Source organism: Lingula anatina, chromosome 5, assembly GCF_051362555.1.
Source record: "Lingula anatina isolate TDL-2025a chromosome 5, LinAna3.0, whole genome shotgun sequence".
NCBI classification, from domain to species: Eukaryota; Metazoa; Brachiopoda; class Lingulata; order Lingulida; family Lingulidae; genus Lingula; species Lingula anatina.
Window position 1 is genome coordinate 2,688,654 of NC_141771.1, and position 72,089 is coordinate 2,760,742.

The 72,089-nt window shown below is 35.8% G+C and overlaps 4 protein-coding genes and 2 long non-coding RNA genes across 7 annotated transcripts; 4 read left to right on the forward strand and 2 right to left on the reverse strand.

Moving 5' to 3' along the window:
• Window positions 1-4,291: 4,291 nt before the first annotated feature.
• Window positions 4,292-14,023, forward strand: LOC112041423 (uncharacterized). Of its 2 annotated transcripts, none has more exons than XM_087012917.1 (2): window positions 4,292-4,643; window positions 12,131-14,023. In XM_087012917.1, exon 2 carries the CDS (start codon window positions 12,150-12,152, stop codon window positions 13,296-13,298), a length of 1,149 nt encoding a protein of 382 aa, XP_086869043.1. In that variant the 5' UTR covers window positions 4,292-4,643; window positions 12,131-12,149; the 3' UTR covers window positions 13,299-14,023. The 2 variants fall into 2 exon arrangements, with proteins under 2 accessions (XP_086869043.1, XP_086869044.1); XM_087012918.1 differs by lacking the exon at window positions 4,292-4,643 and adding an exon at window positions 7,468-7,588.
• Window positions 13,516-19,278, reverse strand: LOC106172817 (cilia- and flagella- associated protein 210). Its single transcript, XM_013553723.3, has 9 exons — window positions 19,080-19,278; window positions 18,298-18,521; window positions 17,872-18,045; window positions 17,284-17,489; window positions 16,659-16,869; window positions 16,108-16,193; window positions 15,499-15,691; window positions 14,841-15,005; window positions 13,516-14,489 (listed from the first exon to the last, which is right to left on the reverse strand). Exons 1-9 carry the CDS (start codon window positions 19,123-19,125, stop codon window positions 14,130-14,132), a joined length of 1,665 nt encoding a protein of 554 aa, XP_013409177.2. The 5' UTR covers window positions 19,126-19,278; the 3' UTR covers window positions 13,516-14,129.
• Window positions 19,279-19,377: 99 nt separating this feature from the next.
• On the forward strand, window positions 19,378-21,166 carry LOC106168266 (pyridoxal phosphate phosphatase PHOSPHO2). The gene is made up of 2 exons (XM_013547275.2): window positions 19,378-19,504; window positions 20,040-21,166. The coding sequence occupies exon 2, from the start codon at window positions 20,043-20,045 to the stop codon at window positions 20,784-20,786; it is 744 nt and encodes a 247-aa protein (XP_013402729.2). The 5' UTR covers window positions 19,378-19,504; window positions 20,040-20,042; the 3' UTR covers window positions 20,787-21,166.
• Window positions 21,167-22,007: 841 nt separating this feature from the next.
• LOC106168268 (D-3-phosphoglycerate dehydrogenase) lies at window positions 22,008-34,278 on the forward strand. The gene is made up of 11 exons (XM_087012916.1): window positions 22,008-22,229; window positions 23,879-24,030; window positions 24,364-24,429; window positions 25,064-25,217; window positions 25,600-25,732; window positions 25,969-26,117; window positions 26,672-26,824; window positions 27,098-27,236; window positions 29,927-30,054; window positions 31,335-31,563; window positions 32,129-34,278. The coding sequence occupies exons 1-11, from the start codon at window positions 22,095-22,097 to the stop codon at window positions 32,281-32,283; spliced, it is 1,593 nt and encodes a 530-aa protein (XP_086869042.1). The 5' UTR covers window positions 22,008-22,094; the 3' UTR covers window positions 32,284-34,278.
• Window positions 34,279-47,292: 13,014 nt separating this feature from the next.
• Window positions 47,293-53,062, reverse strand: LOC147761478 (uncharacterized). Its single transcript, XR_015334796.1, has 3 exons — window positions 52,709-53,062; window positions 52,096-52,138; window positions 47,293-47,461 (listed from the first exon to the last, which is right to left on the reverse strand). It is a non-coding gene; the product is annotated as an uncharacterized LOC147761478 (long non-coding RNA).
• On the forward strand, window positions 47,764-50,022 carry LOC147761479 (uncharacterized). The gene is made up of 3 exons (XR_015334420.1): window positions 47,764-47,917; window positions 48,953-49,019; window positions 49,528-50,022. It is a non-coding gene; the product is annotated as an uncharacterized LOC147761479 (long non-coding RNA).
• Window positions 53,063-72,089: the final 19,027 nt, after the last annotated feature.

A 72,089-nucleotide genomic window follows, 5' to 3' on the forward strand; every position in this document is an offset into this window, starting at 1 on the left:
AACATCTTAGGGGGCGTGGGACATGCTAAGGGGTGCCACCGCGTCCTTTACACTGTTTTGCCATCTATCTTTGCCTACATGTCATAATATCTGGTTCTGTGAATTTATTATTTTTAAAAAATTATTTTGTAAATATAGTTGCAATGATGTTTGTTGTTTTGTGTCCATGTATTTGCCAGGTAAGCTGTTTATTTTCAAAAAGTGTCAGAAATCCATAATTTTTGATTGAAATTCATGTGCGTTAAATATATTTGTAAATAAATCTATTTAACGCATCTTTAAAAATCTTTATTCCGTTTATTTTTGACTGAATGGCCTTGTGGTCAGTGCCGGAGCAGAAGGTCTTGGTTCGACAAACCAGTCCTTCATAATCGCTACCTGCTGTCTCCCCCCGCTTAACACTCCCCACTTAGGGGCTGAAACGCCCCTAAGTGGGGAGTGTATCTTGAGTGTATCTCTGTATCTTGATCAAAAATGACAAAGCGTCCGTTGTAAACCGTGCTATAATGTATATTTTAACATAATGTTGTATATAATGGAATGCGGTACAACCCAAACTTTACTTTACTCTAACCTTAAATTGTTTGCCTTTTAGGAAAATATTTTAAAAGTTCAATATGCATTTTTCTGAAAATGCTAAAATATTCGGGAGGAGAACAAATAATAAACGGTTAGGTTTTGGTGATGTCCCACTCTTTAAAGAAATAGTAAGTAGCTAAAGCCTAGTTGTTTGTATGCAATTTCATTGAAATTATTATGGAGGGATTTTGATGAAGTTTTCGGGAAAGGACGGAGGAAGGCTAGATTTTGGTGATGTTTAATGGATTAATCAATCAGTTGGCTAATTGATAGATAATGAAAATTTGGTTTATTGATTAGGGGGATTAAGAATTTATTTTAAAAAAGCTGATAATTGAGTCGATTATCTCATTAATTATCTTATTTTAAAAAGAATAATGAGGAATATGCTGCCTGAGTACTATCCTAGTTGAATTCATTTCGGTTGTCTGCGCATCTGTCAACCAATGCCGATTTATTTGGAATTTACCAATATTGTATTTTTAAAACTACGACAGTATCACCATGATAAAAACGTCTTTAAATCTTTCTTTTCAGTCTCTGCTGTCAAACAGATGGCGTCACCACAATGCAGATGCGTGTTTAGACAGTTCTCATCCCTTTTGATTGTTGGATGTTCGGTGCTGTTAATGTTGACGGTTTTGAAGATAATAGGCGACAGGCCGCAAATGTGTAAATACAGTGTTCCTGATAAAATCCCAACGAAGCCGAAAAAAGAGGCACCATTGCCACCCAATGCCCGCCAGTTGTGATCCAAAGATAAATCTTTGCTAAGGACAGCCCAAATAGGAAAACATCATTATTCTCACGACACAGACACCGCTCTCAACCCAGTGGAGATCGGATCGATTCCTTCACTCCCGTCTTACTCGCTGAAACCCGGCGGAGGAGGGAGACATTACAACCCCGGTGTACTTTTGTCCTTTTTCCAATCGGAACTCACGGCTGAAGATAAAGATATCTTTACAAATATACTAGGTACCATAGACAGGGTATGCAGGGAGAACACTATCACCTATTTCATGTCTGCGGGCACCTTGCTCGGGTCATACAGACACCATGGTATGATACCATGGGATGTAGATGCTGACATTCATTGCAGCATTCGCAGTAAGGCGAAACTGACGGAGGCATTTTCAAAACATGCACCAGACTATGTTGTTCATACCCCGCTCCACACCCGCTACCCGGGGTTACTGAAGGTCTATTACAAGTGGTCAAATATCACGGTGGACGAGTGGAAATGGCCAGCAGTCGACATATTCCTGTACGCGGAAAACCAAACACATATTTGGGATATTCCTGGTAACTTAAGCGGAACCAAAGTACCTCGCCCACTCAACCCCAGCTCAAGTAAACTTTACAAGACATTCGAAAAAAAGTCATATTTCCTCTCCACAGGCGTCCTTTTGGTAACATCCTTCTCTACGCACCTCGCGACTCTTTTGCCTATCTAAAGTTGTATTATGACAGTACAGACTGCCAGAAACAACTGCATAGACAATACGCAATACAGATTCCCTGCAAGGAACTGGAGAACGTCGTGCCGTTCGTTTACAGAGAGGTGGTCGCCAATGGATCGGGCGTGATGGAAAAGCTGATGATAGGCAACACGGTGTTACAAGAATTCATTATCGACGAGCCGAGTTATGCCGTAACAAAACGTTATAGTCTGGAGTTGGTGGAACACTATAAAGACGGACGAGATTCGACCTAAATAAATAAATAGCAATACAAAACATTTTAATTGTATTTTATCAGACAAGGAGATTATTTTTGTTCTTTTACATCTTTTCCGGAAATTGAAACTGCATTGTGGGTAGGGGAGCCCTGCTACGTCGAAACACTTACAGCGGTGCTAAAAACCATGGCTGGGTTTACGTGCTCTTTGTCCCGCTACTACAATAACAGTAAGCGAGATCGACACATGAGGTTTAATAAGTTCCCAACAAACCCGTTAGAATGAAAAATATGTCAGAAAGAAAGGAAAATATAGCAGGTTTGGATCAAAAGCAGGACACTGCGTTTGCGCTGAACATTTCGAAGGCATGAAGAAAAACAATAATATTAGGAGATCAACGGTGCTTTAATAAAAAACAGAAATGCTTAGTTAAACAACGGATATAACGAACTATCGGCAAATAGAACTCGGGGGTAAAAAATGCAAGAAAAAAAACATTATAAAGATGTGAAAGAAAAATTGAAGAATAGGCCGGGGCCTTAAAATTAAGAAATGACATCAAGCATGAGATTATGGAAAAAGAAAGTAAAAGCCGTGAAGTTTTACATGGGGATTCTACTTACAAAAAATTCAAGAACTTTCACGACTTTTTGTGTAACAACAAAGAGAAGGTTTGAAAAGTTTTGTATGTAATATCCTTTTTGTGTGTGTTTTATTGATAAGTGATCATTTTAAATGTTGTAGGCCCATCACAGGTTTTAGTCTCTAATAACCCTTAGCAGGGTGGGTTCTATTTTTTTTAACGTGAGACGTTAAAATTTTTTTTTTTTTATTATGTATTCAGTCCCGTATACGTGTTACTGATTTGTACAAACGGGGCTCATATTATCAAGATCAACAGAGACATACGAAGAAGAAAGTACATCGGCTCTTGTTGAACGAGTTATCGGCGAAATAAAAAGTTATTTATTTCTGAACTCAATGACAAGAGAATTGGAAAATACAAAAAATGCAGAAAAGCCTTTCTGTAAGCTACACGTACATAATACATGTATGGTAAAGACAAAATGGATAATAAACATAATCCAACAACGTATTTGTAAAGTAATACAAATATGCTTAGTATTAAAGTAGGCCTACGTATATTTAACTGTCTTAGATAGTTGAAAAGTATAAAATGTGTGGGAAACACTTTATTTGAATGATTTAATTGTCTGTGATTGAAAACGATCAAAATACGCATGAAAACATTTAAAAATCAAATAATTTGGCCTCTTGCTATAATTTTGTTTTTGTTTCAGTTTGACAAAATGTTCATACTTGTCAGACCGAAAGGCTGACATTTTTTACCTGTCGTAAATTTTGTACATATACTAGAATAAGACACGGTAAACTTTAATTATCGTCTGGGAAAGAGTCGAGAATTCCTGTCTTACCTATTTAACACTTAAAAGGTTTTAATTACAGAGGAAAGGTCGTAGTTGTGGCCGCCCGCCTTCCCGAACAATTAAACAAGTAACACCTGATGCCTTATCAGGTACCAAACGATTTAATCAGTTCACCGACGAACGATCTGCGTGTCAGTTTTACCTGTATACACAGTAGCTACGAGTCAAACAATGCAGGAAATCTTTTCATTTTATCACTTTAAAAATCTCTTAAGATATCAAACAAGACATAAAAATCGTAATGAATTGACACTGCCGGTACATGAGGTGATATCGCCACAGCTTGCATATATACATGTACAAAATTGTGAAGACGTAGGCCTGCGCACCTGTCCACACTCTTGAAAGCTGTGTACGAGTCTACTAGCTATTTTGATTTTATATATAAAAAAATAACGAGTCTCTTTCGCATATCTTTATTATTGGAAGCATTTAAAAGAACTCCGAAGCTTTAGTTCGTCATCACTATTGAAAGTGCAGCCAAGGCTCGGACGCTTAGGTGAAGTCTAGTTGTAAAGCGCAGCGTATTTAAACCGAGAAAAAAATATATTTAATTGCTTGATTCTCCGTCCAAATAGCTGTATCTTGCCTACAGTTTACGCATTTCTGTGCTTCAGCCACCTTTTTAGTTTGACAGAAAGCAATGCACGCTTCATACGACCTTTTTATATGCGCACCTTGTACATCATCGACACCTAGCATTGCCATGCTGGAAACAGCAGAGGACCACTATGACCCCTGTGGCGCGCGGTTCCTGTCGTGCGCGCTTCGTATTTCCGCAAAAGATGAAAAAGGTTAATTATAACGTGACCTAAAGAACGAAAGACCCAAGACAATACTACAGGTATCCATTCAGCTGCCAGCAGTCAGTAATCCTGGTCAGGCTGCCTCAATCCTCTCTGAGCTATTCCTGTTGCAGGAAGAACGAGAGTTTGGTAAGTGATATATTGTCTAAAAATTAATTGGAGTCAATGTTTTTCTGCTCATTATTTCAGCTAAATTTATACTACAAGTTATTTATTATTGACTATTATTGTAAAATATTTATTCCACGTTTTGTTTATGCAAATTATGAATTTGTCATATATTTTATCGGTTCTAGGATGCGTATCTGGATTGTTTGTACATCATTGATTGTTTTTCATGGTTTTCAAACCCAAAATTTTGCTTAATGACGAACAAACAGTCTTGATGCTAATGTTGTGGAAAAATGCCACAATTGTTGCTTCTTTGGTGCTGTAAAAAATAGCTGCCTCTGGAAAAGGTTTCAAAATGGCCTCCATAGTATTTATCTATTATCGTGACTTGTGATATAGACATACTGTACGATTCGCCCGGCGTCATGGGCCTATACGTCACCGATGTTTGTGCATATATCAGAAACAAAACAAAACAAATTAAAGAGATAAAAAACTATGATATAGGTTGAAAGCAAAACACTACTACAGTATATATAAGTCATGGTGCACTCAACTTTTGAGCCCTGAATAGTTAATTTGATAAACTGTATGGTATAAGTCTAATTATGAATAATAGTAATAAGGTGTTGCGGCTTACGGCAATCCTATCCGAGCAATTTTACGTCCCCTTGGTGCAACCGGGCCATAAAGCGCATCTATGCCAAACACAAAGTGAATGTTTGTTTCTGACCGCACATAATACTAAGGCAGATCCTATGTCACCATAAAGACAAGGCAGACGGAAAAAATATATCAGTGGTGCGATCTATCATATTAAGCGCCAAGGAGATGAGGACTGTGAATGTGACAATGGTCACACCGGAGAGACAGAAAGTACACTGAAATTGGCACACAGTGGACAATAGAAGTGACACCCCCTAAATCAGAGTATTTAAAGAACAATGGTCATGACGTCAGAATGGCCTGTGTGGAACATATTCTTCAGAAAACATGCCCAACTAACGATATCTTTATCTAAATACACGAAGTAAAAGCTCATTTTGTAAATTTTGGACTCTAAAAAAACGTCCTTTCTGCTTGGCCTGCGAGTTAATGAGCTACATGGTCACGTGGTCCGATAACGACAATCGAGCCACCGGCGGAGCTGTCAAACTCAGCTGCATTGTCTACCTGTAAGATGACTTTTCTGGCTTCTGTTAAAAGGCTATACTTATTCAAATCTCTTACCCGAGGGGTCTGAATACTCGTGAAGCCGTGATTTGAATGACTTAAGGGCACTGTTGATTATTCAATATGAACTCCATGTTCTTTGTGAAATTCAATTTATTTTATTACGCTGACACCCCGTCTTGCATACTTTTATTAAACTGAGGTAAACAATGCCTGTTGCCAAGTCCAGCTTGATCATCCATCTAACTGGAACATCCTTTACTTCTTAATTAGAGGGTTAAATGACATTCAGTTCTCCTGTTACAGTAGCCTTTGTCTTGCACTCTCGCTGGCAGTATTTATCTCATGTGAAAATCTACCTGTGCGTTAGTTCAAAGAGCGGCTCCCGTAGACCAGGGGGTACTAGATAAAATCTGAACACCAGGTTTATTGAGGAGCTAGAGAAACAAACGAACGAATTTTTCCTGCACTGCTTCATAGGAATATTAACACGGGCTTGATCCAGCTTAGACCTCCAAATTAACAGGGTGACATGGGCAATTTTCACAAACAGTTAATAAAACTATATTTCAGATAGCCTCCTTTAAAATTAATATACCGTTCTGGGTAAATAAGAATATTTATTAAATCGCCAGAATATTTTTAACTTAAATGACGATTTTATTATAAATGGAAATTAAGCTACTTTATGTGGTACATGTGCTGTCCTTGATATTTTGCGTTAGTCTACATTTTGCTGTACGTGCTTGGAATTTTTAAATTTTTACACTAACGTACGTAAAACTACACATTTAGTAAACATTCAAGTAATGATTTTCCATGTTACTAATAGCAAACAATGCTCTTTTACCTTGATCTGCTACATGTTTTTGGGTTTGATAAAGCTTACAAATTTGCAAAAAGTTTTGCGTACAGACGCAGAACTTGCTTTTCAAGTTATAAAATGATAAATCTTTTAAATTATTTAATATTTGAGATTAAATAACCTCCAGAAACAAATACTCAAAGCATAAACGAATTAGGATTACGAACCATTTTATAACAGAAGTTACCATTTTTTTCTTTAATATACCGCTCTTTTTCCTGTTTTTCCTCAACACGTTTTCTTCCACGGAAGTAATGCCTGGGCATACGCATGCTTCAAGATACCCTGAGAGCAATTACTTTTATTAATGTTTGCGACGGTGTTTGAATTCAATTGTTTAAATATTGACATTTAACGGTATAGATATATTGAACGATAAAGATATATTGAAAAATATGAAAGTCCACCAAGACGATTTTGATTTTTCAATTTATTAAAAATTTGAGCCCTACGGCTCATCAGACGATTTTGATACCTGTTATTACCTAGGTTGGGAAGTGCAGAGGTGCATAATTAACAGGTTCTATTGTAAACGAGCTCTTGGTCAACTACAGTGCATCAGCAATCAGTAAGTTTGCCAACTGATGGCAGTTAATCTGAAAGACTATCAGCTTTTGATATGATCTAAACCACCTGAGGTGACCATGATCTCGAGCATCGCAACTATTGTCACCGTAGTTAGTTAGTAAGTCAAGGAAGACCGTCACAGACAAAGAAAAGATTGTCAACGATTGCTTTAATTTTGGTGAATCCCACGGCAACACACTAAGGCATAATGAAAATTGCTGAACTCCGTTCAACATAACTTTCCTAAACTTCTGTCTGTTTGCGCCATGCAGCTCAGTTGAGTCTCATAGACCTTTATCCTCATTGTCGTCACAGTACCACGTGACCCAGATCTGTTGCTTCATTTATGCATATTGAGGTGAGGTTTACTTAAACGCTTTTTGTCTACTTATAAATTGTTTTTATAATTTTTAAATGGCGGGGATCGATTAAAACATAACTGTAGTGTATAGATTAAGTGCTGGATCTTCAGAATTCGAGAAATGGACTTTAATAAGACTATTGTCCTTTAAGGTTATTAACCTGAAGAGGCGGAATATAAGCAATGTTAGAATATCGATACAGCTGACTTGTTCAGTCAGAACCGTTTCTTTTGTGAATTTTGATGTTAATAAAATGATACCAGGAGCATATCATTCCACAGTCATTTATCTCCCCCCAACGAATGGCTCAGTAGGGGTAACACTTCTATTGTCCAGTGTGTGTAGGGTCATGGAACATAAGAGACGAAACTCCAGAGCTCCGTAACTCGAAAGCATTGCGAATTCCGACCGAGCGCAAGCGTCTCTATTCCATAACTGGGGATTTACTCGCACAGAGACCATTCCCACAGATTGCTGTCAGCTTAACCGGCTTAAATGTCTGTCCCGCCTACTAAAAGCTGCAAGGGGGTAATTAACTTTTGTGCGGGCTAGGCTCCCGGAAGCCGACAGCAATTAAAGGTACATACGAACCGAGCATCGGTGGATTGTGGATTCCCAGCAACACATGTAAACCACTTCTACTAGATTCTTATATGACTCAAATAAATTTGGCATGCCAAGGGATAAACTGAATAGATCACTCGATCAGCCATAAAAGACCTTTAGACTGCTCCTTTCTTTAAATTTATGGTTGTAAATTTAACCTACTTCCGTGACCTACTTTCCTGCCCCATTGACATACAGCTTAGCCAGCAGAAAAATCTGTTCAAACATCATTTTCGGGTAAAATTAAACAATGTGACAAAAAATTGACTTTGTATGTATCTTTAAGCATTAACCCCAAGGGAGTTTGGTCGATCCAGATGGATCGATCTAAATCTGTGGGAACCCAGTCATACAGTACCCGGGGCAACTCCACAGTCCACTTATGAACTGGCAAAGACTGCTCAAAACTTCAACCGCCAAGGTGTGAAGTTTTGGCTCTCGCAGTGCTCTGTAATGTCACAGGTGAAGACTAACGTAATCTCAGTGTAAATCAAAATGAAAATAAAAGCAACTGAACTCTCTGGCTAGGACCGTCCCGCGCAGGCTTATTAATAAAAGTGACCAAACTTGTATTGATTCTTAGCTTTCCGGCATAGCACCACGTCACACCACCAGTAAAACGCTTTCAACAGCGTGTCTTCTCTGCGGAATAACTTGCCCAATATGTTTTCTCCAAAATTTGCATCGTCACAATAGCTTGAATGGAAATCTCACCAGCTTTTACACATTTGCACGTTTTTTAATGATTTTCTTTTCCTAGGGGTTTGCATAAACCAAAACCGCCCCGACGTGGACGGCATTTGATTCCTTTGTGCTCTGTAACGTCATAGGTGAAGTCAAACTAATACTCAGCATAAAACAAAGTCGCAGTAAAAAAGTAATCTGTCCGGGAATGTTACGTGTTGGCTTCTCAATCAAGGCCTCGTGTACATCATGTATTCAACGTAGATGAATTTAAGACCAAGTTTCGGGCACTGGCTTTGCGCGGAATAAAAAACATGTTTACGTCGGTACGTAAGGAAATGTACTGCTTGATCCAACGTCTGCCAACGAAGCCTCCGTTGCTCCGTGGTAATTCCATTGGCATGGACATAGATAGGCACTTGTTCTTGGGCTCGACTTCCAGACTGTTCAGTGGAGAATTATTTTTTCATGTAATGATTTCTAAAATTTGCGTTTCATTACTATAAGAAGTAACTCGTACTCAAGGTAGGTGAGCGGGTCTGTTACGGCGCAGTTGGTAGCGTGCACGCCCGCAAAAAAAAAAACGTTCAAGGCCATCATGGACCATGACAACGGAAAGTCACGAGTTCGATTCCCAAATGTCGCATGTCAGTCCGTCACGACTACCACCTGGCCCGGAATCAGGAAGGCGCGAAAAACGAATTCAGTCTCTCCTGGGCCCGACAAATTACCTTTTGCATATTAAAACGGTATAGTTTAGAATAATTGACCATTGATCTCTATTTCTCACCAGCTACTCCACAGATTAAACTTGAATTGAATCAATACCTAAACCGGCATGGCGCCATGCACGTCATACTTCATGTCTTTTCATCAAAAAGCGCATTTTTTTGGTGGGATTATCAGCAAGAATTGCACCTTGAAAAACGACAGTATATTTGTTCTATCTATAATTACTTTTGAAATGAGTCGGTTCAAGAATTTAGAAAAAATAAGCAATACTGGAGGCTTGTATGAGACCACATTGCCTCTGTTGAAAAATTCCTTTTGGAGGTATAATAAATTATCCTTTATGTGCAGACCACTGGCCGATCATTGAGCATTCACAATACAGCATTTTCGCCTCCTTTATGCGACCACAGCTATGCTTGTGCCTCTTTTCTGTTTCGCTTGAGCAACCTTGCAGTGACCAACCTCCACCGCGTCCTTTGTGCAATTGCTTTAAACATGTTGAAAAACTTGTTTGTCAGTCTAACGAACCCCTTGCGTTTGTCTGGGTAAGGTCATATTTTCATACGATAGTATTTTAACAAACTAAAGCAGTTATAATAAGTATTGGTGCTTTTCTTACTTTCTTAATTCACTAATACGTGTGCTATTAACGCTAGAGTTTATATTATACTTAAATTGGAGATGTACAATTTATTAGAAAGAGGTCGTGTAGTGAGTCGGTCGATAAGACAGAAGAGATTTGGAAGTGGAGCTTGTCAAACAAAGATAAAATTTTACAATTTGCCATCTTGCCCTATATTTCCAATCCGATTGTTCCAGAAAGAGCAATTTCGTACAAGTCAATCACAGGGAGCTACATGTATACCGCTGACTGCCTATCAAAACATTCGGCGCACAGAATTTTCGTTCCTTTGCTGTATAGTAATTTCCTACAGTGTGGTCGGTCATGAATAGAAATTCCAACAGAAACTATTCAAATGTGTTATTGAGAACCATACGATCACTGCATATCCATGCACATGAAAAGCGATTTGTGAAGAAGTGTCAAAATATGTCAATATGCATATTAGACAGAAGTCTTATTTTCACGAACTAGACCACTACGTACTACATTAATCAACTTCACGAGTAAATTAGATAGGCCCCGAACATGACCGATATAATAATAATTATTTGTAGCGTTTAACCTCAATTAACTTTCCTGGCAAGCAGGATAATGATGCTGTGCTGTCCATTATTTGGCTTAATAGCAACACTAAATGTCCGTTACTTATAATATACATGGCTTTAACATAAATTGGCCTGGTGAACTTTCAGACACCGTTTGCGTATGTACAATAGTCTGATTACTTAGTCTGCCCGTTTCGATGCTGTCGCCAACAAATCAACTGCCAAAGTGTATGTCCGTTTTACTATAAATTGACTGAGTAGCTTTATTTGATTTAGAGGATCTATTTAAGAACAATCATCAATTTTTTTCTCAAAATTCATTGATATGCTGATCTTTGCGCCATAAGAAGCCAACCGTTTTAATGTCATTCCATATTTACAGGGTGGCTTTGTCTTTTAAAAGGTCAGGTACCTTTTGAAAACCAGTATGATCTAGTACCTGCCTTTTAATGACGTTTGCTCCATTAAGGAATAATAGAAGTAATTGAAGAAGCTACCTCTATAAAGACCCATGATTGATTCATATATAGCTTTGAGCGCATCTAACGGCAGCCGGTGAGGCAACAAGTGTGTATCTTGACCAAAAATGACCAGGGCCCCATATCTCGAAAGCATCGCGTATTGCAAATCGCTATATCAAATAGAGGCTACAATGTATTATAATGGGACGAGTATGGGCGAGTTATGGAATCGAGACGCTTGCGCACGGCCGCAATGCGCGATGCTTTCGAGATACGGGGCCCAGGCCTCTACCTGAAACCTCACTGAAATGTGTATAATGGAGTGTAGTGTATAAGAACCGAACTTCACTGTATACTTTTTACTTTTGACAGTTTGTCTTTTAACAACAAAATAGAAAAGTTGTATTTTGCTTATAATGTTAAAAAACTTTTGGGTGGGAAGCAAGTAACAAATGATAAGATTTTGGTGATTTTAGCGACGTCCCGTTTATTAATGAATTAGTTTATAGATAAAGTTTGGTCGTCTGTAAGTAACTTAATTAAAAACGATATGGAGAGATTTTGATGAACTGCCAAGGAATGGTCAAAAATGGACTATATTTTGGTGGTGACTAATGAATTAATCAATCAACTAGTTAATTAATCAATAATGAGAATGTGGTAAATTAATCAGTGAATTCAGAGGTAATTAAAGGTAATGATAATTGATTTAGTTCGTTAATTAATTATCTTATTAATAAGAAGAGGAATGAGCTGCCTGAGTCGTATCCTAGTTGAGCACATTTTGGTTGTCTGCGCATGTGATTTACCTTCACCTTCATGGCATTTTAAAAGCTACGACAGTATGATCATGTTAAAAAAAAACGTCTGTAAATCTTTTTTCAGACTCCCTGTTGTCACACAGATGGCGTCACCACGCTGCAGACGCGTTTTTAGGCAGTTCTCATCCATTTTGATTGTTGGATGTTCGATGCTGATCGTGATGACGGTTTTGAAGATTATAGGCGCCAGATCGCCAGTGTGTAAAGACAGTGTTCCTGATAAAATCCCAACGAAGCTGAAAAAAGGAGCTTCATTGCCACCCAATGCCCGCCAATTGGGATCCGAAGATAAATCTTTGCCAAGGACATCCCAAATAGGAAAGCATCATTATTCTCACGACACAGACACCGTTCTCAACCCAGGGGCAATCAGACCATTCCCTACCCTCCCGTCGTACCCGCTGAAACCCGGCGGAGCAGGGAGACATTACAACCCCGGTGTGCTTTTGTCCTTTTTCCAATCGGAACTCACGGCTGAAGATAAAGAAATCTTTACAAATATACTAGGTACCATAGACAGGGTATGCAGGGAGAACAATATCACCTATTTCATGTCTGCGGGCACCTTGCTCGGGTCATACAGACACCATGGTATGATTCCATGGGATGTTGATGCCGGCATTCATTGCAGCATTCGCAGTAAGGCAAAACTGACGGAGGCATTTTCAAAACATGCACCAGACTATGTTGTTCATACCCCGCTCCACACCCGCTACCCGGGGTTACTGAAGGTATTTTACAAGTGGTCAAATATCACGGTGGACGAGTGGAAATGGCCAGCAGTCGACATATTCCTGTACGCGGAAAACCAAACACACATTTGGGATATTCCTCGGAATTTAAGCGGAAACACAGTACCCAGCTCCAGTAAACTTTACAGGACATTCGAAAAAAGAGTCCCGTTTCCTCTTCATAGGCGTCCGTTTGGTAACATCTTTCTCAACGCCCCTCGCGATTCTTTTGCCTATCTTAAGTTGTTTTATGACAGTACAGGATGCCTAAAACAACTGCATAGACAATACGCAATACAGATTCCGTGCAAGGAACTGGAGAACGTCGTGCCGTTCGTTCACAGAGAGGGGATCGCCAATGGACCGGGCGTGATGGAAAAGCTGATGATAGGCAACACGGTGTTACAAGAATTCATTATTGACGAGCCAAGTTACGCCGTAACAAAACGTTACAGTCTGGAGTTGGTGGAACACAATGAAGACGGACGAGATTCGGCATAAATAAATAAATAAATAAATAAATGACAATGCAAAACATTTTAATTGAATTTTATCAGTCAAGGAGATTGTTTTTGTTCTTTTTACTAACATTCGTTCCATTTTCTTTAGCTATTCAGTTTTTTCTGTTATACAGCAAAACCTCTGAATATCATAACATTTAAAATTATTTTAAATTATTAACCATTTTACCGTTGTAACTTAAACAGGTGACAAAAAATTTAATGCCATTCATACTTTATTTACTCTTACACAATATGTACAGGCTGTAAATTTACACGTGCAATATTTACATGTTTTAATAAATTTTATTGGCAGCACTGGCATTTCAGCCAACATCGTCACTCACTGTGTGTACTGACATCAGTTTTGGCAAATTCTGACCCAAGACTTGGAATGTACAAAGATATACAAAGTCAGTTTTTACTTGACAAACGAAAAAGCAGTATTTGCAAGACATAGGTTTACAACCACTCTTTTCGAAACATTTTTGTCAAACTTTCCACAGACTGGGCCAATATGGGCAAAGAAGCAGCCGACTCAGAATTTCAACGGAAACCACGCAAGGAACAATGACCATTATGCTAATGTTAGTTTACTCACATGACAGTGCGTTTATATATGGGTCAGTAACATACTGATATTTAACTCAGCTATGCGACATTGATGAATTGAGATATTTGCCTTCAGAGATGCCGCAATGCAATAAAACTGGTATAAATAAAATACTGGAGTGTTTTCTCCTTAAATTCTCAATCAAGTCCCTTAAACCCCTAGACTCCAAATGGCAGAAAATACATTTTCCAAAAAAGGCAACAAAATCGTGTCAAGTGTTTATCGCCACACGAAACCGAGTCTCTTGTTGGTCCGTCCATCCCCGTATATATTCTTCTTCACTTCCTCGGTCGTCCCTCGTTGGTAGTTGGGCAGCTGGACACCGCTGTGATCCATCGCCATGTAACTGGGGCGGATGCCGCCCTTCCCCTCGAAGATGGGCCCCAGTCCCCCGCCGGCGCCTGGCCTGGCCGCCTTGCGGAGAGGGTACACGTTGCGTCCCCCCTGGAGACAGTGGTCGATCACCTTACCGGCGTACTCCTGGAACTGGTCCTCCTCCAGCTTCAGCAGCTCCATGTTTTTGGCGTCTTGCTGGAGCTGCTCCACCTTCACCTCGTCTTCTTTAAGTTTGCGCTGGCCCTAGAAGTGTGAGATTATGAAATTTTAGTGCATGGTGTTATTTATTTCAAATCAGGAAACTGTTTGATTTGATGTCAAGGGTACTGCAGGTAATTAATGAATATTGTTTTGAATCGAAAACTGCATATTTTTTCAACAACTGTCACTGCTTACTATTTATGCGTAGTCTATTTAATTTCACTATATGGATATTTTTTGTCATTTTTGTAAAAATATTTCCAGACTGTTAAATATTCATATAATAAATAAAATATATATACAAAAAAGATTAAGACTTAATCAACTCAAACTTAAAATCTAAAAATAAATCTATCTATATATATATATATATAAATGTCAAGTTTAACTTACAGCTTGCATGAGATGGAAGTCTGCTAGGTGTTTATTTTCATCAAACTTTCTGCTGTGTTTCATTTCCTCGTTTCTCTGGAACAATTTGTCTGCCTCCTTGCGGATCTGGAGCATTTCCATCTCCCTGGCTCTCTCTGCAGCCTCCTTTTCTTCTTTCTCTCTCATCTAAAACACAGTTTGTAACATTGTTTAGGGTCAGTTTTTTTCTCTAATAATTCACGTTATATCGGAAGGAACTCCAAATAAAATAATGCTGTTAATAATAAATAAACAAATAACAATCAAAATATATTGTTATGAGTCTGTTCTTTTATATTTATTTTTTCCAATTATTTATCAGGTCTCTAAGATAACTCCAGAATGACTGTTAAAATTTACTTAAGGCTTCAAACTCAGTATTTTAACTGATGAATTTAAAAATGACAAAAGCTTATGGACATAAATCAGTTTCATTTCACTAAGCTATTAAAAAAAATCTAAGTCACACTCTACATTTTCATAACCCAGAATATAACAAATGAAATAATACTGGCAATTATACATAAACAAAATAATAATAATCAATAGTCTATTAGGGGCCAATAATGTGACTGCTATTAACTTCAGGAAATAATTAGTGTTGCTATATTTCATGAACAATATAAATACATCCACAAACCTGCTGGTATCTGTGTTCAGCCATCTCGGAAAGCATCCTCCTATTCTTGGCGTCCTTATCAGCATCCTCCTTGGCAATCTTGGCCTCTCTCTCTTCAGTGGCTTTACGAATCCTCTGATCCTCATCATCAACCTTTTGTTTCATCTGGGCTGCCAGACGGTCCCGAATCTTCTCCAGTCTCTCTTGCTTCTCACTGAGAGGAAAAATTGATTTGAAATATGATTATGCATATCTGCATGGTTGGTTTTCTTGTTTATCCAATAAACAGACTGTGTAGTAATATTTATAAGGTCCCATGCCTTGTCAATGGCCTTACAAAGAACATGTGGATAATATATCAGCTAATACGTGGTTGGCATGAACAATCATTTTGAGTTGTTATGATGCTAATGTAAATGCATTATTTTTTTCCATTAATATACGGTAATTAGGTATGTTTTTTTTTGAAAAAATTAAAACTTCAAATTCCCGTTATTTCTTCATTTTGCTTCTTGGGACTGTTTTTAAAAGTGTAAAGAGGCCAATTATATAAATAAAGAAGGTTTATCACAGCAAATGTACATTTTTTCATAACATTTGTAAAGTAAATAAATTATTAAATTATCTTACTTATGGAGAAGCTTTTCTTTTTCAACTCGCAGCTTCATCATTTTCCTCTTAGCAGCAGCAAAGATTCGGCATTCCTCATCTTCTTCCTGAATTGAAAAATTTACATGAAATATGTAAACAGCACCGGAGCAGAGAACTACATCTACCATTCTTGTGTGTGTGTGTGTGTGTGTGTTAATTTATTTCTATTAATTTTTAAAAAGTGGTCAATTTCATGAAGACTAACATTAAAAGCATAGTACAAACACATTTTTTAGGATTTGGCAGTTTTGCCTGGTCTATATATAATCATCAATGAAAACAAGGTTAATTCTACAAGTATTTTTTATCACGTGTGTGTGTGTGTGTGTGTGTGTATGTGTGCATCTGTGTTAAATAAGAGGGGGGAGAAGATGATGATATTATTCTTATATCTTTTAGCCTAAAAGGTTTCTTCTACCTGTATTTCCAATTTGAGAGAGCGGAGGAAAGGGGGGGGGGGGGGGGGGGTAGAGAGAGAGCAGAACACCAAAAATTCAAATTAAATCATTCACTTTGTCTTCACCACCTACCTCTTCAATCTCCTGTTGTATTTCCCTCATTTTCTTCACGTCCTCTATCCTCTTCAGATTCTGCTGCATGTTCTGCTTCTGTTCATCTCTCCTGATGTCCTCCAGGCGTTTTTTCTCCAGGTGGTACTGGATTGCCAGCTTCTTCAGGTCCTCGCCCTCCTTCTTGTCATCCTCCATGGTGATTAGGCGGTCCTTTATATGCTCTCGTATTCTGGAAAAGAAACAAAAGATGCTCAAGAGATACAATGACACCTCAGCCAGCTTGGATATGAAATGCTTGCCTTTGGCATGCAGTCAGCAATTTCAATTGTGGGTTTTCTTTCTTTTTTTAAATTTTGTTTTTGTTTATCTTGAAAGCCAACTTTGCTCAACTAAAATGGGGCTTTGAATTTAAATTAGTGTATACAAACAGTGGACACCCCTACCTACTAGTAATTCCTTATTGCTTTATGCATTTTCTAAACATATTCAATTATTATTATTTTTTTTTAATTTTGATGCAGAGTGGGCATTTTCCTGACAAAAAGTAGTTTTTTATATATACATGTTATATGTATTACCAGATAAATACACAGCACAGCAATCCTGACCAGACACCATTATAAAACTGTCAATAAGAACTCACTGTGCTTTCTGAAACTCTGCCACCTCCTCTCTTTCTTGCAGTCTCTGAAGCGCTTTCCTCTGGTCGTCACGGATACCATCTTCATAGTCTTTTCTCTGTTTGTCCAGCCAATCGTTGTCTTTGCCCTCGTATGCCTTCTCCTTCAGCCGTTTTAACTCAAGTTGGGCCTCTCTTTCTTTCAGGACTTCTGTGAACATCAGCGCACTCTGAGGACAGAAAATGGAACTATTGTAATTTACTGGGCTTACAAATAAAGGCACTCAAGTGTATCTTCAAATAACAAGTACTGCTCTGAAATCTATTTCACAGTTTATCTTGAAAACCAACTCTACTCAAGTTAAATGGGCCTTTGAAAATGAATTAATGCATAAAAATAGCTGACATCCCTACCTACTTAACCTTATATTGCTTTATGCATTTTCTAAACATATTAGTACTGATTTTTAATTCAAGATTTTATTCAAGCATTTTGATATTTAAAATATATGGCATTGTTTTATTTTATTTTTAAACTTTAGACAGATTCCCATTTCACTTCATTGAAAATTAAATTGTATGTATAATGTTGGTAAACATTGCTGCTCTTACATGGAATCCTTTCACCCTGTCTGTCTGGTAATATTGTAGGGTCTTTGCCTTTTCAATAGCTTCTTTTCTCTTCTGAGCCTGAAATTGAGCTTCTTCCAGATCAACCTGTTTTCTCTCTGCCTCTTCCTTTTCTTCTCTTATTTTCCTTGCCTCAAGTCTCTTCTGTCTGTGACCCTGTTAGATAAAATAAATAAGAATGCATGTACACCGAATGGCAATGTCTTAAATATACCATGACATTTTTTACAAAAATAATTTATGACAAAAATATATAACTACATGTTTTATTCTCTTATATTTAAGTTAAGGATAATTGGGCATTAAAAAACTCCTTCATTTTATAATTGAGGCTTTAACATCAAAGATATTTCACAAATTCTTATACAAATAGCATATTTTTCCTGAAAGAAAAGAGCTTCAACTTACAGCAATTGTGTTTGTCCAGTTTTTTACTTTGTCCTTGGACATCTTCTTCACAGCTTCTTTCTCCTCTCTCCGCCTTCTCCTCTCCTCAGCCTCAATTTGGCCTCTGTTTAATTGCATGTTAATCCTACCCCAGTCTCCCTGAGTGAGGACAGTGACCTGTCGTAGGTCAGTGCCATCAGGCAGTGTCATCATGGGCTGCTGCAAACTACCAGGAGCAGAGTCCGCTGAAGGGTAAAATAATAATTTCACTCATAATAATAATAATAATAATAATAATAATAATCTTTTGCAAATTGAGGTATATAATTAGCAGTTAAAGGTTTTGCATCTGTTCATCAACAGTTTGATAATTGTAGTCCTTTTTTCCCAGCGACACGTACCGTGTTTTACTATACATGTTACTCTGTATTTTTGTAAGTGGTGCCACATTCTAGAATAGCATTCGCAGTTTCCATCACATCATGTAGGGCCGAAAACTGTGGCACATATTGTACGTTAGCACTAGGTAGTACATGTACAGTATATTTGATAAACTTCCACTGTTCCATAGACACTGGTACACTCATAACGTCTAAAACTCAATAATTTTATGACAGTTTACTATTGTTAAAACTGTATCATTAGATCAAAGTCCGCCAGACCCACACTACAACATAACACATTACATACAAGTACTATAACTTATTACAGTACATCACAAATTACACGTACAGTGTGTATATGTTCGAGGTATTACTAGTGTATGAGATGACATTATGAGACTGAGGCCTTGTGGTACTCACCTCTTGCTTGTCCTTTTCTTCTTCCATGCAATACTGTCGCTGCCATTTTAGCCGCTTAGTACCAAAGACAATTACTAATTGATTTGTTTATTCTATTTTTCTAGTTAATGTATGTTAATGTATTTAACTGTGTAATTCCGTTGCAATCAGCCCTCATCTACCACATAACCCACTTCAATGGTTGCCAAGCAAACTCTTGTCACTACAACACTCTGACGTCACAAGCTGCGTATTTTTGATAGGTGGCGCTAAAATTTTATATGATTTTGAAGAGTTGTGTCTTAGCGCCCTCTTTTCTAGAAATAAATAAGAGAACCAATGTCAAGGTCATAAGAATATTTGATATTTTGACATTTTTCTTGCAGAAAATGTGGAAATCTGGCCATTTGTCCCACATCAGATTGTAATAATTCTGGAGGAATTAGGTAAGCAGATATGCATGCAGTATGCATTATCTTTGATATATTCAGATATTGATAAATCTCGGTTGGGCAATTTTAGTAATTTTACGCTCAACAGCCGGCAGATTGCTAGTCTATGCTGCACACATAACGAATACACAACGTCGAAAGTTGATATCATAGACTAGAAATGGTTTGAAATAATATTCCAATTATTTATATTGATATATATAGTTCTCAATTTCGATTTTGACAGCAAATATTTATGAAATCGGTCTCATTCTTGTGACTCGCCAAGTTTCATTTTATTTCTTAATGAATAAAAATGAGTAAAAACTCAGTCAGGCAAATTAAATAAATAAATTTTAATGATACCATGGACATATCGTTGAAAAATTTATTTATTTTTTTTTTTTTTACAAAATGTTGATACTGTTTGCACCAATATATATATTTTCTTAAAACACTTAAAACTTAAAACTGCTGAGGATTTTCTAAAGATGTATTTATTAATGATCACTTGCAATTCATTTACACTAACAGTACTACAATGTTTCAGGTCATGACGGAGAAAAAAATTCTAGTCTCCCTTGATTTTGATCACACAATCATCGACGACAACAGTGACACACATGTGACAAAGCTGCTGCCCAATGGAGAAGTCCCGGAAGACACCAAGAGCATGTACAGCAACAAAAACTGGACGCGCTACATGGGCGCCATCTTTGAGGACTTGCATAAGCAAGGAGTCCTAGCAGCCCAAATTCACAAATGCATGCATGAGATAGAGTTCACCCAGGGTATGACAGAGCTGATCAAATACCTGGGCACCAGTGACAGATTTGAAGTTATCATCATATCGGATTCTAATTCCATTTTCATCGATACCATTCTTGAGGCCAGTGACCTGAAACAGTACGTGGATGAAGTCTACACGAATCCGGCAGAGTTTGACTGCAATGGCTGCCTCAGGATTAATAATTACCACACTCAAGACTGGTGCGACCTCAGCACAATCAACCTCTGCAAGGGACACATTCTGGAAACACATATTGCTAAGCAGAAATCAAATGGTATTCAGTACCAGAAGATTGCCTATATTGGCGACGGAAGCAATGATCTCTGTGCCTGTTTAAAATTAGGCCAGGATGACCTAATTTTTCCCAGGCGTGGATTCAGATTGTTGAAAAAGATTGAAGCAATTAAGGAGTCTAATGGACAAGAAGATGTGCCGATGCCCTTAGAGGCAAGCATACACCCATGGGACAATGCTCTCCATATAGAAGAAGTCCTACATAGTCTGTGATATTGTGAATGCTTAGTAAACATAATTGTGATAAACACCTTACTGCTTTACATGTGGAGTCTAGTGAAGTCAAGGGCTTTTGTCAGTTTTCATATCAGATCAATTTAGGGAATGTTTTCAATGAAAAGTTAATCAGCGTAGAATATGTTTAAGACATTTATCTTATGTTGATGTACTAGTAGACTTATTACACTTGACTTCAAATCTATAGGGAAGCAAGGCATTGGCTTCATTACCATTTCAGGGTTTAGTTTTTTAGTATTTATTGGTCTTCAAATTTACTGGTACTGTAACTTAAGTGCAATCAATAATTATTTATTTAATATCATCATTTACTAGTGTATTTGGTGCTACAATTATATAAATTGTTAAAAAGTTGATTTTTTTTTCATGATTTTTTGTGGGGACAGACAGTTTTCTTATACTCATTGTGGGTTAAACCTCCAAATTAATTAATTAATTATCTAGTCTATCAGTGACTCTGTGTGATATTTTGCTCGTCTGTTGGTGATGCAGTAACAACTGTAACACACAGACTAGAAATTTACTTGCCAGTGTAAGCAGCCAGAATTAAAAAAAAAAAAGAAACTTACAAAAACCATTAGTGATTTTTTCATTTTTGATGTCTTCTTGTTGTTAAAATATTTATTACAAAAAAATCAATAAAGCGAATGCATGATCAATACCGCTATAATTTTTTCCATGTAAATGTTTTCGTGGCATTTTGAGCGCTTTTGGTTTGAGGCAAGCATTGTGCTTTATTTTTATGGATCTTCATTTTAATGACCGCTGTTTACACATATTGTTTGTCTGTACCCACCCAAAGTTTCAGGGCCCCTGAAAACTCGTCACTTTTATCAGCATGCTTCTGTCATTTCTGGCAGACGTAGTGCGGTGAGTTCCAAGAGAGCTTGGAAACGTTAAAGTCTGTGCTAAGTATTCTTTAAGAAACTCTTCAATAATCTAATTTTTCTTATGTATAAATTGTTAATTGTACAGTAGGATGAAAATTTGTGCAAGTGTTATTATCTCTCTCTTACTTTGTCTCTCTCACACACTCTTTCTCGCTCGCTCTCTCTCCCTCACTCACTCTTTCTCACTCCCCCCCCCCCCCCCCTTTATTCAGTCTCTTATGTCACCCCTCTGTTCAGGTGTATTTTCTTCCATCCATGCATTGGGTGCGTGTACTCGTGACCTTCACCGCAAGTGACCTAGTTTGAGGATATAATACCCCTATGGGCTCTTCCCTTGCACATTTCATCAGCTCGTAACCAGTAAAGTGGTTTTCTCCTTCACTAGAACAGTACAATGGCTCTTACGCTTAAAAAAGTGCTTATTAGTGATGAGGTTGATCCCAAATGCGTCCAGATACTTCAAGCAAACGAGGTTGACGTCGTAAAGGACACTAAATTAACAAAAGAGCAACTCATTCAAGAAATCCCGGTGAGTAGTTTTGTTTACTTTGCGTCTCGACCGCCACGTGATCAAGTATTGCCGGCCGGTGAAAATCACTGCGTTGCATTCTTTCTAGCGCAATTCAAGGGCTTTTTGAAAATTAATAATTATCACAAACTTCATATTGTGTTAGGTTTATCTTGCGCTTATATTGAAGAGGGACTTCCTTAGGGTAGTTTTCCGACCTAGTTTGTTATCTTGGTAAACAGTTACAGCTGACAGTGGATAAATGTCAGGGAGGACTTCGTGGACATGTCGTTGGAAAATTTGTGCATGAGTTGTTTAAATGTAATATAAGGATGAGTTGACGAAATGAGTTGCTCCAGTTCTACATATACTTTGAAATGTAAAAGCAATGATCATAATATAGCTGTACTGTAAATAAACATCATTACTGTTTTGCCTAGGCATATCAATATTTTATGGGAAGACGTTTTTTTTTTTTCAATGCCATTTTGAGGAAATAAAATCTTGATATCTTGAACACAGAAGTTAAACTGGTCTTTAATTGAAATAAAATTCAAATCCTGTACAGAATGCAGCTGAGTGGCTGATGCAATGTTCCCCGTGTACATAGTGTTTATGTAGGAATTTTTATTTAACTGATTAAATTAAGGCAGACATGCATTGGGGGAGGGGGGGGGGGGTAGTATAAATTAAGTCACATGTAAGAACAGAATATTTAGGGTGCAATGGTGGAGTAGTTAATACATTTTAAGAACATTACAGGTCCTATTTATTGAAAATTAAAATTAAGTAAAATTAAAGTCAAGCTATGGGGAAGATCACTACTTGCAGGGGATGAGGGGGGGGGGACCATATATCAGTTATGAGAAGCTGAGACAAGTGATATTTAAAACTTTTTATATTTGTGATGTATGTCAAATTTATGAATAATGATACAGTGTAATATATAATTTATATTACCCTTAGCTATATTAAATCGTAATATATATACTTGCATCTAAATTTTGCTCGAAAGAGAGGGGTTGCATTTGGGGGGGGAGGGGGAGGTATGTGGGTATGTGGATTAATTAATTGTTTTTTGCATAATGCTCCTGCATATATATAAACACATTAAAAAGTTGATACAGAAGGAGACTAATTATACATGTATTGATTCCTTTTTTTTTAAACTGAGGTTGGGTGAGGGGGGGGGGGGGGCAGTGCATGAAGACCATCATGATGTCTGCTATGTAAACTCTCCCTTCAACCTCTCTCCCCTCTCCTTCCACAATCTGCCATTGACACAGTTTACAGTCCCTTATTACTGCATGGCCATTTGCACCTCTATTTTCCTAAAATCTACCTGTACTGGTCTGGAGCAGAAAATCAGGAATTCGGAATAAAATTGAAAAAAATTGAATTTACCTATTGCGATATTATACGTAATATAACAAGACCATGATTTTTTCAATTATTTTTTCATTACTATTCAGAATCAAATATGTTAAAATTTTTTTTTAACAAATCAAAAGTGCTTTTGAAAACTTGTATAAAAAATCTAATGGCCATGTCAAACAACTAAATTCACACATTCTGAAAAATCTATTAGTCTGAATAGAGAAATTACTGGCCATGGGCATAGGACTAGTGGCCAACTTCACAGCCTCTATGTTACACCCTTATATTTCTAGAAATATGATGGTCTTATCGTTCGGTCAGCCACAAAAGTTACTGCTGATGTCATTGCTGCAGCCAGCAAGCTGAAGATTATCGGCCGCGCTGGCACAGGGGTGGATAATATTGACTGTGATGCTGCCACCAAGAAGGGGATTATTGTGATGAAGTAAGTATATAAGATATATGTGTGGCCTATATTGCCTAATTTTTTAAATGGAAATTGCAATCATGGCCTGTATCAGGCTGTATGATATTATTATTATTATTATTATTATTATTATTATTATTATTATTATTTTGACAGAAAAACATTAACTTTGGAGTGTTCCAAAATACTAATAATAATCTTGTTATATTGCTACAAAATGCACATCTTATTCTGTGAGAACTGTTTCAATTACATACTCAGCTATATGAATAAAGTAGTCTAAGCACTTGTCTATTTGCCCAACTAGGTGCATTTAATTAATAATGATTTTGATATTTCACTGTATTTCAGCACGCCAGGGGGTAATACACTGAGTGCAGCAGAGCTAACATGTACCATGGTCTGTGCCCTTAGCAGGTAGATAATGCCTGTGTGTGTGTGTGTGCGCGCGTGCATGCTTGTATACATGTGTATATATGTGTGTGTCACTGTGTTTGTGTGTATTTGATTGTGAGCATGTGTGATTGTGTTTGTACTGCTGTCATTGCATGTGTGATATACTCTGTGAGTACTTAACTCTTAACATAAAAGATTTGATTCACCAAAAAGGAATGAAATTGATTTAATAAATATTGTTTTCAAGAAAGATTTTTTTTTATATAACTGTAGTGTAGGGTAAATCTCCAAAAAAAAAAAAAAAAACATTTTAACTGGTGTAACCAAACTCTATTTGAAATGTAGTAAAGGCATTCATATTTACATTGCTAACATAACAGAGGTGGATTCCTTATCCTAAAAACATGAAAAAAGGCATATTACAAACTATTGCTTACAAAAATACATGCCCCTCAAGAGTAGAGTTTTTTAAAGTTATTATTTACCCTGCCCTTATATGAGTGTTTAATTCCAAAATTGTATGATTTTGTTTGCAACTTTAAATAAATAAAATCAGGTCCATATCCATTTTTCAGAGTAACATGATATAGAATAGATATTAGATATATGGAATAAAAAGGAACTTATTAAGTTCAACTGATCAACCTTATTTCAGGCAAGTTCCGCAAGCCAACGACTCTCTGAGAGCAGGGCGCTGGGACAGGAAGAAATTTATGGGGTCAGAAATTTTTGGCAAGACCCTCGCCATTGTGGGCTTAGGCAGAATTGGAAAGGAGGTTGCCACTAGGATGCAGTCTTTTGGAATGAGGGTAAGATTAACATGCAGTTGCTGATATCCCTTTTTTTTACTTATGGAATGATTGTTCTTGTTGTTTTTTGCTAGTTAAAGATAATGGTGTATTTTGAATAATTTAAATTATTTTATTTAAATTTCACATTTTGTCAAAATGTAATCTGTGGGGAAACATATTTTTCAAATGATTATTATTATTATTATTATTATTATTATTATTATTATTATATTGTATTGAGAGAAGTAGGAGATTTCACTCTAAGGAAATTGGAGAAAGCATCATCAGCTGTTACATTTTTTCTTACAGAAGTTAATTGTGTACATGTTGGTTATAAATATAACAACAATGATGTTCATCGTTTTTTAATGTGATTCTTAATTTTTCTTTCATTTTGCAGACGATAGGTTTTGACCCTATCATTCCAGCTGATGTGGTGGCAGAGTTTGGGGTGGAGTGGATGTCTCTAGAAGAGCTGTGGCCCTTGGCTGATTACATTACTGTGCATACTCCCCTTATACCAAAAACAAAAAGTAAGTGTAATTTGAATAACTTTGTTTGCAAATTTTTAGATTTTTTAAGCACACCAGTGATGCTCAGATTATCAGTTTCCCAAATGAAAATTATAGTGCAATGTCAAGTTGATTTTTTAAAACTTTTATTTTGTCAAAATAAGTCCAGATAGCTGGTCTTTTATACCAGCACATAAAAAGACATCTCCCCTACTAGATTTAATTTTTATACTAACTTTTGTTTTCTTTTTTTATAGATATGATAAATGCTGAAGTATTTTCTAAGTGCAAGAAAGGAGTCAAGATAATTAACGTTGCCAGGGGTGGAATTGTAGACGAGGAGGCATTGCTGGAAGCACTGAACGCTGGGAAATGTGGCGGGGCAGCTCTTGATGTGTTTATACAGGTTGGTGAAAATCACAAGTACTGACTTATTATGACTTATTATGACTTATTATTATGACTTATTAGGGGAAATGTTCAAGGAAGTACAATGAAAAGGCATTGTCTTGGAGAAGGAGAAGGAGAAATGATCACCAGGTTCTCAGTATCAATTTTTTTAGAGCAAATTGTTAAAGGCATACAATAATACAAATATTGAGTGTTTTATGTCAGAATTTATTAATTGGATTGAGTTTTATTATTGTTACAGTGTTATTACTATGCTGTAGCAAGATGGTTAAACTGATAGCTGTTGTACTTGATTTTTATTTACTATATTTGAGTTTGAATAACATTTGAACAAAGAAAAAAGTCTTCAATATATTGCACATAAGTGCCATTTATTAGAGAATTACCTAAAATGTAGTAATAATCAATTTACTAAATGTTGCTCTTTGAAAACCAAAATTGCTTATATAGCAGTAAATACATTTTCACAATATACTAACAAACTATAGATTTTGATAGCTTTTTGTATTTTTTCGTGGTACTAAAATATTCAACCAATTCAACATTCAGGAGCCACCAAAAGATTTCACACTGGTACAGCACCCCCTGGTGGTGAGTACGCCACATCTTGGCGCCAACACAACAGAAGCTCAGTCCAGAGTAGCGGAAGAAATAGCGCAGCAGTTCGTAGATGCTATGCAGGGGAAGAGTTTATTTGGGGCGGTAAGCTGTAACTGCTGTAAATGTGGACATCAAAACATGTTACAGTATATGTAAAAAATATGTCAATAATGAAAAACTAATAAGTTTCTGGTTGAAACAAGGTCTTGGAAATTGATAGCAATTCACACAGTTCATATAGCATACGTGCAGGTCCATCTGAAGCAACAATTTAATTTTATTGCCAAGGGTGTGCAAAACCGTTTTTTTTTTTTGGTTCAGTGAAGACTAATATTTTTATTATCAGTCCTTAAGTTACGCGTCTCACTCTTCCAGTTAAATGCTCAAGCCTTAAGCAATGCTCTCAGCCCAGCAACTCAACCCTGGGTTACCCTGGGGGAAGCCCTGGGGAGATTGGCAGCATCTCTGGCAGGGGAGGTGAACAGCAATACCCAGGTGCAAGTTATAACATATGGTGAGTACAGAATGCAGTGTAGACTAATAGAAAATAACATACTAGTAGTGGAATAGCCAGAATGTAAGTGGTGACTTACTGAGGAATTATAAGACAAGTCTTAGTAAGACCAGAAGAACGTGAACTAGAGAGAACAGAATAGAAACTATGAGTCTTGTGATGGTCATAGTGCATTTGAGAAGCTATAAAAATTATCCAGAGAGGACAGAGAAGCAGCTAGTCTATGTGCAATCTTGTGATGGATAAGCATTAGGGAGAAGAATTATAAAGTTTAATTTATATTTTGTGAAGTTGCTAATGAAGATGTAGGGATCTCGAGACAATAAAACAATTCATCTAAATAGAATATACAAGAATATAGTCTGGAGAGAGAACAGAACTGTAGAATTTTGGTTAATAAGGTGAAGCCATAAAGAAATTGATCAATATTGCAGCCATAATAAAGTCAACATTAAATCATAAGCAGATGATAACATTGTGAAACATCTAACTTGGCTTTCTCTTTAATAAATAAGTTGAGTTAATTTCAGCAAGTTGTCATCAAAGAATTAACTTTAAGGCCCCATGACTCCAGATCTGACCAACTGTTCCACTTTACATGCACAGAGAAACATAACAAACAACCTGACATATCTTTAGTTCCAAATCAAGTATCTTTATCATGCACAATATTTACATTGTATATAGTTTAAACCTAAGTGGAATCAGTATGCATGAAACTGTGGCTTCAAATTGTTGTGCAATGTTAACAGGATGTTTTTCTACTTACCAGATTTAAAGCATGCATCTGTAGCAGAAATACACGTACCTCCATGTACATAGTAAATGATACAAATTTGCTCCCAAATAAAAGCAAATTAAATGTACAAATATTGACTAGATATGATTACATAATACCAATGTGGTCTGATAATAAATAAAATTTATGGAATAAGTATCATAGCAAAAGTTGTTTAATTAATACATAAATATTGTTATCTCTCCATATCCATATCTCTCCATAGCTCCTCTTATCTTAAAGAAAGGCATGAAGAAAAAGTTCCAAAGAAATAAATGTGCTACATATACTTTTTCTTTCATACATGATATTCTGTGAAGTACAATATCACCATCAGGGTTAAATGTTTTGCAGTTCAATTTGTTCATTTCTCAACAAAGAGTTTTGATTTTTACATCTGTCAAAAAGTCGGGACATATGTAGCCTAGCTGAAACGTTCCTATCCTCAACTAATATAAAAGTGAGTTGAATATCAACTTGGCTGAAATCCATTTGTCATGGATGCTGATGACTTTGTTTGATGCACCATATTGAAACAAAGGGTCCTCTCTGCTGCCGTCAGGGTTCTGGTCGTTTTTATGTACAGTCGCCGTGCACTTTTCAGCGTTAATATGATAAGTAGACCACAGTTTTACTTTTTGGCTTTATATTTACAGAGCTGATGGACATTCATAAAATGCAGGTCAAGTTCGAAAATCAGCATGATCGGGCCATTATTGTAGAAGTTATGCTGTCTTTTCACTTTTCAGCATATATGCAACACTGTTAACACATTTCAAGGAAAACCGATAGGCCTGTTGTCATGAAACTCACAGGAGTGGTCAATCTTACTAAAGGACAGGTTGAGTTCGAAAATCAGTATAATCGGGCCATTATTTAGAAGTTATGCTGTTTTTTCACATTTCCTCAGATTCAATTCTTAGGCTTGTTAACAGTCTCATTATTTAACTAATAAGATACGTAAAAGTGTTTGTTTTACATTTCCTGCATCTTTACAACATTGTTAGTTGATTTTGTAAAAATGATGGTAAACTTGTTATAGTGTATTGTATAATAGAGTTTTTAAAAAATGGAAATTAACTTATATCATTGCAGTTTGTCAGATTCAATCATTCACTAAGTCCAGAATCTCAGAATGGAGGAAATTGGACATTTAACACTGTTCTATTGATATTTTTCCCATCTCATCAATTTTTTAAGGTGATCATATAAAAATGGCAGTAAACTGTTAATTTTGTTTTATGTTAAAAAAATTGTTAAAAATGGGAAAAAAACTTTTCAGAACAGTGCTGTCTTGTTTACATTTTGGCATTTTCAAGTTGTGACTTTGAAGTTCCATGGGCCTGAAGACCTTTGCTAGTCACATTTTCTGAATATCAATGATAATAATATTTTATTATTAAAATTGATGGTCATTATGCTGTTAACCATTATGTAATATTGCATCAAAATAGAAGAAAACACAATTTTGGGTGCTGCTGCCATGATGACCATTATGGGAAAACCATGTTACTTATGATTGCCAAACTTTCAAAAAAGAAATACAGGACTAAAATGCAGCTGGAGTTGGAAAAGCAGTCTAATTGACTTCTTTTTCTGGAAGTTATACATTTTCAAAGTGTGAACTTGAACTCCCATGGGACTGAAACCTTATGCTTGTTACACATTTTACTTACATTGGTATTACCTGTTGAGCATAATTAAAATTTGATGTTGAATTTGCAGTTTAACATAATGTACTTTTGCATCAGAATTGACAGTAGCCTATTTTGTTATTTCCTGTTTTTTGTCTGTACATTTGACAGCTTTGCTGCCTTGTTACAAATAAGTGTGTTTATTGGTGCCACACTTGATATATATATATGCATGACATGTGCACTGAATGAAATCATTTTTAAAATTATTATTTCAGGATCTGGTATGAAGAAAGCAGGTAGTTATCTTGGTGTAGCTGTCTTGGTGGGTCTGTTATCAGAGTATTCTGACAATAACCTCAATCTCATCAATGCTCCTCCCCTGGCCAAGGAAAAGGGCATACAGGTATGGTAATTACTTATCAAATTTGAGTAAAATTAATTCATTGGTTCATTTTCTAAAAAAAAAAATTTGATTATAACATACAAATGAGCTGTTCCAAATGATAATTCAGAAATTTGATAAGTGCACTGGTTTAGGGCTTAAAAGTACCTTGTTTGTTTTTAGCTTAAAATGTTAAAATAATGGAGTGAAAGTGAGTGAATGAGTTATTGGAAAATGCCCCCCCTTCCTCAAAAATAAAAAGGCTTACCACTATAACACTGTTTACAATTAATCCAAATAGTAGTAATCAGAAAAACCATTTCAGTATTGTTTAGAAGTGTAAGAGAAACAAATAATTGAAAATTGAATTTTCAGATATTGTTTGATAATTAGGGACAGCTCATTATTTCAGTCAGTAGGAAGAGGGTGGAGGAGAAGATGGGGAGCCCTGGACATTTTTAAACAAAAATTGGGGGGGGGGGGGGGTCTTGGGTTTGAAAATGACAGAAAAGGGGGTCTTGAAAAAAGTTATTTAATATATATATATATATATATATATATATATATATATCTTTTAATGTAGTTTTTCTTTAATTTCTAATAAAATTTGCTATGATAGTAAATCTAGAATACATATATCTAGACAACGTGTATGCAGAATATATCAACAAACCCAGTCTGATTATATTTCATTATACTTTTAGACTTTCTTTTAATCCTTCTCAAGTTTCCTTTTATAAAAAGAAGTTATGAAATAAATTCTGTAGTATTTTCTATCTACAGTAAATCCTGCCTTATTATAGAGGCCTGGCCGACATTAAAGAGAAAAATCAACGTTTGCATTCAGAATTTTTTTTTGTAAAACCATTCAATATGTACATGAATTTTTTTTATTATAGTATCCACAAATAAGAGGAGTGTTTTTGACATACTTTTTATTTCATGTTTTCAGATAAACTTAATTAATTAATATGAAATTTTTGACTTTCCATAAAGGCCATAGTGAAAAATATGTATCAATGTATAAACCACAGTTTATGTAATTTATACTGAGGTGAGATTTTAATTTTTCAGCAAAATGGATTGATCTCAGAGTGGTCTTATTTATTTATTTATTGATCAAAGGCATTTTCTCCTCCAATCCCAACGCCCCACCACACCATGACTTAAATAATCGGTATCCTAATTTCCTTTTCCATGTATATGCCTTTCTACTTGAAAATATTACAGTAAACAAAAATGTCCCTTCTTTATTAGCTAATATCGTTTAATTTAATTTAAAAAAAATCAATATATTTTAGTTGTCTACGTCCCATGAGGAGCAGGTACCTACCCAGCTGGAGTGTCTTGTCTCTGTGGTAGTACAGCAGCAAGGTGGAGCTATTCACCAGGTGGGAGGGTTCGTGTCAGCAGGAACACCCATGCTGGCTCAGATTAACGGAGCCTCAGTATCAACTCCCGTATCTCTAGCTGGCAATGTGTTGGTGTACAAGAGTCAGGCCAACCCTCAGGTGATGCCAGCTGTGGCAGGTAGGTGGAGCCACATACAGGGTCTTTTTTCACATTCTTAGTACATGAATCATTTTCGTATCACACTATTCTGGGGACAATTAAAACTTATTAACATTTTTTTCTTAAATACACCTACAACTTTCCTACTTAACACAGTGATAAAGTCTGTCACCCTTTTGTTTCTATACATTTGTCTCCATACATCCAAGACCATATTGGTATCGCTATCTCTGAGGCCATTCAGAATAGATGAGCCAAGCATTAAGTGATCCACTGACCAAATATGGCCAACCACACTTCAAAACTGGTGTCGCTGATTGCAGATGTTCTCCCTGCCTCAACATGTACCATTCAAGAGATTAAATCTCAGCTCCGAGGTTTAGTTGCTAGGCTCCCGCAGCGACAGCAGTTGTGGAGGTGGTGAGACCACTGTGGAATTAATTGCATCACTCTTGCAGTGGGGGTGGGCATATTTAGTCCACAGATCAGTTAGCAGATCAGTTAGTGCTTGGATCATCTATTCTGAATGGCCCCTTTAGTAATTCTAAGACAAGTGATGTCTAACAACTCATCACTTTTCCAGGAGCCTTGGCTGGAGCCAATGCTAGCATTCTGTCCTATGCTGGCTCTCTGCCTGTGAATGGAGCAGCATGGGGAATCATGAGGATATCTCAACCAATCAGCAGTCTGGATATTCTGAAGCTACATGTCAACATGGTGCAGCAGGTGGCATTCTAGATGACCTTTGACCTGGTTTGACCTTTGACATTATTTGACTTGGGACCTTGTGGAAAGCATACAAATGGAGGGTCACAAATGCTGCTGAAAAACTTAAATGATGACTTGTGGTGTATCACATTTAATGGTCTCATCCTAGGATTTTTATATATGATACAAGTTAATAAATAAATGGAATAGGTTGGTTGATGAGTAGGCACTTTGGGTCATTGTGTAGCACTGTTGGCTGACTGATCAAGAATATTGCTCATGAGGTTCATCCATGAACAGGCCTGTAGCCAGTAATTTCAAAGAGGGGTTCTTTTTTTTGGAAAATGTGAATGTTTTACCATCTAACCTCCATGCACCTAGATATAATTTTGCCAAGAGTGGATCTTTTCCCATGGGTGTGGTGGTTCTGGCACCTGTCCTACATGAAGCTTAACTGAGTATGGTTTTGTCGGTTTTGGAATGATAGAAAAAGTTTTTTTCTGACCTGGTTGGTTTGCAACTTAAACTGGTTTTTAGCAATTATGATAAATGGCAAGTTTCATGAATTGCCAGTAGCATGTGTTAATTCAAACTGTTTTGTTTGGGTAAAGCACTTCATCATAACAAAATAATATGATCAAAATTTTTTCCAGGTCAAATGTCCAAAAGTATGACTTCGATTCACCTGTTATTGGAGAGTATAGCCATATTTTTACCAATTGATTACTTAATATAAATTGTTTTATTATGATTGATAACTTTAGTAGTGTAATATTTACTTTTTGGGACATGCTAAAACCCAGTGCATAATATGTGTATATATAGGAGAATTATGGCATAAAAAGGGTTGTCCTATGAATCACAGCACAAAATAAAATTCTCAATATCCAGGGGGACCAAAGTCAGAGCATTGTATTTACTTGTTATATTATTTATCATACTTTTCTGTGTAAAAAACCCTTATCCCAACCACGGGCATTGAGTAGTATGGATTTTACCTTATGGCTATATGACCCATGTCTCTATTTTTGTCTTTTGATGTACAGACACGGATGTGTTTGTACATACATTTGTCACTTGCGTCTGTAATATTGCATCAAAATTGACAAAAACCAACTTTGTGTACTGCCACCATAAATGGTATGCAGAGAAAACAGTGTCAGTTATTTTTTTTAAGTTAAAAAATTATTCTTAGGACTGACATACAGCTCTTATTGGAAAAACAGCTCTATTGGATTGTTTTTTTACTAATTTTACTAAATTTATACAAGTTTTGTGAAATTTTCACCTTTTCTCATTCTGGCATTTTCAAAGTATAAACTCTCATAGGCATGAAGCCTTATGCTTGTTACACATTTTACTTTCAATGGTATTTGATGCTGAATTTGCAGTTAAGCATTATGTATTATTGCATCAGAATTGACAGTATCCTATTTTGTGCATTATTTTTCTGCTTTTTGTCTGTACATTTGACAGCTTTGCTGCCTTGTTTTGTTTTGGTATGAGGTTAAAGGACAAATAACAGTATTATGTTGTCAATAACTAATGTGTTGAGGGTAAAATATTTGTGTGTACAAGTAGGGACCAATCTTTGTCTGATAATTTTCATTTGATGGTTTATTTGAATTAGTTATGTTACAGTTATTTAAGTCGGCATATACTAATATTTAGTTTCATATTCTTTAATTTGCCATGGGTGTTTCTTTGGATTTATTATAAGTTTACACATAAGTTTATATACATGCAGTAGAATACCTAACGGGCAAATATGCATTCTTTTCATTTATAAAGTTCCTAATGCTTTGTCAACTCTTTGCCAAACAAATGGAGAGTAAGTTTTCAAATATCTTATATTAATAGATAAGGGACCATAATATAATATAATAGTTTTTTCATCATTCGATTTTAAGGGACCACAATAAAATAGTTTGTTTTCATACAGTCGATATAAATTTATATTTTATCTTGTCTGAAAAGATTTAGGTCATTGTGTCTAATAAATATCATTTGATAAAAAGAGAAAAACTATTTTCATTATTTAAAGATACCAACTACATATTAAATTAAGTTACTTTATAACTAGAATCTCAAAATATGTTATTCTTTACAAATTACACATTTATGTGATAATATTTGATTTGTACATTTAACTCATATGAAATTGAAAACAATTATTGAAGGAAAGACTTCTCCCATGATAGAGTCACATCACAGCTTCTGAAAATTATAGAAATTGCACTAAAAATAACTTGTGTGCCTCCATTTTTGTTACACCTGTGGAAGATATGGTGGATGCCAGATCTCAATGTCAATATTATTAGGAGCAAATTGTTCAAGGCATAAAATAATATGATTATTAAGTCCTTGATGACAGAATTCATTATTTGTGGTGTAATAAAATGGATGAACTGATAGCATTTTCTCAGCATATCCCCCCCCCCTTTTTTTTAGGGGGGGGGGGGATGAAGGATGACACTGGAACAAAGAAAGAAAAGTTTTCAATACCCTGTATATTGTTCATAAGCTTTATTTATTAGAGGATAATACATGGAATTCATTTATAATCACCTTACTATCATAATAATTGCTCTTTGAAAAATCCTTTATTTTCTTATTTTTTATTTTTACAATTAAGAAGCTAGAGATAAAAACTTGTCAGAAGATTTCATAGTAATAAGTTGTTCAAACGATTCAACATTCAGGATCCAGAGACTTCATGCTAGTACAGCACCCCCTGGTAGTGAGTATGTCACATCTTGGTGCCAACACAACAGAGGCCCAGTCCAGAGTGGCAGAAGAAACTGTTTGTAGACGCTGTGCAGGTGAAGTTAATTTGGGGCAGTAAGCTATAAATGCTGTTTGCTGTAAATGTTGTTTTAAAATGTAAATTCTGATTCATCCAAGTGTGATGTTTAAAGGTAAAATTATTAACTTTAATAATGGGCACTGAAGTACAGAGTTCCAATGTTTCATCCTCATCCCAAGGACTTATTTAGGAAACTGTTTCCTGGAGATGTCATTAGAATGACAATGTCAGAATTCTGTATGTCAGAGAAGCAGTTTGGGCGGCGGTTTATACAAAAATTCAAAACACGTTTAGTCATCGTCGTTATCAGATCAGTCGAATTGAAAACACGATTAATCGTCGTCGTTATCAGGTCAGTCGAATTGAAAACACGAGTTGTAGTCGTCGTTATCAGATCAGTCGATTTGAAAACACGATTAGTCGTCGTCGTTATCAGATCAGATGGCGATTTTTTAATATTGTGATGAATTTTTCAGATCTTTATATGTCCATTTGACATGAAATTCCACACATATGATCACACTAATACAACTTTTACACCGGGGTAGGCGCAGGTGTTAACAAGGGCGAGGGGAGCTGTGGGGGGGGGGGGGTCTGGGACGTCCAACACAGGACTTAGTGACCACAAGGGCCCCTAACATGTATGAGTAAAATAACGCAAGTGCAGTGTAGTAGCCAGAGGCCGTGGTTTAAGCCAGATACAACACTCGCCTGCAGCTCGACAATACACTCGTAGTATATTTTACGTACATATTGTATCTATCACATACTAGTCTACTATAGTACAAAACCTGTCAACTCTCCTCAATATGTCAATCACAAATTAAGCACTTAATTGTCAGTGTCAGATTTTTCGCGGTATTGACTGTGAAGTCGGCACAAGGGTAGCCAAAACCATTGACATGAGCGCCATCTAGCGTCAAATCGAGTTTTGGCTTCTACTAGTTGCGTTTTGACGACTACTAGTCGTATTTTGCCGTCTGATCTGATAATGAAGACGTCTAATTGTGTTTTTATTTTGTCTGATCTGATAACTATGGCGTCTAATCTTGTTTTTAATGCATGAAATTCAGAAATGCCTCGTTAAATTCTAAAGTATCACCGTCGGATCTGATAATGACGATGACTAATCGTGTTTTCAATTCGACTGATCTGATAACGATGACGACTAATGGTGTTTTCAATTCGACTGATCTGATAACGACGACGACTAAACATGTTTTCAATTCGACTGATCTGATAACGATGACGACTAATCGTGTTTTAATTTTTTGTATAAACCGCCGCCCATACAGCAGTCTATGTGCAAATTTGTGATGTATACACAATTTAGAGAAAATAATCAAATAATGTAATTTATGCTTTAAGAGACAATAAAACTAAATCTAGACAGAATATACACGACTATATGTAGAATACAAAGAAGGAATAAACCTGTGATAGCTATTGTCTTTATCTTTTGTTGTTACGCAAGGCTGTTAATGCAAGGAAGATTTTTTAATGTTATTTATTAACTACTTTCTAATTGGTTCCCAGGCCACCATCTTTTCATTCCTGTGTCTACCTCATGCAATCTCTAGTAGCTTTCTCCCGTTTACATAACATGCAGTTTTATCATAAATTTCAGCATATCAAGCAACTCAGTTCCTGTACAAAGCACTACCTGCTCCTTAATCAGCTTTCTCCCATTTACATAACGTGCAGTTTTATCATAAATTTCAGCATATCAAGCAACTCAGTTCCTGTACAAAGCACTACCTGCTCCTTAATCAGCTTTCTCCCATTTACATAACATGCAGTTTTATCATAAATTTCAGCATATCAAGCAACTCAGTTCCTGTACAAAGCACTACCTGCTCCTTATTTGCTTTTGGCTGTTCTGACATGAAACTAAAAATATAACTCAAAGGAAGATAAATTGATAAATTGGTAATTTTTTTGGAAAATATGTCCGTTCATACAAATTGGCATTTACACTCTTTGTGTGTGGCCCAAGAGTATATATATATAATTTCTTATTCCATTATGACAATAACCTGTGACTCTCTTATTTCAGCTCAGACACATTTTCATTAAACATTTTCACTATTTCACTTGTTATTTAAGATATGTGGTAGGAATGCACTACATGAATCAATAGGGCAGTACCTTTCCTGTCCAACCTGTGCATCGTTGATGATGAAGTACCTGTTCATTAAATATATTTATCTACACTGTAGTGCTCCCTTTTGATGACTATAACAGTAACAATAGTTTATATCAAATTCAATCCAAGTCTAAAACTATACCAAGAAATTAGTCACAAAAATATGAAAATTTCCCTTATTGCATATATAATCAGTTTCATGTCATCATTGCTATAAAAATATAAAATATACTGTTTATATACCAATAACTTTCTGACTAAATATTGATAACTGATAATAATAAGATGGATAAACTAAATATAGACATATTTATACATAAATACCTCACATTTAATATTCATTACACAATACTTTAAGTGTCATAATTACCACATGCAATATGATGACTCAAATTTATCAAATTTAATGTTCATTCCCACAAAAATAAAAAGTCTTGCATTTGGAAAAGTTCACTGCACTCTGCATTCTGAATTAAAGCTTGAGAGTTCAGTTCCATCCCAGATAGCATGCATACGTTGGGCCAACGTTGGGTAATGGTTGGTTTGTTGGCACATAGTTGGCGTTGGCAGTATTACGTTGGCCCAACGTTGGCCCAACTACATCATTTTATGCATAATGTAACTGCAATATGTACACGTTGGCCCAACGTTGGCCCAACCACATCATTTTATGAAATAACGTAACTGCAATATGCACACGTTGTGCCAACGTTGGGCCAACGTAGTCAACGTATGCAATTAACAACCCAATAATTAATTTGAAAGTGTTTCTGTTCACAACTGAGAAGCACATATACTTATCTTTTGATCATATACATAGAGTTATTAGGCTTAAAAGAAACATATATAATTTTTTCTTAATTTTTTTTTTTCATTATGAGTTTAAATTCCTTGAGTTAAAATCAGTTTTCTGCTTTAATTTATCCTCCAAGCAATAAACATTCATATATAGTACTACTACAAGTACTTCACCTATATAAAGAACTGAATGAAAAAAAAATTTTTTTTCCAATAATGCTGCGAAAACATTATATTTATTATTATTATTATTATTATTATTATTATTGAAATCAGACAAATGATTGAAGTCTCATTATAATGTACAAACTGCATAATATATAAATTGTAAACCTCATAGTTAGCATCAATTTAAGCTGGAGTTGTGATTAAAATAAACTGGTAACTTTCAATAGACCAAATTCATTTCAAGCCAGGTGTTTATATGTCAGTTCTTGGTAACTTTGTTACAGTGGATGTTACATCTGCTGGTATATTTACAACATTCCCTTCTAATTTGTATTGTTTTCCACGTGGAGCTTGATGAAGCTTCATGAAAACTAACCTTGGACTAGTTAATCTCCACTCTAAAGGTTTTAAATCCAAGAAACTGGGTTTTTCTGGAAATGACATGCTATTCACAATAGCACATGGAGGTATTTTGTTCTTTTTCAAATGAGAAGCACATGTTAGACACATCCAATTACTGTTGAATAAATCACCAGCTTCTCTGCACTGATTAACTGCATTATTCTCTATATTCAAAACAGGTTCTCTATTTATGACAGAATGTCTGTACCAGAGTTGTTGACATATACAGCATGTGTAGGTACAACCTTCAGCAACTTTTTTGTGGAACTGTTGTATCAATTCTTGAGGAGTAGTACTGATTTTCTGTCTCTTATTACGCTTGGCAACTGCATCAGCATTCCTTTCACATGTTCTGAAATTTGGATCAGATCTTTTTAACCTTTTTTGGTTTTTCTCAGTAACTTTGTAATCAGGATCAGATCTTTTTAACCTTTTTTGGTTTTTCTCAGTTACTTTGTAATCAGGATCAGACCTTTTCAACTGCTTGTGTTTTAAAATATTATTCTTCACAGCAGACTGAGAACGTTTAAGTCTCTGGGCTTCTTGTTCATTTTTCCTGTACTGAGGATTAGATCTTTTTAACCTTTTTTGGTTTTTCTCAGTAACTTTATAATCAGGATCAGACCTTTTCAACTGCTTGTGTTTTAAGATATTATTCTTCACAGCAGACTGAGAACGTTTAAGTCTCTGGGCTTCTTGTTCATTTTTCCTGTACTGAGGATTAGATCTTTTTAACCTTTTTTGGTTTTTCTCAGTTACTTTGTAATCAGGATCAGACCTTTTCAACTGCCTGTGTTTTAAAATATTATTCTTCACAGCAGACTGAGAACGTTTAAGTCTCTGGGCTTCTTGTTCATTTTTCCTGTACTGAGGATTAGATCTTTTTAACCTTTTTTGGTTTTTCTCAGTTACTTTGTAATCAGGATCAGACCTTTTCAACTGCTTGTGTTTTAAAATATTATTCTTCACAGCAGACTGAGAACGTTTAAGTCTCTGGGCTTCTTGTTCATTTTTCCTGTACTGAGGATTAGATCTTTTTAACCTTTTTTGGTTTTTCTCAGTTACTTTGTAATCAGGATCAGACCTTTTCAACTGCCTGTGTTTTAAAATATTATTCTTCACACCAGACTGAGAACGTTTAAGTCTCTGGGCTTCTTGTTCATTTTTCCTGTACTGAGGATTAGATCTTTTTAACCTCTTTTGGTTTTTCTCAGTTTTTCTGTATTTTGGATCAGATCTAAGAAGTCGCATTCTGATTTTATTCTTCTCTCTTTTTAAAACATTTCTGTCAGTACCACTGGTTTCCACAAGTGAACTATCCAATAGAGTTTTACTCACTGTGTCAATTTTGCTTTGTTGTTTGTCTTCTGTCCATTTTAACTGCTTCTTCATTTCATCACATAGCATTTTCATGTGGGGTTTGTGCAAATTTGTTTTATCAAAAATGGAAGAGATGGAATCAGAGGTAATAGTATTACCAGTGTGTTTTGTCAATGGTACTTTTCTGTACTGAAATGAATTGGTATCTTTGTCCATTAAACCCAATTTTTTTTTTATTATAAATCTTGAAGCAAGTTTTCTGACATGAACATTCTTTTCTGAAGGTTTTAGAGATGTTTTTAAAGTTACTATATTGTAATCATTTTTTGGTTTTTCAGAAGGAACTGATAGTTGTGATTTTTTCTTTAATTTGTGGGGTACTGTTGAGAGCTTTGGATTGACTGGCATCTTTGACTTTATGAGTAAGGCTGACATATCTGATGGTGCAATATGATCTGAATATTTCATAGACTTACTTGAAGGATCTGCAGCAATAGTGGCACTCAAACTGACAGGCATTTCAGGATAAGGTATGTCAACTGTATCAACTGTATCATCTGTATCAACTGTAGCATCTATAACAGCTGTATCAACTGTAGCATCTATAACAGCTGTATCAACTGTAGCATCTATAACAGCTGTATCAACTGTAGCATCTTTATGAGCTGCATGAACAGTATCATCTGAATCAATAGAAATCTCAGTTATCTCAGTATTCTCAGTAAACTCTGTCAACTCAGTAAACTCTGTCAACTCAGTTCCCACCGAGGTGGGCGTGGCTACCGAAGTAGCCACAGACAACACAGTTCCCACCGAGGTGGGCGTGGCTACCGAAGTAGCCACAGACAACACAGTTCCCACCGAGGTGGGCGTGGCTACCGAAGTAGCCACAGAACACACAGTTCCCACCGAGGTGGGCGTGGCTACCGAAGTAGCCACAGACAACACAGTTCCCACCGAGGTGGGCGTGGCTACCGAAGTAGCCACAGAACACACAGTTCCCACCGAGGTGGGCGTGGCTGCCAAAGCAGACACAGTAGGAGCCCTGTTTGCCTCAGCCACCCTCTCTCTATTTTCTTTGTTCTTTTTCTTCTGTAGTGCCCTTCTCGTAGACAAACTTTGTTTTTTCAAGCGAGGCATCTAGAAAGAATAAAAAATACTTTATTTATTGCTTAGAATATAACAAGCTGGTTCAAAGGGAAAAAATATAATAGAAAATGAAAGAGTGGTAAACTTGCAACTGTATGATAAGAATCCTTCAAGATACTACCATGACTAAAAAAAAAGTAAACTGAGAAAAAACATTATTTATTAATGTGTTGGTTCTGTAATTAAAGGTACATGTAAAAGTATCAGTAGAGAGTGAATTCCCAGTAACCCATGTAAACCACTTCTGCTAGTTACTTGTATAAGTGAAGATAAGTCAACATGGCAAAATACAGACCAATTATCAACCATAAAACTGTACCTTCTTTAATTTATTGACGGTCAATTTGGCCTACTTATCTGAGCTACTTATCAATCTTTTTTTTTTTCTAAAAAGTTTTTTTTTTTGCAATAATCTCGATTATTACAGAGTATAGCCATCTATGGAGGTCATATGGTTCAATGGCAAGCTCAGATATCAGAATAATAGCAATAACTGCCGTTTTTGTGGTAAAACAGAATATAATTTATTATATTCATTATATTTATATTTCTAAGAGTTCTTTACAATGTTTTTATTGTGAAATTTAGATCTCATATGAAGAGTTATTATCCCTTTAATCCAAATACATCTTAACCTATCACTATTCTAAATGAAGTATATTTATTGCCAAGTTGATAAGGTTGGAGTGCCTCAAGTAGTGCTTTTTAACTGCTAATGTGAGCTGAAATTAAGCATCACTAAAAATCAACACAAAATATTTATCTGTATATATGATGTTTTCTTGCCAAATGAAATTTTCATGAGAAAAACAGTATTTTTCTCATATTACAAGTGATTGGTAAACCTGTACCCTGCACTCAGATTCAATGTTTTCTTCCATTTTAAAACAATCCATCTTCCTGACATTACAGAAAATACAACCTTACATGATTAGAATATGGAGATGGCTGCAGTTTTAATATTGGGCCTGGTAACATGTTTAATTATGAAACATTTATTTGTCTTAAGATGCAAAAGCTCTATTGTTGGACTGGGATGTAAATTATGACAACAGATACACTCAGAAAAACTATTATCTAAGGGTTGTATCATTATTAAAAATTTGGGGAAAATTTGCAGGAGAAAATAGTACTTTTGGGACATGTTCAAACTTGCTCAGCCTAGCTTTAAACTCTTTACTGTTTTACTCTTAATATAATGTATTGATATGCTTTTATCAAGTTGTCAGAAAACAAGTCCAATAAGGCTACTGGAAAGAAGTGCAGTGAGAATATTTCTTTTTTTATATACAGAAAATCTGTAAATACCAGGTTGACTTTTTTTTTACAAAATACCTATGACCTTAAATTACCTAAGATTAAATGAATCTAATAACTACTAGTTCCCACACAGATTCATTACAGAACAAAACAAAAAATAAGGGAATTTGGTACATTTGATAACTGTTAGTATTACTTTAGATTCCTCTATTTAACCTGTATAATGAAAGAAAAAGAATCTCTTAATTGCCTCATATAGTGTTTACAAACTGAGGGGAAAAAGCTACACACTAACAAGCATGAGATAACAAATAGTACGTGAGTGAAACATACTTTGTAGTACTAGTACCTCTGTAACTAAACATGCATTTGTGTATGAGGATTTGTGGGCATATTTGAACCAAATACACCTAAGTTCATAGAATGGCAGATACACTTATTTCTAATCAGTCAGTTACAGAAAAAAATTATTTCAATATTAACAACTCAGGAAATACTCAGGAGTTAACTGTAATAGAAATTTAGCACAAACTATATATATATATATATATATATATATATATATATATATGTGGTGTTTTAAATGTGGTTGACAATTAACTTTTCATTTCTATCCATGTCAAGGTTTAATCAAGAGTAAAGTGACACCCACTGAAAAAAAAAAGCCAAAATTACCTCACTTGAATTATACAGAATTAATTATTACACTTTTCAACCACTTCTTTGTTGTACATCATGTACAAAAAGAAACTTTAATAGGTTATTTAAATGAACATCCATCTATTTTAATTTTATTTATTAAAATAAATATTTAAACTGTTCATCCCCTGATGATGAACCCACTAGTAGTCATTATAATTAATCCTCAAAGGGACTATTCACAAGTTAGGTCAACCTATAGGTGGGTCGGACACACACTGTCTGCTTGAAAGCAGTAAAGCTTAATCCCGTTATTAATATAAGTGAAAATGTCCTGCTACAAAGCCACACTTCCAGTAAAAAGACAGTTTTCATCAGAGGTCCTCTGAGTGGGCTGCTACAGAGAGCGCACCTTGACCTCCTTATATGTGTTTTTTAAACACTGTATAAGAAGTAATCCATATTTATATTTGTCTATTTATTTATTTATTTATTTATTTATTTATCTATTTTCTATGTAGTATAGAGGGCTAACAAATGTAACTGTCACATTTAATGGTCGAATAAATTGTTTTATTATTATTATTATTATTATTATTATTATATATGGGGAGAGGAAAATTGAACTGAGTTCTTCTAAAAGTTGCTGAAGTGTGGTATTGATGGTTACCTTTAATAACCACACTGTCAAGTCAATGTGCACTGAATCAAAAGCAGAGTAAAGTTATAAAAAGTCTACTACCTTGTACTAGAAACTCATTCTGTCTCCATAGGGGGGGAAAAAGATTCTCTTAGCCCAATAGTGTTCAATATGCAGACTGATGATCTGGACAAGTTAAATCAGCCAATACTGATCCTCTATTTCTGCAGCAAGCATCCATCAATTGCATGTTTTCACATAGATGAACTAGTTATCGTCTACAAATCTGCTTAAGTCTACATTCTAGTCTGAATATACTATGGGCTCGTTGTAAAAATGGAGACTCAATATAAACCTAAGAAATATTGTTTGAAATAATCATTCTGCACAGTTACCCACCCTCATACTCTGCAAATGCTATACAGGTGCAGAGCATGTTTGAATTGTTAAAGAAAATGTGTGCCTGGGAATTTTTCTTACACAACATGTATAAGTAATTTATCTTTGGAAAGAATAACCATGAAAACCAAGAGAAGCTATTTTAAACTGCATAAGTATTAACCAATTAACCCCCTTAACTCTAACAGCAGTTAAAAAAATTATTGATTCAAAAATAAATTGCATAGTACACTTCAACTGTGATACATGGTCATTTAAAACTTAAAGATACATACAAAGTCAATTTTTGTCACAGAAACCAACCAAATGCCAGCATATAGTTTCAAGTAGTATAACTAAGAGAATTACCGAAAGGCATTGTTTAATTTTACCCGAAAATGATGTTTGAACAGATTTTTCTGCTGGTATTCTAAGCTGTATGTCAATGGGGCAGGAAAGTAGGTCACGGAAGTATGTTAAATTTACAACCATAAATTTAAAGAAAGGAGCAGTCTAAAGGTCTTTTATGGCTGATCAAGTGATCTATTCAGTTTATCCCTTGGCATGTCAAATTTATGTGAGTCATATAAGAATCTAGTAGAAGTGGTTTACACGTGTTACTGGGAATCCACGCTCCACCGATGCTCGGTTTGTATGTACCTTTAAGGGAAAGTCATTCATTAAAAATTCGCACAAGCCGTTCAATAAGTAAGTTTCATTCTACAGTATCAAACATAGCTATGTTTTGTGAGTTCTTATCTATCTTGAACAACAAATAAAAGCTCCCTATCCATTAAGTAAATTACGTAATTATCAAACATAGCAAAAAGAAAAATGCATCTTTTCATTTACTTTTACACTAATTTTGAAGGGGAATAAACAGTGGATGTGTGTACTACTGCATTGTATGTATGGAAAAGCCTACTAGATGAATATAGAAATATTCAAGCAACTATTAAATGTAAACAAGCAGTCATGGACTAAAACAGTGAAAAACTTATTTTGAGACTTTTCTAACACATGGAGAAACCAATCAGTGGACACCGACTTTTAAGATTTCAGTAAAATTTACAACAGTATCATATAACATAATACCATAAAGACCTGCCCCATCTCAAAACTAGAGGATCAGAGAGGCGATACCTCCTCCAAATATTTTACCACCAGCTGGAGTAAGCGCATTCGTATAGACCCCCCCTCCCCACAAAAAAAAGGGACACCACCACCAGTCATGTGCTTGACAAGCTGTAAAAAATGCCATCAACAAGAATTCTCAAAATATGCAAAATATATATAACACTAAAAATGGTACAATCAAAGTTCAGTTCATCGTTAGGTAGGTCAAAGGTCAATTTCAAGGTCACAGTAAATTTTCAGTATATGACTTCCTATTCAAGTTCAATAGTAGCTATGGACCTATCTCATCCAGTTTTGGAGATAAAAGGGTACCAAAATTTGCAAAGTTCAATTCATCATGAAAAGTAGGTCAAAGGTCAATTTCAAGGTCACATTTAGACTGCCAGTATATGACTTCCTATTCAAGTTTTGTAGTAACGATGGACGTATCTCTGTCAGTTTTGAAAATAAAAGCACTAAAAAGTTGCAAAGCTCAGTTTATGGTGTAAAGTAGGTCAAAGGTCAATTTCAAGGTCTCATTAAGATTGCCAGTATATGACTTCCTATTCAACTTTATTAGTAACCATGGACCTATCTCTGCCAGGTTTGGAGTAAAAAGGAAAAGAAATTAGCAAAGTTTAGTTCATGGTGATAAGTAGGTCAAAGGTCTATTTTAAGGTTACAGAAAATTGCCTCTAATGACTTTCTATTCAAATTCAATAGTAACTATGGACATCTTTTTGCCAGTTTTGGAGATAAAAGTGTACCAAAATTTGCAAAGTTCAATTCATGATGAAAAGTAGGTCAAAGGTCAATTTCAAGGTCACATTTAGACTGCCAGTATATGACTGCCTATTCAACTTTAATAGTAACTATGGACCTATCTCTGCCAGGTTTGGAGTAAAAAGGAAAAGAAATTAGCAAAGTTCAGTTCATGGTGAAAAGTAGGTCAAAGGTCAAATTTCAAGGTCTCATTAAGATTGCCAGTATATGACTTCCTATTCAAGTTCAATAGTAACTGTGGACCTATCTCTGCCAGTTTTGGAGATAAAACGGAAGCAAAATTTGCAAAGTTCAATTCATGATAAAAAGTAGGTCAAAGGTCAATTTCAAGGTCACATTTAGATGGCCAGCATATGACTTCCTATTCAACTTCAATAGTAACTATGGACCTAACTCTGCCAGTTCTTGAGATATAAGGGACTAAATGTTATAATTTTAAATAAATTCCTACAGAAAAAATTATTAAAATAAAGAAAGGGTCATTTTGGTTGAAATTCTTGAAATGGGAGGTGCTCAGAAATTCCAGATGTTCAAATTTCATGACATAATGTCATTTTTGACCACAAGTTGTCTGCCTCGCCAAGCTTTATGTTTCATTTTCCCGCGGTTCAAAATTTATTATCCATTACCGTATTGCACATTTTGCTTTCACCACCAATATGTACTTTTTGATACAGCGTAACTCGAAAACCGTATGGAATACAAAAAAACGGAGACTGCCTCCAGTGTTGGGCTTTACATGCTCTACAAATTGCAAAAAAGAATGGGTCTCTAGCATTAATGGTTCCCGAATTAGAGACAGTTTTCAGTTCCGGTATCTTATGGCCGCTACTCCCGTGAAAATGCACCGACTGACCCCAAATTCACGGAGATGAAAGATGACCCGAAGGGTAACTCTTTCCAATTATAATATTGGTAAAGTCTGTGTAGGGTCTGAATAACAGCCCAAATAATTTTTTTTTCGTAAAAAATTTTGTTTTTTTGAAAATTTTGGCCCGTTTAACCTTGAAATAAAGGTTAAGGTCAAATCCAAGGGCGAAATCTACACATATGACTTTTGAAAAGCTGTCTGTAGAAATTTTCCCCATAATTCCTTCCATAGGGTAGATAATTAGCATTTAATTTTGCATTTTTAGACAAGGGTGCATTGCAATGAGTGCCACACCTAGACCCCAATACGAGTTGAGATTATAGATGACCTAACTCCAAGAGATGGGTATGGAGGCCTTTACTGTCTAGGAGGAGAAGCGGTTATGGTAACACAGCGACGGAGCCGGCAGAACGATCCAGACCGGACTAAAACCATGTGTACTGCCAGCCCTAACGCTGGTGGTACAATAAACTACCCACATTTTGCCTATGATAAAGCATCATTTATATATATATATATATATATATATATATATATATATATATATATATATATAACCTTTTCTTTGTACTTACTGTCTAGAAGCTATCTAAATAAAATGCACATTTCTGGTACTTACTACTAATAGATGATCCTGAGACTTAAATGACAATGATCTAAACAAATACTTACATTCTACACTGATTATGCTGACTAACTTAGCTGGGTGGCTTCTTACACTTCAACAGTGAGCTGGAAGAAACAAGAGGAAGAATATGATATATACCCAATGAATAAGGAAAGATTACTCAATCCAGCACTGATGTCTTTATGTCAAAAACATACTGCTTTATTTTTTATCAGCAAGTAAATTATTGAGAAGAAACTTAAGGTAAAGAGATCTCTCTAACTTTATTATATTACCAGTAACATTACCAATTACTCTGATATAGAACAAAAGAAACGTCCTTTGGAACAAAGTACACTAAACAATACTGCTTTTTATATCACAGGCTGTTCAAAACCATGAAACCCATTCTGTCCAGTGAATACAAGAGAGCTAAGATCTAATATACCAAAGATTGGACACTCGGCAATTCTTCAAAGGGTAATCCGATTAACTGGGGAAAGACGTTCGTACGGCGGAAGTAGTCAGTCGCGTTGTGTTCGTGCGGAGGTCGAGCTCTGTTGCATGTAGGCGATTTCAAGGTAGGTAAAATACCGCTTTTAGTCTTGTAGTTTCTCTGAAAATGTATGTGCAGAAGGGAAAACTAACAAGGTTCACTTGTGTGTAAAATTTGCAATATTTTGGAGCAGATGTCATCGTGAAAAATTGCCTTCAATCCGTTGTTGCATTCTAATTAGCAATATGGCGACGAACAAGCAAGTCTGAATGCCTTGTTACCTAAGGTCTAACACGGGTAATTTGATTTTTTATACGTTGAATTTTATATTATTGATGACTGAATAACACGTTGGTTTTATTGGTTGATAATTTAATTTAAAACGGCTTCGTTTTCTATGAAAATTTAAACAATAATTCGGGCAATATAGCAAGATGGCGGTGCAGATCATAATCGCCGGGTTCAAATGCAAAGCCGAGCACGAAAGTGGATCTGCACAATGCGTTGACAGTTTTACTATGTCCATCTAAACAAGCAGTGGACGGCCCTAGGGATAAACTTAGTTAAGATTTAGCTTGTTTTCTTGGAAATATTTATCAGTAAAGATGACGATAAAACAAGATGGCGGGGACTATCGTTATCGAGGGGCTTAAAGTGCAAGGCCAAACATGAAATTGGACCTGTACTTTGAGTTGACAGTTAAACTGTGTCCATCTAAACAAGTAGTGGAAGGTCTTAGGGATAAACTTAGTTAAAATTTAGCTTGTTTTCTTGGAAATATTTATCGGTAAAGATGACGATAAAACAAGATGGCGGCAACTATCGTTATCGAGGGGCTTAAAATGCAAGGCCAAACACGAAATTGGACCTGTACTTTGCGTTGACAGTTGAACTGTGTCCATCTTAATAAGTAGTGGAAGGCCTTAGGGATAAACTTAGATAAAATTAACGTAGTTTCTTAGAAATATTTATTGGTAAAGATGACAATAAAACAAGATGGCGGCAACTATCGTTATCAATGGGCAACAAACGATGGTATTTTTATCCGTGATTTATACCTAAGTAAAACAATGCGATAAAATGTGTCTCACATCCTTATAATCATTATTTTTGTTTTCAGATGCCATTAAAATGGGTAAAGGCTCACAGGAGAAAAAATAAATAGAAAAATCTGGCAGCAAAAATCGGTAAGCTTTCTGGTCTATAACTAGAACTTAAGTTTATGGAGTTGAAAGTAAAATGTTTTATATACATGGGCACTATTATTCTGTCCCCGGCAACATTATTTCCAGTATAGAATACAAAGGCTACATGTAGTTGCTCTCACCACAGTGGACTTACACAAATGACAAATAATAAGAGACTAGCACATGTCAGAACCTTTTTAACAGTAAAATATTATTTTATTATCTCAGATGAATGTAATAATACAAGTGTTGCAGATGATTTAGTTGCACCACTGTCAAGTTTGCTAAGTGATTGTCAACAATCAGAATGACACACTGATGTATTAAATAAGCAAATGATTCACAACAAAATTGTAAGCTGCCCGAAATTAAATATTTAATTTTTGCTCGATAGTTTTACAAGTGCACAAAGAGCTAGGTCAGTGTTGTCCGCACAGTGGACTTTAACATAACATGAGCAATTAACACATGTCAGCATCTTTTTAACTGTGTGATAATATTTTTTCAGATATATGTTGCAATGGAAGTGATTCTGATGACGACGTACCTCTGTCAAGTTAACTCGGTGCTACTCAAGAACCTGACAGGCACATTGATATTTCAGCAAATGGACCACCTTGAAACTAGCCATATGTTGTTCTTCATGAAAAAACAAATATATCACTATAAATTGTCTCCCTTCTGTAAACTCTGAAGTTTAGTGTACTGTCAAGTCTAGGTTGGAATTGGTCAGTAGTGCTCTTAGCAATAGATAAATATTATCATCAAGTGCATAATTTTATTGAATGAGATATTAATCCTGAAACAAGTCAAAATAGGGGGAAAATGCTATAATTCTTTGTCATGTGAAACTAGTACTCCTAAATAAATTACCTATCTGTTGTGATTGTGTCAGTCAGTGGTATCTAAAGGTGTTAACATTTTTATTTGCATTTCAATTTCTGTGCCTTATTAAATCTATAATAAAATGCTTATGAACAGAATATGACTTGTATTATGTTACTTTAACAGCCAGAAATGAATGATCAGTTTTAAATGCCAAATCTGATGAAATGTTGATAATTTTTAGCAATCATCTTTTAATTAGTCATTTTTTAGTGAGATGGCAAACAAAATTGTTACACATATTATTCTTCCAATACATTCTGTGGAAGATGTTCAAAAGACTGATGTTTCAAAACTGATTTTGCATGATTAAGAAGTCGCATGATTAAGAAGTCGCAAGGAAACTATATTGCATGTGTTCTTTATAAATATGAAAAAAACGAGTTTACTTTTATTTGATTGTCTTACCTTTCACTATTATTATGAAGTAGTACCCAAATAAGTGTTTGTGAAAGCGAAATTAAAAACTTCTTTTTCTTAAAGGGTTTTTTTCAGTCCTTTTTGTTTCACTGATTTGCTATGAGTATTCTGGTAAATTTCAATCAATTATGCTCTAAAAGAATGACCGCTGATAGTGACAAAGTTTTACAAACATGCATAATAGATCAAGTTTCTATTTTGGTGTAGCTTCACCAGTTTCTCCCAGTAGGTTAGCATGGCCTTATTGTCCAAAACAGCATCGAATATCACTATCAGTTACGTTGATAATCTCGTCACGTTTCCGGCTGTATCTCCACGTTGAGTCAATTTCTATAAAATGGCAGCTGTTGTTACAGGTAGTGCGCTATTCAGTATTGCCTCTACTTAATACCAATTATTAAGACAACTACGAAATGTAAACAAACTGTACATCTTTAGCACTTTTTAATAAAACAACTCCATGTGTGCCAGTGCTAATCCAATATGACGGATCTACTTGACGACGATGTGGCGTCCTCGAGAATGCACGAGAAATCACGCTATTCGCTAAACACGGGCTAGGTACAATGGGGATTAAAATAAAGCCCGGCTATCAAAACAACTTAAGGGGAACAATAGAGCAATGTTTTCCCGTACGAACGTCTGTTCAAAAGGAAAATGCGGCTGTCCAATCTTTCCGTTTATTAGATCTTAGATGAGAGGCAATTTCTCTCCAATAAAGAAATGTGGCATTAATTAAGGGTGAGAAATCTGGGGTGTCCTGTTGTGAGAAGTACATGTGAGAACTATTAAAATAAGTCCAACACTGATGTGGACCCCATTTCTGCAGCAAGCATCTATCAATTGCATGTTTTTACAGAGATGAACTAGTTATCGTCTACAAATCTGCTAAAAGTCTACATTCTAGCCTGAATATACTACAGGCTTGCTGTAAAAAAAAGGGAGACTCAAAATAAACTTAAGAAATATTGTCTGAAATAATCATTCTGCACAGTTACCCACCCTCATACACTGCAAATGCTATACACAGGGGCGGATTTAGGCCGTCTTCAAGGTCTTCTGGAAGACGATCAGATTTTCAAGTTTACATTGACGGGTATTTATTTTTTTCTGTCGAAAGACGGTCAAAAATGGAGGATGGATCAACAAAGATAATTTGGAAGACTGTCAGAAAGTGTCTCTGGATCTGCCCCTGATACAGGTGCAGAGCATGTTGAATTGTTAAGGAAAATGTGTACCTGGGAATTTTTCTTACACAGACTTGTATAATATTATATAATCTCTTGAGAATTTGACCATAAGAACCCAGAGAGCCTATTAAAAGCTGAATCAGTACAAGCATTTACCAATGAACAGCTCAACCCTAGTATCAGTAAAAGAAAAGTATTTGATACTAAAATAAATTTCATAGTACTCTACATCTGTTATAGTCATTCAAAACTCTAAGAAAGGTCATCAATTGAAAAGTAGCTCAAGAAGTTCAATAACCTGCATTCTACAGCATCAAACTTATTTTGACATTTTTCTAATAGAAAAACCAGTTAGTAAACAGGGGCTTTTTAGATTTCAGGAAAACAAACAATGGTATTACATAAATTAAAATAATGCCATAAAAAGCCGCTGTAAAAAAAAATTACTCACATTACCTATAATAAGGTTTCTACCTATCTATAAGTATTATTTTTTCTATGTACTAAACTTCTTTAATACTACTTGCTATCTAGATAAAATGCATACTTCTGGTACTTAGATTATATAAAACAATACTCACATTCTATTGGAACACTGGGTGGCTTCTTTGCTTCAACTGTGAGCTGGAAGAAACAGAGGAAGAATATGATGTATACCCAATGAATAAATAAGAACTACTTAATCCAGAATTCATGTTAATACCCCCGTATATCAAAAACATACACCTTCACAATTCCTCATCACAACTGTTGAGAGGAAACTAAGGTAACTCAATAAATATATTATAATATAGAATGAACCTTGACCCCTTTGAGGCAAAGTACACTATACAGTATACAATACTGTTCTGCATATCACAGGCTATTCAACATCATAAAACCCATTCTGCCCTATGAATCCATTAAGGGCAAATTCTCCTCAATAAGTTTTATTTTCCCCATTTTCTGATCTTAACTTCTTTTATCATGAGCAATGTTGATGCACAACTCCAGAAGTTACTACACAGTATCAGATAAAGCTTTGGAATTCAGATTTGACTACATGATTATCTTCAGCATCTGATGTTATGTATAACATTTTAAACTGTTGATTAAGACTTTTTGCTATATACTTGCTCTTGAATTGTTTTCAAGAGCAGTAAAATTTCCTCCCCTAACATACCTGTGAATATTAAACTGAAATTTACAACTTACCAGACTTCTGTAAACTTTGTCAATCCTTGACTTGTAAGTAGCTGCACTGCACGTTTGTAGGTCACTGCATCTCATTAGTCAAATGAACTAATTTTGGGATTATGGGTAATCTCATGATGAGAGGATTGAATCTTCCCAAAAAGTGTGATAGCTTATCTGTTCTCCTCTCCACTAGAATTAACCCATAGTGTAATAAAACTGCAGTAACTGCTGCACATTTCTTCCAAAATGTGGCTTTTACTTTTTGAGTATGCCATAGAAATTATATTCTAAATTGCATTGCATTTCTAACAATTTATTAATATATCAATGTAACTTGAAAAGTAATTAGTACTGTCTATTGTTTGTAGCTAGAAAAGAACGTAGCACTGACTATTGCTTTTAACTTGAAATGTCTTTTGAAGGCAAACACTGATACCAGCTGGTATATTACAGTACTGATCACATCACTAAACAAAACATTTAAATAAATGTAAATTAAATACTTCTAATTTTTTAGAGGTCTCTGTAGTTAATCAGATCATGACTATTTAGTTAGTTGGGGAGAATCAACCAGTTATTAAAATTTTCAAACAAAATATGTGAAAAATTAAAATTTCACAAAAACCTATTTAGAAAATGTAACTAGCAATAAAAAATTTAAATGTCTTCAGGCCCATGGAACTTCAATGTCACACCTTTTACCAAAATGTAAACAAGGATACCTATACTGAAATAAGTTTATTTCCATTTTCAACACATTTTTACATAAAACAAAATCAAAATAATCAATTTACTGCCATTTTTACTGTCAATTGCTGACACAAGAAAGTATCAGTAGAACAATTTTAAATGTCCAATTTGATCCATTCTGAGATTTTAAACAGAGCGAATGATTGATCTGACAAATTGCAATGATATGAGTTTATTTCCAATTTAACTCTTTATTCCACAATACACAAAAACAGGTTTTCCATCATTTTTTATAATCAATTAACAATATTGTAAACATGCAGAAAATGTCACCCCTTGACGGCATTCTCAGACCATGATACTCTTTTAACACTACTCATACTCAAATAGCTGCGAGGATTTCTTTCGAACAAGTTCAGCTAATTAATTGCCCACTTGTACGTATGCATTCCATATGTAACATCCGGTCTTGACCGCGATTCACAGTTAACTCCAATTTAACCCAGCTCACGATCTGGGTTCATTTCGACCGCAATCAAGGGGACGATGTTTTTTTATAATCAATTAACAATATTGTAAACATGCAGACAATGTCAAGAGAACACTTTAACATATCTAATTAGTTCAATAATGAGACTGTTAACATGCCTGAGAATTAAATGAGAAAAAACACTTATATCCAAAAAAAAAAAAAGGCATAACTTCATCAAAACTGAACCAATCAAGTTGATTTTCAAACTCAACCTGTATTATGGTAAGATTGATCACTCCATTGATTTTCAAGACAATAGGCTTACTGGTTTTCCTTGAAATGTGTTCTCAGTGTTGCATATACACTATTGAAAAAAATGGTCCAATCATGCTGATTTTCGATCTTGTCCTGCGTATTATGAATATTTATCAGTTCTGTAAGTTTCAAGCCAAAAGGTAAAATGGTTTTTCACTTATTGTGTTTTCAGTGGTGCATATATGCTGCAAAAAGTAAAAAAACAGCATAAATTAAAAAAAAAAAAAAATGGCCCAATCATGCTGATTTTCAAACTTGACCTGCCTATTATGAATACTCATCAGTTCTGTAAGTTTCAAGCCAAAAGGTACAATGGTTTTCCACTTATTGTGTTTTCAGTGTTGCATATATGCTGCAAAAAGTGAAAAAACTGCATAAATTTTTATAAAAATGGCCCGATCATGCTGATTTTCAAACTTGACCTGCGTTTTGTGAATGTCTATCAGTTCTGTAAGTTTCAAGCCAAAAGGTAAAACAGTTTTTTACTTATCATGTTATCGGTGTTGCATATATACTGAAAAAAGTGAAAAAACAGCATAACTTCAATAAAAATGGTCCGATCAAGCTGATTTTCGAACTTGACCTGCGTATAATGAATATTTATCAGTTCAGCAAGTTTCAAACCAAAAGGTAAAATGGTTTTCCACTCATCGTGTTATCGGTGCTGCATATATGCTGAAAAAAGTGAAAAAACAGCATAACTTCCCTACAAATGGCCCGATCATGCTAATTTTCGAACTTGACCTGTGGATTATGAATATTCATCAGTTCTGTAAGTTTCAAGCCAAAAGGTACAATGGTTTTCCACTTATTGTGTTTTCAGTGTTGCATATATGCTGCAAAAAGTGAAAAAACTGCATAATTTTTTATAAAAATGGCCCGATCATGCTGATTTTCGAACTTGACCTGCGTTTTGTGAATGTCTATCAGTTCTGTAAGTTTCAAGCCAAAAGGTAAAACAGTTTTTTACTTATCATGTTATCGGTGTTGCATATATACTGAAAAAAGTGAAAAAACAGCATAACTTCAATAAAAATGGTCCGATCATGCTGATTTTCGAACTTGACCTGTGGATTATGAATATTCATCAGTTCTGTAAGTTTCAAGCCAAAAGGTAAAACGGTTCTTCACTTTTCGCGTTATCTGTATTGCATATATGTTGAAAAAAGTGAAAAAAACAGCAAAACTGCCCTAAAAATGGCCAGATCATGCTGATTTTCTAACTTTACCTGCGTATTATGAATATTCATCAGTTCTGTAAGTTTCAAGCCAAAAGGTAAAACGGTATTTCACTTATCGTGTTATCGGTGTTGCATATATGCTGAAAAAAGTGAAAAAACAGCGTAACTTCCCTAAAAATGACCCGATCATGCTAATTTTCGAACTTGACCTGCGTATTATGAATATTCATCTGTGCTGTAAGTTTCAAGCCAAAAGCAAAAACGGTTTTCCACTTATCGTGGTATCGGTGTTGCATATATGCTGAAAAAAGTGAAAAAACAGCGTAACTTCCCTAAAAATGACCCAATCATGCTGATTTTCGAACTTGACCTGCGTATTATGAATATTCATCAGTTTTGTAAGTTTCAAGCCAAAAAGTAAAATGGTTTTCCACTAATCGTGTTATCGGTGCTGCATATATGCTGAAAAAAGTGAAAAAACAGCATAACTTCCCTAAAAATGGCCCGATCATGCGGATTTTCGAACTTGACCTGCATATTATGAATATTCATCAGTTCTGTAAGTTTCAAGCCAAAAGCAAAAACGGTTTTCCACTTATCGTGTTATCAGTAAAAGTGCACGACGGCGACGACGGCGACGACGGCACCGACGGCGACGACGGCGACGACGACAGACGCAGATGATGGCTATATGTACAGACACATCTGTGTCTGTACATAAAAATGAAGATTGCATTCATATGACCACTGATTTTATTTGAAGAGACAATGTCTGAGATTTTGCCTGAAGGAAGAGACTTTATGTGATTTTATAGACTTACTAGTAACTTATCTACTTAATGACAGTTTTTTTGAATTTTAAACACCTTACCTGATATTAATCAATGGTTTCTGGATTTAAATTAAATTTAATGAAGATTTTTTTTAAATTGAAATAATCGTGAATCTTGGATTGGGTGAAAAACACTATAATAGTGAAAAAAAAAACTGCCTTGACTCCAGGAATAAGGTGGGAATTAAGTTCTTTCACAGGACTGGTAATAATTTTCTTGACATGAATCATTAAACAATTCATATAAAATACATTTATGATTGTTTGAATTTAATATTATAATATTTTTATAAAAAGTTTCTTTGAGATGTCTTTTTGTATTATTTTCCCATTCCCATCACATTATTTAGTTGGTTGAAGATATTGTTCAGTGTAATGTTATGAATTAATTAAACAGTTTAAAATATATCACTAATCTTTTTGTTTCTACTGCAACACAGGCAGATCAAGTCCTCTGAAGAATTCATCCATTAATTAGCTAGCTAATTTTTCAGTTATACCTTGCAGTCTGTAGATTTCAGATGCTTAAGATATTTCATCAGGACATTGATCTGCCTGTGCATCAGACATGTTATTACAGTGCTCTACTACGTATGTAATTCTGGATAAAATTATTTTGCCTTTGGTCCAATGATGTAAATCACTGAGCCCCTGGTTTTAGGTTGGGTCATTAATCGTTGTGCAAATTGCAGATACCTCGGTGACCAGTTGGCCTACCGTTGGCCCAATGTTAAAGCAATGTTGGTTTGAGGTTGGGTAATCGTTGGACTGATGTTGGTTATTAGTAGAACCAACGTAAATACACTGTTGGTTACAGGTTGGGTAATTGTTGGGCCAACGTTGAATATTAGTTGGCCCAATGTAGGGCCAACGTATTTTGGTTGGGAATATGTTGGCAATGCGTTAGCATTGAAATTGACCAACGTCGGGCCAACGTTGGCCAAATACGTTCAGCCAACCGTTGGCCAAAGTGAGCACTTAGATGGAAACCCAACGTTGGGCCAACGTATGCATGGTCAACCAAGGCAACGTTGGGCCAACGTTGGGCCAACGTTTGCATGCTATCTGGGATATTATGTCATATTAATCCTTCCAGACAGTGTTGTCATCTGCCATTCATTGTTGAATGGATAACTCTTATTTGCGTATGTTGGTGCATGTATAGATAAATGTTCACAGTTTTCTGTTTATCCATGAATTTCAAATGTCCATGGTGTCCGTATAGTATATATCCAATGGGAATGACACAGAAATGCATGTCAAAGGAAAAACTGAACTACATATATCTAAGCAGTTATCTTCAAAATCCAATACAGTTATGTATATCAGGCAAAGTTGTAATGTGTCATGGTTTAAATCATGCATAAGTTCATGATAATCTTATACATGTATATAATCATGCTAATAACATTTTCATAGTTTCAATAACAGTAAAATAATAGACTTATAATAAAATAATAATAACTCAATCTGGCATCCCATATTATTGAATTTATATTGCATGTGCATCACTCTCAGGCCTATCCAACTACCAGACTTGGCACCGAATGATCCTGAATTCACCGGCAGATCGGACCACAATACCCATTTTTAAGGTGGGCGTCAGTACGCACTTTGAAGTATCAGACAAGACACTGCTCTTGCCTAGTACGCAATGTGATGGCAAAGATTCTGAGTTGGGTTGGAAAGTAGTGCATCTCATCTCAAAATTTGTTCCGGGGCATGATACTGTGAAATGCGACTGACCCACACCTTGAAAACTGGTAGTGTGGTCCTATCTACCGATGAATTCAGGTGCAGTCTGGTATTTGGGTAGGCCTGAATGTAAACAAAAGTAAATTCACTTAACAAACATGATGTATTAAAAGATGAATAGTGTTTACATTTGTTTTAAGTATCAGGTATCAGAAAACATTCAGACAATTACAATGTATATCAGTCAAACAAAATAAACATAAGTCTACAAGCAATTCACATTATTTCTTGTAATCAGTACTTCCCCCTTGTCCTACATGAACAATATTCAGGTTCCTATCAGTCATGTCTGGGGGAAAAATAATCATATGACCGCTGAACTCCAATTAGTCCCCCACCTAATACGAATAAAAGCGTTTAGAAAAGCTCTTTCCTTCAATATGTGATGTGGCCAAACAATTTTTACGGTGCATGAAGATAAACAGTTAAAGAATATCCACAATAAAATTCGGCAACCGAGAGAAGCGCCAACATATAGATAATTGCGATAGTATTTATGTCAAAATATCAAAATGAATAGCCCCGCCGTTAGAGCCTTTTAACCAATCAAAGCAACGGAAAGGGGGTCACGTCACCTTCCCACCAGGCCATGCCATGTAAACAAAGCAGCATGGTCGGCTGTAGTGAGGAGTCTGAGGAGGGAGACGCGAAATCTTCGCCAAATTCTCATCTTTCGTGTTGCATGCACATAGAAGAAGGTAGCTTATTAAGAGACTCTAGATACCATCACACGTTTTCGCTGGGAAACTTTTAGAGTCGCAGCGAAACAATGGCTGAAATTTGGCAGCAGAGAAGCCGCTGCTGTTCAGTGGATCCGTACGGATTTAGATAGAGGATTCGACGATTTGGAAGCCAAACCACGATGTCACTTCTCTTGCTACAGAAAGCTATCTCAGGCGGCAAAGAAGTATGAGAAAGCTGAGAAACAAGGCAGTCTTGCTGAAGAAGGTATGTCAACATATTGTAATTTGTTTTTAAGTCAGCTCCGATCGTGTGATGTTTACATCGTACGTGGCTGATGTTACATAACAATATGTGACTGATAAAAGTGATATGAAAGAAAGAAAAAAAAAAGAAAATGATAAAAACAAGTTTATTAGTGTTATTATTATTTTATTTGTAAATACTTAGAGGTTTTAAGATTTGAAACAACTCATTCTCTGCTGAATCTGCTGAATAAGATAGTAAAAGACCCCATTTCCAGAGATTAGATCGATCTACTTTAGGGGTTCACGCTAAACAGCTGTCAGTGGGGTGGACACGAAAGTTAATTACCCCCTTACAGCTTGTAGTAGGCGGGACGGACATTTAAGCCAGGTTATCTGACAGTAATCTAGTGAGACTCCCCACGGGGACAGATCAATCTAAAAGCTCTGGGAATACAGTCTAAGCTAGCTGGATGTTCTTGCCATGATTAACATCTCATTATTAGTTCATCCATTTTAGCATTGCATTTACACAAAATAATGTAAGGCTTCACACAACAAGATATACAAACAAATATTATGGTGGGATTTTATGAGACAGAGGCTTAAGTATCATGGTAGAATATTTTATGTTATTTGTGGAGTGGTCCTCCCCCCCCCCCCCCCCCAATACATTGCTGAACATGTGCAACCATTAGTGAATATAAATGTGTATAGGCTAAGCCCAACTTCAATGAGAATGTATTTTAGGGATTATTTATTGTATCTTGTGAGCCAGAAAAAGTAGGATAGCTTTTCACAGAACAAGCTGCAATGTGATTAATTTAATTAGGACTGTTAGGAATAATCCTTGTAACTTTCCCTTATGAATAGAATCAGTAAAGGTATACATAAATAGTATCAATAAAGAATTACGTTGACAAACAGTATCAATAAAGGAATAATGATAATGAGTAGGGTGACTGGTAGATGTAGTTCAGTTAAAGAGAAGAGGCACTTTTATTCAAGGCATCTTATATTAATCCGGGCAGCAGAATTATAGTGGGCTCCCTTTTAATTATTAGATCTTTAAGCTTGATTAATTTGTCTTTGTTGCAACAAATATTAAACAGTGGGTCTCATTTGCCTGTAGTTTGTTACAGTTTAGTTCCTCATAAAAGGAACATGCTGAGCCACTAATACATTAAATCTTATACCTACCCTATGCCCTTTGAATCATGAGGATATATGTAATTATACTTGTCAATATCACTTGGTGTCAATCATTTGATAAACTCACATGCTACTGTCTTATCTTATTTCATTATTATTTATTTATTTTATAGTGAAATCATAGTGATTGTATATACAATTGCACTTGCAACAATCAAGGATTTGCGGTCTGCTCTGTATTTGCTAAATCATTTGTGTAACCAGGTATCCAGATGTATTTATTTGAAATATGTATTCTCTGTTGTCTTTTTATTTGTACAGGGCAAATGTTTTTATAACTGAATTTTGAGCACATTACTATTTTTTACATATCTTTGTTACACCCATTTGGATATTTATCCAACTTAATTTAAGGTTGTTTCTGTAATAGTCAGTATCTGCACATTATAATTCACTAATATATATGGTATGAAAAGTAAAATGCTTTTTTTGCTTCTTTTACAGAACCATCAACCAGTTGTACTCTTCCCAAAATACAAGGTCCATCTCCCAAGAAATTGAGATCAGTCTCAGGGTTTGGTATATCAAAGTCACCAGTGCTGCCAGCTATCTGCATTATTTGTAAAAAAAAAAAAAAAAAAGTTGTGGTCGTCTAATTTTTGCAAGTGTTTTGATATTTAATGGAGACACACTCATTTTGATGTAATTTTAACATTCATAATATTTTTTTTTTGTTTTGTATGTCCTTAATTTGTTTGAGATTGAGCTATTTAATTCCTGCCAGAATAGTTTTTCGATTTTTATGTTCAATATTTCTACAAGGTTTTCTATTTGATATAATTTCTTTGGTGGGTTGTTATCTTCGGATAGATTCTGTCCTTGTGTTTCCCTTTGTATCTTGCTCAAGATTGTGCACCTGATTTACAGTTCTATTATCTACTGGTAGTTGTTCCAGTCTAAGACTAATCTTTAGACAGGTTTAGTTATAGTTGAAATAATAGGGTAACTGCCGAGCTCAGCTCTAAAAATGGTATTGCTAGCCTGCTTTCTTAGACCTACAATCCATTTGCAAAACTTTAAGTGTACCTGTTCAAATGGCATTTTATTAATCTTTTTTCTGATATGCACAGGAAATGTATAAAGTTATAATTTCACAGTTGAAATAATTAAGTTGGAAAAAATATATTATATATATCATAAAAGCCTTGTTAAATGTGAGCTATTATTTCTTTTAATATTCTGTTGTTACTAGACAATGCTGCAATTAATTGCAAAAATCAAACTTCTTTAAAAATAGTACCTTTGCAATTTTAAGATAAACTTGAACATAAAAACCTCAATTATTCTACCTAATGAAGCACTTAGATATTTTTGAAATAATTTTTTGAGCACTTGCCAGCTTCATAAACAGACAGCCCTCATGATACCTAGTTTGTAACTCTACACATGGATTTATACTATTTATCAGTGTAAAATATTGAGTAAAATAATTTTCAGTGATTATATGCGCTTTAATTCAATGTAACATTACTGAACATACATGTAAGTGATTATATGATCACTATATAGGGTAATAGTGTGACCTGTGTGCGATTGTAGTAGAAGTGGTACAGTGCAGTCTACGGGCTATATACTACATACCTTCTTGCTGTGAATTCACGTCAACATTTAGCCAATTATATAAATACACGTATTCTCCAACTATTTAAATCTTTCTCTCAATATTGACATCGATTTTAAAATCCTAGGACGTATTTTTTTTTTATTTAAACAACGCATGGGAATCATCTATTAAATGTGCAAGCTTCGCATGAAAATTCATTGTTTACATCGATCAGATGTAGGTCAAGTTATCACGTGACCCCTTTCCGTTGCTTTGATTGGTTTAAAGGGCAGAACGGCAGCACTTGGAACTACTCGGATGTCTCCGCACTCGACAGTCGAGGACTGCCGATTGGAACGGCAGGGCTATTCATTTTGATGTTTCAGCATAAATACTATCGCAATTATCTATATGTTGGCGCATCCTACGGTTGCCGAATTTATTGTGGGTATTTTTTAACTGTTTATCTTACATGCACCGTGAAAATTGTCTGGCCACTGAAGCTTTTTACACAATGAAACGATAGACCAGTGTAGGCAAGGGACTAAATTGGATCATTCTGGAAAAGACTTCACTTACATTTTAAACATAAAAAACAAATGCCATCAACAATGAGATTTGAGAGCATCTTTTAAAATTTCAATAACAGTTTAGTAGCGTCATTACCAAGATAAAATCTACATACAAATCTAAATTCTATCTGATGAAAATATGACTTAACCACATTTACTACACCCACTTTGCTGTCTGTCTTATGAGGTATTATTTTCAATTGCGCCTGTGCATGAATTTTAGGCATGTTCTATTTTTATTAAAACACCCCTAACTCTTTTTTTTTGTTTGTTTTCTATCTCGTCACTTTTATGCTATTTGCTTTTATTTTTGAGGTTTTCAATTGGTTTCCAAGTATTCTGACCATAAGGGAACCCTTTTCACTGTGTCTCATGGTCTTTTCTGACTTGACCTCATAAGACCTTTGTAGTAAATGTGCAGTAGCTCAGTATTGTGTTAGAGAATATCAGTGTTGTGAGTGTTGTGATCTCGGGAGAATACTGGAGACTTGAGAAAAGTATGGTGCTGGGAAATCAGATTTGGTGTCTTGTTGGTTTGAATCTAAGAACATCTTAAAGAACATCACATTGGCGACAAGGAATTATGGAGGAGGAAGAACCCCAAGCAGTAAACTTGACGCATATACCAACTTTTCCACCTTTCATCATCAGACAGGAACCGAACACCGTCTTTAAAAGATGGGGAAAATGGAAGGAAAGATTTGAAAACCTCATGGTTGCATTGAACATCAAAAACTCGCAACAGAAGAGAGCCATGCTTTTACATTTAGCTGGTGAGGAATTTTTAGACATTTTTGAGAATCTGCCAGACAGAGGGGACTCATATGAAGATGCGGTAGCTTCTTTTGGACAGTACGTAAGACCTCATCATAATCCTGAGTTTGAAATTTACAAATTTCGAAGCTGTAAGCAAGAACCTAGTGAAACCATTGATTCATACCATATCAAACTAAGACAAATAGGAGCCAACTGTGGATTTGAAAATTTGGACAGAGAGGTTAAGTCACAAATTATACAAGGATGTACATCCCATAAGTTGAGAAGAAAAGCTCTTAGTGACCAGACTCTCACACTGAATAACTTGCTTACACATGCTAGAGCTTTAGAGCTGTCTGAACAAAGGTCCCATATTATGGAGGGCGATACCAGTCCTACCACAGTCTATGCCGTGAAAAAATCAGCACAAGCCCAAGCACCTAAACCACACAAGCCAAGTCATAACAAGTCCAAAACACAGCCAAAACAGGGTTTCAGGGAGTGTTGGTTCTGCGGTGGAGAGTACCCACACAAAGGAGTTTGTCCTGCCAAGGGTAAAATCTGCAGAAAATGTAACAAGTTGAACCATTTCCAAATCAAATGCCGAAGTAAAGAGAACAAAACAAAACCTGATCATGCTCCTATCAGTACTGTAAATGAAAATAAATGTAGCAAGTATATTATTGCTTTACAGGTTAGCTCACAGTCTATTGACTTTGAGCTAGATACTGGTGCGTCTGTCACGTTGATTGGGCAAGATTTGTATGAATCAAAGTTCAAAGATCACCCTTTACGTCAATCAGATTTGCATCTCACATCTTATTGCGGCAATCCTCTTAATTTATTGGGGGAAATAACAGTCACAGTGAGTTACAATGACCAGTCTGTAGACCTACCATTAGTAGTGGTGGAGGGATCTAAACCTGCATTGTTGGGGCAAAATTGGTTAGAGAAAATAAAGTTAGATTGGTCCAATGTCTTTTCTGTACAGAGTGACCCAAAGTTAAAGTCACTTCTGTCACAATACAAAGATGTATTTGCTCCAAGTCAAGGGTCAATCAAAGGTTTTGAAGCAGATGTTTACATTCCTGAAGGTACAACTCCCATATTCAAGAAAGCTTATAGTGTACCCTACCCTCTGCAAGATAAGGTCAAATCTCAGCTGTTGGAGGCAGTTGAAAAGGGTCATTATACCAAAGTAGAAAGTAGTAAGTGGGCGAGTCCACAAGTCACTGTTGTAAAACCATCAGGGGATCTGAGGTTATGTGGTGACTATAAGGTCACAGTTAATACAGTACTAGACAAAGACCCATATCCACTCCCAACTATTCAGTCAGTACTAGCCAAACATGCAAAAGGGAAATTCAGATCTAAAATAGATTTGCGCGAAGCATTTTCCCAGTTAAAATTGAGTGAGAAGTCAAAACAATATCTCACGATTAACACTTTGATTGGTTTGTTACGCCCAGAGCGAATGCCGTATGGTATTACGACTGCTCCGCAGCAGTTTCAACGCGTTATGGATCAAGTGTTGGATGGTATTGAGGAGGCTGCTTGTTCTATTGATGATATACTCATCACTACTGACACAGTAGAAGAACATTACATAGCACTACAACGTGTGCTGCAGAGACTCCGTCAGTACAATATCCGTGCGCGTTTGTCAAAGTGTAGTTTCATTCAGAAACGTATTGATATTCTTGGTCATACACTGGATGAAAGTGGTATACATCCAAGTGCCAAGAACATAGAAAATATCATGAATATGCCCAAGCCTGAAAATGTTTCAGAGCTCAAGTCATTCCTGGGAATGTTAAACTTTTATGGGAAATTCATAAAGAACATGTCTACTCAGGTGTCCACACTAAACAGGCTCTTAAGCAAAAATGTAGAGTGGAACTGGACAAAGGAGTGTGATGCTGCATTTAATGCTGCCAAGTCTGCTATTTCTGCAGAGTCATGTCTCACACCCTATGATCCAAAACGGCCAATCGTATTAGCTTGTGATGCATCATCAGTGGGGATTGGTGCAGTCATAAGTCATATTATGGAAGATGGTTCTGAACGCCCCATTGAAACAGCCTCTCGTACTCTTTCTAAAGCAGAAAAGAATTATGCTCAAATTGAGAAAGAGGCTTTAGCCATCATATTTGGTGTGAAGAAATTCCACATGTATTTATATGGAAGAGAGTTTACTCTTATTACAGACCATCTGCCTCTTGTGAAAATATTCAATTCACATACTGGTATACCGTCATTAGCTGCAGCTAGAATGCAACGCTGGAGTTTGATTCTGTCAGCTTACAATTACAAGATAAAATATAGAAAGTCTGCTGACAATGCAAGTGCAGATTGCTTTTCACGGTTACCAAATAAAAATTCTGAGCCTAGTGAGGATAACGAGTTTGTTGTCCATTGTGTGTCTTTCACAGAAGAATTACCTGTGAAAGCGAGTGATATTAGCAAAGCCACTATGAAGGACCCAGTCTTGTCCAGAGTGTATGATTTCACTCTTAATGGTTGGCCAAGCTATGTCAAAGATGATTCTTTGATGCCTTACTTTAGACGCAGAAATGAACTTACTGTTGACCAAGGTTGCATACTTTGGGGATTACGTGTCATCATACCACCTTGTTATCGTGACCGTTTACTTCGTGAATTACACGAAGAACATCATGGGATTGTTAGAATGAAGTCCTTAGCTAGAGGGTACTTGTGGTGGCCTGGACTAGATTCTGGAATTGAGTCTTTGGTCTCTGGATGTGATGAATGTCAATCAAACAGAGCCTTGCCAGCTGTTGCACCACTGATCCCATGGTCTTTCCCTTCACGTGTGTGGGAGAGGGTCCATATTGATTTCTTTGAGAAAGACAATCGTTCTTATTTGATACTGATTGATGCATATTCGAAGTGGATAGAAGTAGAAGAAATGCAATCTACTACTGCTTCGAAAACAATTGATGTTTTACGTTCGTGGTTTGCAAGAGCAGGTTTGCCTGAGATTATTGTCAGATAATGGACCACAGTTTACCTCAGGGGAGTTTCGTAAATTCTGTGAAATGAATGGAATAAATCACAAACTTATACCTCCGTACCATGCAAGCACGAATGGTGCCGCTGAGCGTTCAGTGCAAGTTATCAAACAAGGGCTAACAAAACATATGTTAGAGAATAGGGAAGGTTCCCGCAGTCTGAGATTATCCCAGTTAATGATGCTGTATAGAATAACTCCGCATTCAACAACTGGTGTCAGTCCTTCTGAATTGTTCATGAAGCGTCAGATTAGGTCAAAATTTTCTCTTTTGAAACCCAGCCTTTCTATGTCTGTTGAAACAAAACAGGAAAAGCAATGTCAGTATCATGACAAACGTCCCAAGTCACGTCACTTTAACCTGTATGATAAGGTCAGAGTTCGCAATTTCAGAGGGGGGCAAGAGAAATGGGTTTCTGGTTGCATTGTGAAAGTTTGTGGACCTCAGACATATGTTGTACAAATTGGCAGATCGAAACGCTTTGTGCATATTGATCATATAATTGGTCCCACTGTTTCAAATGAAATGCCATTTTCTGATGAAGTTAATGTGACACTACCTTCGAGAGAAAATGTTGAATCTGATAATCAAACAAAGACTGAATTTGAGCAACCTGAGCCAAGGTTTTATTCAGAACCTGTTCAAATTGAGCATGAATCAGGTGATACAATGGACAATAGTGATGCAAAATTACCTGACAAATCTGAAGCTAGCAGTACATTTGTATCTGATGATGTTGAGGCTAGTCCTACTGTTGATAAACAACCAGTTCGCAGATATCCACAAAGGGAGCGCAAAGCACCTGAGAGACTAACTTACACTTGACTGAGAAATATTACTGTCATTAAAATTTTCTAAAGACGTATTGTCTTACATGTAAGATGACCAAGGACTGTTAAAGGATTAATGAGAACTGTTGATCTGTTTACACTCTGAAGTGATTATTTAGAGTGCCTCTGAGTATTTGTAACATTTTAGTTTATTTAGTTTTGTCATTATATAAGTAAAAAAAAAAAAAATGCACATTTAAAGTCATTGTGGTGCATATCTCAAGAGGGAGAGATGTAGTAAATGTGCAGTAGCTCAGTATTGTGTTAGAGAATATCAGTGTTGTGAGTGTTGTGATCTCGGGAGAATACTGGAGACTTGAGAAAAGTATGGTGCTGGGAAATCAGATTTGGTGTCTTGTTGGTTTGAATCTAAGAACATCTTAAAGAACATCACAACCTTTTCTACTTAAAATAATTCATCTTAGTCTGTGACAAATTCCTCTGTTCCTCTGTTTCAATTTCAGACTGCTCTTCATTCTGCTAAAACTACCACTGGGAAAATCTTGCAGTTCTGTATCATCAGTATCTAGCAGTCTCATTTTGTTATTTTCGTGGGCTATCTCTTGAGCAATGTTCAATTTCTTCATCAAATTTTGAATGTGATAATTCATTGACTGGATGTTTTATCACTGGTTACAGAAGAACTTTAACTTGTCTGGAATAACCTTCTGGGTGTGGTGAATTTCTTCCTTTGGGAACATATACATGATGTAAAAGAAAACATCAATTATCATATGGTCCATGATCACTAACAAGAAGTGCTGAGCTTCTTTCTGCCTAAGTGGAAGTTAATTTGATGCCAATTAAGTACATGTATGCGAGTATGTGATAACTGACACAAAGTTCTTATCTTCATGTTGCGGTTTTAACAATTCCTCTCTGGAAACAAATGACTGGTAATATTGACATTTTGATTAACGGTATCTGCTGCTGTTAGGGTTCCCATTGCTTTTGTCTTGTAGAAATGCTGGATCTTAATTGTGCCTTGTGCCTACATCCTTGGCAAAAAGCCATACACTCTGTTTGGTCTGTAGTGTTTGCATATGTAAACAAAAACTTTAATCATGTCTCAGCATTTCCTTTAATATTAATAATTCAGTTCGTATGTGGCACCATATTTAAGAAAAATGTCCTTTTTGCTGTTGTAGTGGATGGCCTGATATGTGCTCATTTTTTGGTTAAGATCTCCCTACACAGTGTACGCTGTCCCTCTGTAATGTTTGGGTTTTCAAGAAAATAGTTAAATAATATCTCAAAACTTTTTTTACTGCTGACATACCAGTTGTTTTTATGTTGTTTTGCATGCTGTGACCATATGTTCAAGAATGTTGTCCCCTCTCTTGCTGTCAGGGATTTGGTTACGTGCATCTTGTAGAATTGTTGGAGCATGTTTTCTGATATATCCTTATTTTTTGCTAAAATTTTCATACACATGGAATGCTCTGTCTCTGTAGTGCCCATGGGGACAAAAAAATACCGCAATAGCATTGTAACATCTTCGTTATGTATACTCCACCTGTGTCCATGCTGTTCTACATGATATGACAGGATATTCAGGAATGATGTCCTTTCTGTTGCTGTCAGTATTCCTTTGGTGTGAATCTTGTAGAACTGTTGTAGTACATGTTCTGACATGTCCTTATCTTTGGCTAAAATATCCATACACACTGTGTGTTCTGCTTCTTTAGTGTCTGTGTTTGCAAAGAAATACCATAGTAACAACTGAGCATTTGCTTCATGTGTATTCCGGCAGCCTCCATGCCGTGCTACGTAATGTGACAGTATTTCCAGGAAGAATGTTCTTTCTGCTGCTGACAGTGTTCTTGTTGTGTGAATCTTGTACAACTTTTTTAGTAGGTGTTTTGATGTGTACTTGACCTTTGCTAAAATCTCCATACACAATGTATGTTCTGCTTCTGTAGTGTTTTTGTTTGCAAACAAAAACTTAAGTAATACTTCAGCATTTTCTTTGATGGCAGTGAAACAGCTCTCTTGCTGTCCTGCATGCTGTAACAGCATTTTCATGAAGAATGTTCTCTCTACTGCTGACAGTGGTCTGGTGGTGTGAATTGCATAGATGTGATAAAGTAGATATAGTGATGTGTCTTCATCCTTGGCTAAAATCTCCATACACTGTGTATCTTCTGCCTCTGTAGTATTAATGTTTTCAAAGAAATACTGTAATAACATCTCAGCATTTCCTCTACCTGAACTCCAGCTGCCTCCATGGTGCACTGCATGTTGTGTCAATATTTTCAGAAACAATGACCTGTCTGATGCAGACAGTGTTCTGGTTTTGTGAATCTTGTAGAATTGTTGGAACATGCTTTGTGATGTGTACTTATCTTTGGCTAAAATCTTCATACACAATGAATGCTCTTCCTCCGTAGTGCTTGTGTTTTCAAAGAAATACTTAAATAACATCTCAGCATTTCTTATACCTGCATCCCTACAGTATCTATGGTGCACTGCATGTCCTGACAACAAATCCAGGAACAATGCCCTCTCTGATGCTGATAGTGGTCTGGTTGTGTGAATCTTGTAGAACTGTTGAAGCATGTTTTGTGATGTGTACATATCGTTGGTTAAAATCTTCATACAATTTGCATGTTCTGTCTCTGCAGTTTCTGTGTTTGCACGGTAATACTGTAATAACATATAAAAAAATTCAGAATGCAAGCTGCAGCTTCCATATTTTTTTGCATGTTGTGACAAAATATTCAGCAATAATGTCCTCTCTGCTTCTGACAATGTTCTGGTTGTGTGAATCTTGTAGTACTTGTGTAGTACATGTTTTGATGTTTCCTTATCCTTGGCTAAGATTTCCATACATGTTGAATGTTGCCCCTTGGTAGTATTTGTATTTTCAAAGAAATACATGAATAACATCTCGGCATTTCCTCTACCTGCATCCCTGCAGTCTCCATGTTGCTCTGCATGATGTGTCAACATTTCCAGGAATAATGTCCTCTCAGATTCTGATAGTGTCCTGGCTGTGTGAATCTTGTAGAACTGTTGTAGTAGGTGTTGTGATGTGTTCTCATCCTTGGCTAAAATCTCCATACACAGTGTATGCTCTGCCTCTGTAGATTCATGGTTGGTAAAAAAGTACTCCATCAAAAGTTCAGCATTTCCTTCACCAGCATGCAGACATGATCCATTCTGTTTCACATGTTGTGACAGCACATCCAAGACTAGCGTCCTCTCTTCTGCAGACATAACCATTTGTAGTTTAGTTTTTGACAAGTGGAGCTTGTATAACAATTGGAGCACAACCTCGGAGACTGCACTTTTTTGAGACAGCACTTTGATGCATTCCTTTAATGTATCAGGTGGTATTCCTATGTGGCCTATAAGTATTCGCTGAAAATCAGGCATTTCTTGACAATTCCTTATGAGGTTATATATAAACCTGCTGATTGTCTCTATATTGGTACCAAATGTTTCATCTTTCATCAGTTGTTCTGATACAGATTTGTGGAGCTGGTTGCTTTTGCATAAAATACTTTCCAGAAATCTGTCACTTGAAAAATCATGATAAAGTCTGAGGAAGGCTTTAGAAATAGATGGCCCCTCTTTAGCAGTTGAATAGTGGGATAGAATTGTCCAATTTACTGTGAACAAAGAAAGGTTCTGCACAGTAGTATTTTCAAATATTGTCAGAAGTCTGTTTCTTAACTTTTTGCGTGTCAGCATTGTGGTCTTATGTTCTTTGTTTGAAGATGTAAACTTCAAAAACTTTTCTTTGAGGTATTTGCACTGCTTTGCATTCTCCTCCCCCCTACACCCTAAATATAGAAGTTCAGTTGCAAGCTTTTCTTGACAACCCATGCTTAGTTCATTCAATTTTTCCGGTGATGCTTCGACAGTGTGATAGATCTGTACCATATGTGCAAAGCTGATAGTGTGTGCCATGAGCAATGAATGCAGTTTGTCTGGTGTTGAATTGACTGTTTCAGTATCACTGTGAGAAGGTGCCTCGGAATCCTCACTGGATGTTTCAACATCATCGACAGTGAGATCATTATTTGTGTCTGTGGAGCTAATATCACTACACTGACTACTAGACCAAAGCACATTTAGTCTACTTCCCTTTGAACTAGAACTGTGCTCTTTGTCTTCTTTCTGTTTGCTGCAATTGTGCTCTCCATCCATGCTGACATCACCATCATCTGTTTGGGGATCGCTATTGGCAGCATCAAATGGTTCATTATTAGAGCCAACCTGGCATTTCACTATGAGGTCATGATGGATGGATAGCCCTTCCATTTGCATAATATCACAGAGGGTGTCTGAAAGAAAGTGTAGTACACATTTTGTACAATGGTACACTGTTGATTGGATTCATTTAAGAATATGCTCATTGAGTGACAGCCAGGTGTTGGTTTACAGACATTTCATTCTGCTTATGTTTGAGATATTTTTTACTTGAACTGTGATTAAAAGGAAGAGATGTGAAAGATTAAAAGGATCAAAAAATAAATTGTAATTCTGCACACAGTATGGAATTACATTATTTTAGCACACAGGGTTTCTGAAGGAATAATGGAGTATAGATTTTGTACAATGGTTCACTGTTAATCAAATGTGTTAAAGATGTTTACTGGACAACAATCAGTATGGTTTTGCTAAAATTCTAATAATTTTTTATGCATTTTTTTGTGATGTATTTATGTTACATTCTGGTTAAATAGAAGAGATGTAAACAACCGAATAACTAAAGGACATTATAATTACTTCCACAGCAATTCAATTTAGGTAACTTTTTTTCTCCTATGCACCAAGTTCGACCAATTGAGGGAAATCATATAAAAATATACATAGCCATATTACTAGCAAATGCAGGCTGTTGCACAGCATACACAGCAGATACCAGTCTTGCTGTGAGTTGACCACATGGTTTGAAGAAGTTCCTATTGAGGAAGTGCTGTAGACATTCAACACACTGTTGCTCTTCACTGTCTGGATGCCGAGATGCTATGGTTGTAATTTCATCCTCATCCAGTCCCAGTTCAACTGCCAACTCCCTCCACATGAAGGACATTCGGGTTGATATGGTAGGGAATATTTTATCAGCAATGGTATGCTAGAAGGCAAACATAAAGAAAAGATTCAATTTGAATGACATTATGATGCATTAATAAATATAACTAGAGGATCAGAGAGGCGATACCGCCTCCGAATATTGTACCACCAGCTGGAGCAAGTGCATTCGTATAGACCCCCACATACACAAAAGAAGGGACACAGCCACCAGTCTTATGCTTGACAAGCTGTAAAAAT

Excerpts from the sequence above, each read along its gene's own strand:
- LOC112041423 (XM_087012917.1), top strand. The coding sequence starts at position 12,150 with ATGGCGTCACCACGCTGCAGACGCGTTTTTAGGCAGTTCTCATCCATT.
- LOC106172817 (XM_013553723.3), bottom strand. The coding sequence starts at position 19,125 with ATGGCAGCGACAGTATTGCATGGAAGAAGAAAAGGACAAGCAAGAG. Across the intron at positions 18,046-18,297 it reads ACTGGACAAACACAATTGCT|GGTCACAGACAGAAGAGACT; the intron begins GTAAGTTGAAGC and ends TTTATCTAACAG. Across the intron at positions 16,870-17,283 it reads GCAGAGTTTCAGAAAGCACA|AATACGAGAGCATATAAAGG; the intron begins GTGAGTTCTTAT and ends TTTCTTTTCCAG.
- LOC106168266 (XM_013547275.2), top strand. The coding sequence starts at position 20,043 with ATGACGGAGAAAAAAATTCTAGTCTCCCTTGATTTTGATCACACAATC.
- LOC106168268 (XM_087012916.1), top strand. The coding sequence starts at position 22,095 with ATGGCTCTTACGCTTAAAAAAGTGCTTATTAGTGATGAGGTTGATCCC. Across the intron at positions 25,218-25,599 it reads TGCAGTCTTTTGGAATGAGG|ACGATAGGTTTTGACCCTAT; the intron begins GTAAGATTAACA and ends TTCATTTTGCAG. Across the intron at positions 26,118-26,671 it reads CTCTTGATGTGTTTATACAG|GAGCCACCAAAAGATTTCAC; the intron begins GTTGGTGAAAAT and ends TTCAACATTCAG.